Source organism: Panicum virgatum, chromosome 5K (genome assembly GCF_016808335.1).
Source record: "Panicum virgatum strain AP13 chromosome 5K, P.virgatum_v5, whole genome shotgun sequence".
NCBI classification, from domain to species: domain Eukaryota; kingdom Viridiplantae; phylum Streptophyta; class Magnoliopsida; order Poales; family Poaceae; genus Panicum; species Panicum virgatum.
The window spans coordinates 40,054,653-40,124,656 of NC_053140.1; the positions used below are offsets into that span (position 1 = coordinate 40,054,653).

Genomic DNA, 70,004 nt, shown 5'->3' on the forward strand with positions numbered 1-70,004 from the left:
CTAGCGGCCTCCTCGTCTCCTGCCGACGGCGGTGGCGGCTCGCGCCTCCTCCTCCTCCTCCACACGCCGGCGGCGCGCATCTCCTCAGGCCGGTCTCCCGCCGCCGCTCGGCGCCGCCGCCTCCACGCAGCTCCCTCCGGCGGTCCGGCTGCCCTCCTCCCGCTAGGCCGTGCCCCTGCGGCAGCCGTGCACCCGCGCCCGGGGGGCAGAGTTGGGAAGAGGGAGGAAGAGCCGCGCGGAGCCACGTTTTGGTGGCTTCACCTCCCAAGTGAAAGCCCAAAACGGCTTCACGTGCAGCTCCGAGGATGGAGCTGCTGCGCTTCCACCGCTTTGGCAGGGCTCCGCCCGGAGCCGGCGTTGAAGCCGCTCTTGGAGCCCTGCCAAAGAGGGCCGAAGTTGTTGGCTGTCACTGCCCGCTGCAGCTCACAGCTCCACCGGGAAAGCGAGGGAGGGAATTTAGCTGCACTGTCAAAGTGGTAAGCACTAGACTTATTCAGGATCTCGATCGGGTTGGTATGGTACTTAGGAGACCAAGTAAAAATCCGGAGACCGTGACATGCCTTCTGACCGAAGCTAACACGGTGACTCTGTGGAAGTTCAACTCCCACGGCACCTAAACTCGGTCGCCGCCGCTCCAGTATGTTCCTCGTGCCACGGTGCGTGCCGACGGCCGTGGCATTCAACCTTGTCAGGCACGGCCGGTGCGCCGAGCCGGGACGCGCACCGAACGCAGATGTAGCCCAAGTGGCCAAATCCCCAAATCCCCGTGGCGAGGCCCCCACAAACAGCGCCAAAAACGGAGGAAAAAACCGGAGCCTTTGCCGCTCCCGTTTAAAAGCCACCGCCCACCACCACCGCCACCTCCCAAGCTCCCACACCCCCACTCCACCGCCGCCGCCTCCCAGCTCGCACGACCGCGTTCCACGCACGGACGGACGCCCAAGAGACTGAGCGCACGGGCCATGCAGATCCTCCGGCTGCTCGCGGCGCGGCGCTTCCGCCGCCGGCGCCGCGCGGTGTCCACGATCACCGCCGCCGCGACGGCGCCGGTCACCCCGCGCGGCGGGTACGGGTGCGGGTACGGCGAGGAGGAGGACGAGGGCCCCTTCTTCGACCTGGACCTGTCCTGCCGCTCCGCGCCCGCCTCCACCGCGGGCAGCCAGGCGGCCGAGTCGGGCTCCGAGTCCGACGACTACCCCTCGTCCTCCGGCCCCGCCGCCAGCGCCGCTGAACGAGGCGACCTCGACTTCGTCATCTCGCTGCAGCGGAGCCGCTCCGCGTCGCCATCGTACGAGGAGCGCCTCTTCTTCCGCGGCGCCGCGGCGGCGCCGGCGACACCCCTCCCCCCGCCGCCGCTCATGCGAGATGACGAGGGGGGGCGCAGCAGCAGCGCGGGCCGGCGCGCGGGAAGCGGCAGCAGCAGCAGGCTGCAGCTGCGCACGCTCAGCTTCGGGTCCGCCAAGGCCGCCCTCTACGGCGGCCGCGCCAGCTTCTCCCGGAGCGCCAGCAGCGGCGCGCGCTCCGCCTCCAGGCTCTTCGCCGCGTACGGCGGCGGCGGGTCGCCCGGCGGCGGCCAGGACCCGCGGCGGGACGAGGCCAGGGCCCGGCCGCCCCCGGGCGACGTCTTCCGGCGGTACCTCAGCAAGATCTCGAGCCGGCTGCGGCGGCGCGGTGCGGTGGCGCCCGCCGGCGCCGGCGCCGCGGACCTCCGGCCCCGGAAAAGCCGATCGGCGTCCGCCGCCCAGTCCCCGCCGGCCCACCGCGACGACTCGCTCGCCGAGAAGCAGGACGGCATTGCCAGCGCCATCGCTCACTGCAAGGAGTCGCTCCACCGAGGTCCGTCTCCATCGTGTACACGAGCGCCGACGCCGTGGCCCTGACGCCACCGACCAGCCGCGCGCCTCGTGCCCCCTCCTCCATTGTTATAATTTTTCGAAGCGCGCCGCTGTTTTCTAACGCCCCTGTCGCCTGCGTTCTCTGCAGCGTCCATCTCCGAGCTCGACACGTCGCTGCTGCGGTCGCGGAGCGACCCAGGGCCGTGACGTCGCTCCACCTGAGAGCAAGCAGCCAGCATCGTTGCTGGGGATTTCTGCATTCGCCATGCTCGCCGCTCGGCTCCTCTCCGGCGACGGCGGCCGAAGCTTCGAGCGGAATTTCGCGGCGGACGCGAGGAAAAGACGGCGAACGTGCCACCGCGAGTACGAGTCGCTAAAAAGGCTCGCGTGAAGAACATGCAGGGGGGCGGTTTGGCGAGCGGGCGCGAGAGATCTTTAGGCTTTGTTTATGCGTGCAAGCGGGGCTCTTTTGGTGGGTTTTGTTTAGGCGTCGGAAAAGAGCTCCTTTTAGGCTCCTTTAGCCACCTCCCCCGTGTACAAGCGTGGATCTGTGTCCCTCTCCACCTCCTTTGCTTTGTTAGGTTTTCCCTTCTTTTTTTGGTTCACTTTGTACAAGAGATTGTTGCAACACGACCTGTAATTAGGTACTCAACCTTGTGCACCATCTGGCTCTAGGCCTCTTCTCTTTTTTTTTCTTTATAAGGTGTGGATCTCATCTCGCAACGTTCGATGGCTCAAATTACCGCGTTTATTTCTTCAATAAAAAATAAAGTCACCGCGTTTGCTTGTCACTCTGTTCGCTTCATCTTTGTTTTATCTAGCTAACAGTATTTCTTTCTCACACAAAACTAACACCACCAGCTAACAGTATTTTTTTCTCATAAAAAAATCAGCACCCGCCAGCCCGAACACAGTCAACCGTGGCCTGCAAAAGTGTTCCACCGTTGAAAGCACAAGAGAACGGTCACTGGGCAGTGGGCCTACAAACCACTGTGCAGCGTGCAAGACGTGCCCGTACAAAACCTGTAGTCGCATCACATCCCCATCCCGTCCGCCTGCCAGGAGGAGCACGTACGCTCTCCCCCGGCCGGCCGTGGCCTGTGCAAGTGCAACGCAGCGGCCGCCAGCCGGGAGACGGGACGGGATCACGGGAGAAAGGCCGTGAAAATGCCCGGGGGTCCCCGGCCCCCGTCGCGCTGCGCCCTGATGACCGGAGGAGCCGGTGGCCAGAGCTAGAGACGAGACGAGGTCGAGAGCAATGAGCCGCGCGCGTACGTACGACTAGCCCGATAGCGATGTGGTGCGGTGCGGTGAAGACAAAGATCCGCGCGTGATCCTGACGGGGTCTCGTCGCCGCCTGTTTCGGTTTCGGCCTTTCCCTTTGGGCGTCGTCCTCGTCTCGCCCCTTTGCTCTCCTCCCCACCTGGCCGTCGCGGCGTCACCCTGCGCAGCCACGCAGGGGCGCGCGGGGGAAAAGGTCGCGAGAGTGGCCCAAAGCAAACACGCGCCTTTTTTATTTTTGCATTTTTCAAAAAAAAATTTATAGAAATATATTTTTGGATTTAGGTTTTACAGATCTATACCCCTACCGCCCGACAGGGGGGCGGCAGGGGGCCTACCGCCCAGCAGGTGGACGGTAGGGATCTATATGTAAATAAAAATAAAATTGGTGGGGCGGCAGGGGGGCGGCAGGCTCCCTCCTCAGATATAAAACTTCAACCCTTTCCTCTGCGCCCTCATTTTCTGACCACGAGATCCAGAGAGGGGAGAGGGAGAGAGGAGGGGTGAGAGAGGTAAAAAAACCGGCAAAGCCCTGCAGGATTTTTGATCCGAATCGCAGGTAACCAATATTTCTCAACTATTATAGACTTGTTTCTAAAATAATCATGAATTAGAATAGATTTAGATTTTGGATAGTGAAATATAGAATAGTAAACTTAGTGTGACAGTACCTTACTGTTATTGCAGTATAAGGCAATGTCTGCCTCCAATTCTGTTGGATTTTCATGGACCGAAGAAAAATCCAGTATATTTCTTGAGATCATGACACGTCTTGTAATCAGTAAGAAGTTGGATCCATTAGCGGATGGTACGATAGAGATGGTGTTGTCCAAATTAGTTGAGTTTAAATATTTGACATTGTTTCGAGGTATTACAATGCAAGATTTAAAGGAATACCTGCTAGAACGTAGGAAGATATACATGAGGGTATGTGAACTAGCGAATCATCAACATGTTATTGGATTCTTACAAACTACTTGTAAGATATGGATGCGGCCAGAGGTGTATGAGATGCACATTAAGGTAACTCTTATTCAGTTCTAATCACGTCCGTTATTTGTAATCCATATTTACGAAATAGTAAAATTATTGTGTAATTATATGCTAGGATTACCCCGAGGACACGGAGTTGATTAACAAATCGATACCAAATTTCAAAAAATTGGTATGTATCTTCGGTGGAGTTATGCCGCAAACTAGACGAAGGTGGTGGAAAAGATCTTCGGGTCATAGTTCTCGGCCTCCGCAAGAACACGTGACCGGAGGTTCGTCAAGTCGTGCTGCACCACCTCGAGCACCTAGTTGTGTTAACTGGGATGACGATATGGATGACTTTATGCCCCCCAAATCGTGGCCTCGAACACCTGATGTTCCTCCCCCTGTACATGAAAGTAGAACCATAAAAGAGAGAAAGGGAAAGTCAAGAGGTTCGTCAAGTCAAACTGCACCACCTCCAGCACCAAGTTCTGTTAACTGGGATCACGACTTAGATGATTTCATGCCCCCCAAATCATGGCCTCCAAGAGATGATGTTCCTCCCCCTGTGCGTGACTACCTAGATGATTTCATGAAATAATGTGTAACATATATTGTTCATCGGTCTAGATTGTGAAGCAAATTGTACTGAAATATTTTGGATTCTTCAGTATCATGGATGTGTACTCATTTAGCTATCTTCTATGTGTCACATTATGTGTCCAAGCATTTGGGGCTAGCCAATTTGATACAATAAACGATATATAAATATAACGTTAAACAAGATACCACATAGGATATTACATTAAAGGTTACGTTCATTATAACCAAATTCTATAGAAATACGCACTGCCAACTAGTTAAACAAGACATTTAGACATAGTACATACACAATATACTTAATTTCGTACACACAAATAAATGCACAACTAGATGCGGCGAATTCTTGTAGGTGGAGCCGATCCATCCGTCAGATTCCCGGAAGGTCCAGCCTCGGCAGCAACATTGGGTACTGATAGCTGTGGGCACTTCTTGTAAGTGTGACCGTCCGCTCCACACAAGTTGCAATGTTTTTTCTTCTTTCCAGCCTCGGCCTCGTCCATTCCGTTCCGGATACGACGTGTCTGCCTTCGGCCTATGCCCCGCTTCGTAGCTGCATCAGGGATGAGAATTGGATGGAGATTTTTTTGAGTGAATGGGCCTAGACTACCAATGCCGTATATCTCATGACACCAAGTCTGTGCTGCGGCTTCTTTTATGAAATATTGAGAAACATATGACGCAGCATCTAACCCAGATACAGAACAAGCCGCGATGACATGGGAGCATGGTAAGTGATGCACCTTTGGCTTCTGACATCGGCAGAACACCCTCCCGTCAATGGTTATCAAAACTTCTTGAATTACCCTTTGTCTGCGGACACCCTGTCCGGTCCTGTCCCTGCATGATACCTCAAATCTTTGCTCCTTTGTGCTCATCGATATGACTGAGTGAAATCGAGCCTTTTCAACTTTTTTCTCCATGTACTCATTGACCCTTCTGCAAAAATGCACTCCTGGATCATTAAGTAAGGGAGCGGCTGATGTGTATCGCTCCCGAAAATATCTTATGCATCCATACATGATGAACTCAACAATGCCAACAAGAGGAAATCCACGAACACGACGCATTACCATATTGTAACATTCAGCATGGTTGGTCGTCTCGATCCCATAACGTCTCCCATCTGTGTCATACAGAAGTGACCACTTCTCTTTAGGTGCACCATCAATCCACTGTGAAAATGGCTTAGCATGTCCAACTAATGAATCTGTAGAACGTCTCCTGCTGGATGATGAGGCCTGGCTCTAAGCAATTCAGCACTCATGTCATCAATTATAACCCACAAAGCATCAAACTTCCTCTGCTGATTCTGAGTGCACAATCGCTTGAACAAATTCATCAGATCCTTATTCTTGAACCGCTCATAAAAGTTAGCAGCCATATGCCTCACACACCACCTATTGACAACATCTGGCCATATAGGAGGTGAAAATTGACTACCTTCTTGGAGCTGCCTTATAGCTGCAAGTAGACCTGCATGCCTATCACTGATAAGGCAAACATTAGGCCTTCCAGTAACAACGTGAATCTTCAGACGTTCAAGAAACCAGTACCAGCTTTCTGTGTTCTCATTCTCAACAACGGCAAAGGCGATGTGAACTATCTGCTTGTTGCAATCAATTCCGATTGCCGTCAATATTGTTCCCTTATATTTCCCTGTCAGGAAAGTGCCGTCAATACACAGAACAGGAAGGCAGTAAATGAATGCCCTCACACATGCTCCAATGCAGAAGAAAGCTCGTAGCAGATGCACTGTATGTATCAAAAGCACTTCCAGGATTTCTTTGCACAATTGCTTCAAGCATACGAGGTAGGTTGTCATATGATGCTTCATAAGTGCCAAACATCATCTCAAATACTTTTTGTTTAGCCCGCCAAGCCTTTGCATAGCTGATCACATACTGGAAATTCTGTTCGAAGTCCCTAATTATCAATGCAGGCTCATAATCCATTTTGTCAAGAATCACCCCATACATCTTCTTAGTCACGAAAGTTGATGTGATATTACGATGATGTCCCACTACACCTGTCATTCTACAAGTATGTGGTGTAACAATTGAACATTCCCAGTGTGTCTAGAACTTTCCCTTGTATGCATGCACTCGCCATGTACAGTCTCTATCTGCACACCTCACCTCGTATTCTTTGCAGCTAGACTTCAGTACTCTGAATTCCTTCCTCAGAGATACATCCCAGAGCTTCACAGCATCCTTCACATCCTCAATGGTACGATACTTTGCCCCTTGTATGACCTCATTCACTCTGTATTCAAACTCCGGACATCTAATATCTTGTACCACTGGATTACCAAAACCCTCTTTACGCCATTCACCTAGCACTGGGAAGCGCTCATCGCCCTCATCGTCCGATGAGTCCCCACATTGCTCTATTATTTGTGCATCCTGGTCTTCTTTCTCCATATCCTCCACAATTCCAGGTATCCGCTCGCCTTCATCTGCTAAACCTTGTGGTTCTGGTTCTGGTTCTGGTTCTGGAGCTTGCACGTTCTCTTCTTCTTTATCCTCTTCCATCTCTTCATTGCAGTCAGATGTTGTGTGTGTTGACCCTTCACCTAAATCACCGGTCTTCTGGTGATTCTGAATTACCATTGCAAGAGGCCACTCACTTTCAAGAGCTGCGTGCATGTAATGTTGCCATTCTTCCGTACTATTTATATGCGTCAACTCCTAGAAATCCCCATTAGCTTCCCAGGAAGTCAAGGTATGAACCGTAAGCAAATGGGTCTTTGAATTCACATTGAACATCTTATGAAGACATTTCCGTATGGACTCAAAACTCCTCTCTAGGGGTTTGTCTAGACTGCACTGTCTTCTTTCCAATGCTGATAGATTTACTCCATAGGAATCATGAGTAATTCTATAGAAGTCACCGTAATGAACTTGAAATGCCACTTTGCTCGACATATCTGGAAGTGCAAAGACTTCATTTTAATTAATCTAATATCTACAAATATACTATGTCTTCAATTATAACCACTAATCCAAACCCTAAGTGCTTACAACAATAAAAAATACTAATCATAAAATTAAATAAAAAAATCTGGAATGACAAAGTTGAGAAATATTGGTTACCTGCGGTTCGGATCAAAAATCCTGCAGGACTTCGCCGGTTTTTTTACCTCTCTCACCCTCCTCTCTCCCTCTCCTCTTTCTGGATCTCGTGGGCAGAAAATGAGGACGCAGAGGGAAGGGTTGGAGTTTTATATTTGAGGAGGGATCTTGCCGCCCCCTGCCGCCCCACCAGTTGGCGGCAGGGGGGCGGCAGGCTCCCTCCAAGGACCTCTGCGCAAAAAATTTTTATTTTTATTTACATATAGGTCCCTACCGCCCACCTGCCGGGCGGTAGGCCCCCTGCCGCCCCCCTGCCGGGCGGTAGGGGTATAGATATGTAAAACCTAAATCCAAAAATATATTTCTGTAAATTTTTTTTTGAAAAATATAAAAATAAAAAAGGCGCCATTGTTTGTCTGACCTTTGGCTGGCTTTCTCCAGGTCTCTCGAGTCTTTAAGCCTCGTTCCGGTTTTAAGGACGTGAGATGGGAGGGAAAGGCAGTTCCCTTCAAAATTTCAAATCTTTTAACGCATACATGAAATATTAAATATATTTAAACAAAATAACTAATTACATAGTTTGTCTATAATTTATGATACGAATCTTTTGAGTCTAGTTAACTCATGACAGGACAATAATTAATAAATACAAACGAAAATACTATAGATTTTAACTTTAAACTTTATGCATCTAAACGAGATCTTAAACAAAAACTCCCTCGCAAAAGCTGATGAGAATGCCATACGACCGGCTGTGCCGTGCATCGTCGTCAGCATCGGCGGCGAATCCGAGGCGGCAGGCTTTTGCCCGCCCCGCGCGCAGCGTGCATCCGAGGCTCCGCTCCGAGCGGTGGGGGGCCACCGAGCGAGCGAGCGAGCGGCCATCAACCATCATGCCCGTGGCAAAACTTTCCATCCCATGGTGATGTTGCGTCGACGAGGAAAAAAAAACAAGACAAAAGTTGCTGTGCTTGCATTGTTGTACTGATGACAAAACTGGGCGCCTCTGCGGGAGCTCGCGGGTGCAATGATGGAGCACGGTGCGTAGGATTTCGCGGATCTTGACTGCTGCTGCCTGTGCCTGGAGGGGAGGGAAACTGGGAGGGAGGCCTCATGCTCCGTTCCGGTGGGTCTCGATCGCTGTAGCACGGTGGCAGCAACAATGGAACTGGAGGGTGGGTGCCGTGGTGGCGGTACTGCTAGTGCTAGGGCAATCGATTCTCAGTATTTCGATCGAGGAAAACGCCACTCATGGTGACCGAGGAAAGGAGGGTCGGCTATGATGGGGAAGAAACTCTGACGGGACTGTTCGACGAGGATCAGAAAAAAAATGTTCAGGTTTTACTTTCACTAGAAAGTAAAGCCCCCCCCCCCCCCCAAAAAAAGGCATTGTTAAATCCTCGCGCAATTTGTGGGTGCAAGCTACTGTTAGTTTCTAAACCGAGCTACGCGTTCCTTTTAAGACTTTTAACAATGTTTGTTCTAGATTCGCGATCTATCCAGTCTCTGAAAGCAGGGAATCGTTCCCCTATTTTTTTTCTCTCTCTCTGAACCGAGGCGCGGAGGCCGACCGCACCTGTCCCGTGTCTGCGGGGGAGTGTAGCAATGCCGCCAGCAATCTCGTCGCCCCTGTCCCGTTCGTGAACGTGCACGCTTCCTGCAGCCCAGCTACAACGCACGACCGCCGGGCGTCTCGGCACGTCGTCGACAGAGAGCCGGGAGACACGACGGCCGCGGCTCTCCGGCGGGGGCATCCAGCTACCGGCGGCTCTGCTCTGCTGCAGAACGGCAGGCAGGCTCGACGTCTCCTTCCTCTTTGTTTTGAGGCGGCAGAGGTGCAGCGAACGCACGCCACATCGGGGCCGGGGGGGGGGGGGGGGGGGGGGCCTTCGTTGGTCACGTCGTTCTAGGCTCCGAAACCAAAACGTGCCTCCGAGTCACGGACAAGGACGGGGGCCGAGACGATAGGGGAGGGGAGAGGATCGGAAGTCTTCGCCGTGACACCTGCGTTGCGTGGCTTGCGACGGCAGCAACCGTGCCCTCTGCTCTCCACTTGTAGCAACGCTGCAACAGCGGGCAGCGGCGCCTCGCGCCCTCGCGTCCGGCATAGAAAGATGGGCACTCTTTTTCGCTTCTCTTAGCGCTTTTGCTTTCCAAAGAGGCGAGTGAGCGATTTGGTGATGCAGGACTCCGTTCCTAATCTCCCTCCTCGAGAGAGGAATAAACTGCACATCTCTCCCTTTTCGGAGTGAGGTAGTACAGTGTACCATTTGTGCTTTGAGGGTAGTCAACGTTAGTCCCAATCATTAGTTGTTAAGTGAACTCACTAATGACTGTGCTCTGCGTCTGCGATGCACTAAACTGTAGGGTAAGAGATCCGTGCATGTGCATCTCGTGCGCTTGTCTCGAGTACTGTCGTTGGCCGTGTTTGGTTTGGGGTGTAAAATTTTTCATGGAAACTTTTTGCCCCTTTGACCACTAATTAGGGGTAGTAAATGAAGTCTAATTACAAAACCAACTCCACAACCCCCCGTGTAAATCGCGAGACAAATCTAATGAGGCCTTTGACCGCGTGATTAGAGGATGGGTACTGTAGCATCAATGTAGCAAATCATCAATTAATTACCGTCATTAGATTCATCGCGAAAAGTTACACCCGTCCTTGAAAAGGTTTTACAAATAGACTTCATTTAGTACTCCATGCATACGAGATTTTCTTCTCGAAAAACGTGCGCGAAAAAATTCCTGTAGTAACCAAACACGGCCGTTGTTGGAAATAGTTGTGCTACGCAGACTCTCCAATCCAGGCTAAGATCTTACTCCCAAACTGACACCTAAACAATCATTTCTGGATCACTACAAACGGGGATCCTTTTCTAGATGGACTGACGGAGCAAACTCCGACCGGGCGAGTGCTAGTTTGCACAAATGGTCCTGAAACTTTGCTCCGACGCCACTGGCGGTTGATGAGTTTTTGGGACGGCACCACTACTTGTCACTCTGTCAGCCGTAGTTCTGGGCGCACGAACTCACACCAACACTGCCGAGCTATTCTAGCCGATCCAAAAACGGAGCAATCATCGCACAACTAGATTTCCCCAAACCGTTTTGCTTCACGAGATCGCATGAACTTCAGATATATATCGAGTTTGTAGTTATGTACAAGCTACACATTCCCATGGGAAAGATGCGTACAAGATACAAGCAGTTCGGCATAATCTGACAATGCTGTTGCCATCAAACATATGTAAAAAAACACGGACCAACATACTAGATACTGTGATAACCATTTCAGTATGAAAAATTCACTGGTGTAAACTCGGATAGCTGTACTGTCCAAGGCAACGGTGTACCACCATCTAACGCACTGCGAATGCGCGAGAGGTCCCTGTAAAATGTTTGATCGACCCCAACAACGGCTTGGAGGCACCAAAATGCCTCAATCTGTAAACACCAGATGGGGCATCTTCAGGAATTGTCCATTCCAGCGTGGCGAAACTCCTTGGACTAAGTTTTGCAGGCCTTGACCACTTGAAACGCAGCGACCAGTCATCATCGTCATAGGCAGGAACCCAATTGTTGCTACCATCTAGCTTCTCAACAAGCGCAAATGTACCGTCAGTGAGAAGGTCATTCCTTGGGCAGGCTGAATAGAATGTAGCATTCACTGTACTGCCCTTCCCGAAGGTTGAGCTTGCAGGAACATCAGAGCTGACATCTCCAAACTTCACACCAGGAGGTGTCGAATCAAACATGACGCCTGGGAGCAGTCCAATTTGCTTGTCCAACATATCTGGAGGTTGGAAATTTGTTGGGACCTCTTTGTTTGCAACCATGGCTGTAGCAAGTTTCTGAAACTCCTGGATGTAGGCACTCAAGGTGTGAGGGCCATACAATGTCGATGCTCCCTGCGAAAAAAAAGCATTTATTTGCCAGGAAGATCAATAAATGATGGGCTGCAGAACTTATCTATCACAAGGAGCCCTATAAACATGCAAAATCACCCAAAAAAACACATGAACCACAAGCACGAAATAAAAGAAGAAAAATATAGCATCCTCTTCCGGTGGAGCTAAAATGGGGCTTATGTGGTTGAAAGAATTTCGATGATGCAACAAAGGGACATCTACCAATTAGGGTGCTTATTTCAACAGATCTACAAGAGAAAAACACTCTGCAGACCTATCATTGTTTGATTTCTAGATTAACCAGGGGTCCAAAAATAAGTATGACAACAAAAAGGAATGAATTCAATGTCAGGTTATTCATGCAAGATGAACAGATGAGAACGACAGACTAACAGGCACCAGCGTCAATTCTGCCATATCAAAGAAAAACATAATCCTACTAAGACAGTTAAAAATGCCATTACAAATAACTCAGTAACTAACAAATAAATTGTGGAAGGGCCAACGAACATCAAGCTAACTACCATTGTTTCGTTTTATACTATGTTCTCAATTTAAACAAGTGGCCTGGGAATATACATACCTCATATCTTTGGATCTGATATTCTTCAAAAGTTGTGATATATTGAGAATAGGTATTTGTTAGCCCAGCAAGAACAACATGAATATCATTAAATTCACCACTACTATCACTTGTTAGTACTTCTTTGACAGCATCTCTTAGCCGCCTGCCAGCCATCGTTGTGAATTCTGAACCAACACAAACAAAGTGCATAACATGAGCAAAGGATATCACAATAAATATCAATAGATCAACACACCAGCTTGGAATTTTTCTTAGGAGTTTGGACTTGGGAATGTACCTCCAGGGACACACAAGATAACCATCTGTCCGATTCTTATGATCTGAATTGGAAGTATCGAAGGCTGCATAGTAACACAGAATTCAGTGCAGAACCAACAAGTGATCAGTTGTGCAAAATCGGTAAGTCAGACTTAAGTTACCTGGTTCCTAACTCAAATATAATTGAGACCAGTCATGATATGTGATCTATTGTTCACAGGTGAATAGGTGATAGACAATTTAATCTCATCAAAGCGGATGGTCTATGGCTCATAGGCGATAGGCAGCATTATCAATACTAGCGGAAACATCATGTGTGCCATCAATGCGATAGTATTGGCCATAAAGAATGGGACTCTCTCAGAGTTAACAATATCATAACAAAAGATGTTACTCTCTCTGTATTTAATTATATGACATTTAGGACAGGCTAATTAGCTCAATAACTAATTAGCTTATAATAAACATCATATATTTAAAAATGGATGGAATGTATAAACCTATGTGGTCAGTGGTTTTGTTATAAACTATCATAAGAAATAAGGCGTTTGCATTTTCGAAGAAACTACAAGTACTTTACAAAGCATGTTTTCAATTGTTGAGAAAAAGGAGGATGGAAGACATACTGCCCAGTCATATGGTTCCTTCATTTCGCCGGTGTCTAGCAATATTGGTTTTGGAGCTTGGCATTCAACTTGCTCCTTCCCTGGCGTCTTAAGTAAGTTTCTTACTAACCTCCAGAAAGGGTTTCCCTGATAAGAGATGGTATCAACCAGTCAATAGTATGTTAGGAAAAATTGTGAAGCTAGTATCAGCTGGATATTATCAACCTTGACATCTCCTTGTTCAAAATCAAAAGCTCCAGGGCCATCTGTGGTTCCAGCAGCAAAGGCAAACCCCATGGCTGCAGGACATGTTTTCACCACCTGCTCTCCTCCTGTACTTGAAGGAACATTAACTTCAAGTTGCGAGAAATCTAGGTAAGTATGCCTATAGTCAACTCTGCCTTGTATTTCTTCAGAAGCTGAATTAAAAAGATCTAAAGCCTTGAGAAATTGCCTATTGCCAATGATACGGGTACTTTCAAATTCATCAGGATATCTGCAGTACGAAATATTAAAAGATTCGATCATAATAAATTCTTTCAAATGTGGGAAAATGCAAAAAATTCAATTTTAACGGTTGGTAAGCATATTGCATACCCTGGGCCTCGTCCGTAGCATAGTTCATTCTTCCCATTACATGTACTATGATTGAAGTCACAGGGAAGACCAGTGTCTATACAAAATGTTCCCAGGACATTTGGACTAACATCTCCACAGTTTGACTGGCAGAATGCAGAAACAAATTTAGGTTTGTTTTGTTGACTGCTTCTAATGCGCCTGGTGATACTTGAACCTGATAATCGCCTGCCACCTGAGGCCTCATAGGATGATGCCAACTGTACTAAGTCATCAGCTGAACAAATGCAATATATGAAATAATTTAGTAACAACAAAGATCTTCTATTCCAAGATAAAATATAAGTAGTCAATAAGCATCATACATACTTATCTCATTTGGTTCAGGAATTATTGAAGAAACTCTTCTCGGAAGTCCAGATATCTTGTGTAAATATTCTAAACCATCTTTAGTTACATGAGCCCCCTGCTTTGGCATACCATTTTGTTCTGCCCAATCTTCCATAAAACGTGCAGCTGCTCCTTTGTTATCACCACTTATCAATGAATTTGTACGACTCATTGATGTTCCATGCGTTGCAAACCAATTGAAACTCCCAACTGGACCCAGTTCATCATCTACAAACTTGATAAGGGTCATTTCTTTGTCAACATTATACTGATACTTGCTTCTCTCCTCAGCAGGGTTATTTAGATATGCACTTGGGCTGCGATTCACACCAGCATCAAGGAGGTCACCTGGAAATCATGCATTAAGAAAATATTTGTTATAACTAAGTCTCAAAGAATATCACATAATGAGTAGAAATCTAATAAGACCTAAGGACATATAATCATTACAGGCTTTCCAAATGGTCAGAAATTATTCGATCAACCACCCAGGGCTGAAGTAATAACACTGGAGGCCTACTTAAAACCAAATTATATCTATATTTCGAGTGAGATCGAAGAGATGGTAACAAGACCAAACCAGTCCCATTAGTGTCTGGTAAAACCTAATAAGTCACATTAAACAGATATAATTTAATACCTTTATTCACATAGATTTTCCCAGGGTGGAGGTTGTTGTGAGCTTCAACAATACACTGCTCAATGCCATTGACAATTACATCAAATGATTGGCGAACAAACCCAAGAGATGTGACAATATAAACTACATATTGCAGATAACCACCAGGCCCCGCATGTGTATGGATTCCACTGATAGCCACATTGTTCTCATTATAAAGATCTCCATACCTGCAAAATTGAGATTTGTATGGTCAGATCCACCATCATGAGGGTGCATGGAAAAACCTCACTGTTATAAAATGCTATTAAATATATGCTCATTGATTTAATCAAGATTATGTTAGTTTGAGTGTTTGGACTCTTCTGTGTTAGTGGGCTGCAAAATGGCTAAAGATTTTTGGCATTTGTCAGGTGGCGCCTCAGTTTGACAAACCTATACAATCAGGCACTAGTTTTTTTAGTCAAAAACATGAAAATCAACTACTCTGTGGGGTGATCACTCTTACCTTGCCTTAAGCCTTTCAAGCACCTTTATAGTAACAAGCTGCGATGCCATGCAAGCATCCAGATTCACAAACACAACACGCTTCCCATTAGGCTCAGCAACAATGAATGCACGAGCCTTTAGCCTGAAATGAATTCCTGATGCGATCTGTTCAGCATTTGCATATCCCATCATGTTAACGTCTGCAGCAGGACCAGTTATGTCGTAGCTTCCCATACCAACCAAATATGGTGAATCTGAAAGTGCCGGGCTGCAACTCTGAAGAACGAGTACTAGCAAAAAGCATAGCCATATCATGCGAGAACCAAAACCACTGACATGGTATCGCAAGCAAGATGGCTCCATCGTGAACCAGGGAATGGGGCTTTTTAATCAGCTCATGCAAGTCGAATATCTCAATAAATTGACGAGTCAACTAAACGCTGCAAAAAAGAGGAGGGTGGGTGTGTGTTAGAAATTTCAGAGCATAGTGGCATGCAAAAGAGGATATGTGTTATCCAAGCAAGTAAGGAAATGAGAGCATGGAATTTGTCTGGAACACTGTAATTGCAATTTCTAGTTTTCTACACATGAACTACTAACATTCATGAGCTCATTTTTAAACTGTACGGATGGAACTCCCTAACTGACAAATTAAACAAAAGTAGGTCACTGAATCAGACAAGATCACAAGAGTACGCCTTGAGCAAACTAAAACTAACATGACACGAAACGGATTCAACCTCATGAGATCCTCACGTTGAATGGAAGTGGATGGCAGCAATATCAACTACTACAGTCTACGACGAAATCTCAGCACTGCAGTGGGGCAGATTTTGCTGCAGTAAAGAGGGAGGGAGGTGACCAGCCCAGGGAATTGGCTTCCCCACACTAGAAATCTGCTCCTAAACCACACCCCTGATCTCCGACCCTTAAAAGGCAATCAGCCTCCCACGGCCACCATGAGAGATCAGCGTCACAACGCTACCCAGGGAACAAACAAAACCCCCGCGACACTCCAATAGCTACACAAAATCCCACAAGCAACGCCACAGCAAAAGCAAGCGGAGCAGTCCAGTCCCAGTCACTCCCCCACCAAACAAGCAACAGCAGCACAGTCTAACCGTCATGGAGTGGACACCACACAAGCCAAGCTAAACGCTGCTCAGCACAGGCTATCAAGCATCTCGCTGAACATCACAACACCGATATAAAAAAAAATCCGCGCAACTCGCGCTCAAACCCTAGCGTCACCGCGCACCAGATTAGAGTCCCCTCAAATCGGGGGTACGAATAGAGCGAGGGCGCGGCGAGAAATTAAGTGTGGGGGAAAGAGAACTCACCCCGCGAGCAGTTCCCGGGGGGGATTCAGCTGCGGCGACGGCTGCAGTGACTGGCCTCCTCCGCCACCATTTGTACCCGGCACGGCGGCGCACCCCGCCGGTAACGCGACGCGGCCCGCTGGAAATCCCGAGAGCGGGGCGCCTCGTAGGACTGGGATGTGGGTGGGACGGCGTCGACTTCGTGCTGCTCGGGCGCGCCTCCCCCTGCTAGTGGCGAGTATTTTAAGGCGAGCTGCCGAGTTCGAATCTGACGAAGTGTTGGGGACTTCGGGCAAGCGGATGTGGACTGACGGCGATGCAGACAGGGAAGGGAAGGAAAGGAGAAGCGGCGGCGACCGCGCGCGACGGGGACGGCCGGGGTGAGGCGTGGAAGACACTCACTGGCTGTGGGCTTTGGAAGGAGGCAGGGAGGCGGGCGCTTGTGCGCGTGCGCGCGCCGGTCAGTTTTTGGGTGCGCGCGCCGGTCAGGTTTTGGCCTGCGAGTTCCTTCCCTAGGTGGCCGGAGTCCGCTGACCGCTGGTGCTGATGATAGCTGTGGATCTGGAAGTTCAGGGGCGGCACGGGTCCGAATTAGGCCCCGTTTGGTTGCAGTCTAAAAATTTTGAAAAGTCATCTTTCTATATTTGAAATACTAAACATAGACTAATCATAAAAATAATTACAGAACTCGTCTGTAAATCGCGAGATGAATCTAATGAGCTTAATTAATCTGTCATTAGAGATTATTTACCGTAGTATTACTGTAGCAATTTAGTATCTAATTAGGTTCATTAGATTCGTCTCGCCATTTACAGACAGCAGTCGCAATGCGTTTTTTATTTCGTCTAGATTTAAGTCTCCATGCGGGTGCCAAAAAAAATTTGAATTTGGAAGTTTGGAACTGAACACGGGCTTAGGCTGCGTTTAGTTCTGTTTTTCAAAAAATTTGGAAATAGAATCTTGGCATTTAGAAGTACTAAATGAAATCTATTTATAAAACTTTTTATATGGATGGGTTCAAAATCGCGAGACGAATCTAACGAGCCTAATTAATTCATCATTAGAGATTATTTACTGTAGCACGATGTTGTCCGGTCATGATCTAATTAGGCTTAAAAGATTCGTCTCAAAATTACACCCGGGGGTTATGAAATGAGTTTTGTTAGTTATCTATACTTAAAGGTCAAACATTCGGAAATACGGTAGTGCTTGAAATTTTTTTAGAATTTTAAGGGAACTAAACACGGTCTTAACAAACAACATCGTAACACGGACAGTGAGAATTTGTGAAAGTTACAGCGTGATCTATCTTGGAGGGTGTTTTGGAATAGAGACTTAAAAAAAGTCCCAAGGACTTTTTAGTATTTAGAAGTATTAAATAAATGTTAATTATAAAACTAACTACAGAACCCTGGGGCTAAACTGCGAGACGAATCTAATGATGTATCTTAATCTATGATTAGCGAAAGGTACTGTAGCATCACTGCAGCAAATTATAAATTAATTAGGCTCATTAGATTCGTCTCGCGAAAAAGCACTCAGCTGTCAAAAAATATTTATAAACAAATTTTATTTAATAATATAAAATAGTAAGATTTTTTTTGATGTGATAGGGACTTCTGAAAAAAGTTTGGAACCAAACAAGAACTTGATCCATTTTTGTGTAACCTGTATGAAAGTTTCACCGGATTTCAGAGCTCAGCTATTACGTCACCATTACTACACGGGCAAATCTCTGACTCGCTGCAGCACCCTGGCCATGTTAATGTCCCGTCGTTCAATCCATCTTTTTTTTTTTGCTGGCAGTTGGAGGGAAAGAGTACCTGCTCCAACTTCATCTCGTCAGCTGTCTTCAACAAGAGATCTGGACCTTATCGCGGGAGACAAACTTTGTTTACTGAATTAATAGTATACTACTAATTACGCAATCGATGAGTCATGCTTATACTATATACTAATACTGTGCCTGCTGCTACTGATCAGGCGTTCACCGGGCCCGGACAAGCTCGAGTGGGTTGGGCGGCGTGTGCAGCGAAGTGCTCCGATTCGGACGTCCCCTTGGGCTGTCTCATCATGACGGTGCTTCCTTCCGTTCTCTTTTGGGGCCCGGGCATCTGATCGTGATCTGCTTATCATTATCCCCCACCAGGACGTGTTACTGTGTTAGCCAGTTGGCCGCTGGCCTCCGTCTACGCTACGCAGACGCGATTAGCGTGGGCGCGACAGCTTCGATCTATCAGGCGTGCACAGCACAGCTTCGGTGTCTCCGAGAGCTTGTGTCGCACGCGGATAAGAACGCGAGGAGGTCTCTCCGTGTCCTCAATGACGATTGTCCTCACGCGCCGTCTGCCCCTCCTCCCTCCTCCTCGCGGTGCACCGTGCGTGTCCCTCGGCCGCGCGTGCGTGCTCCGACGAGGCCGCGAGGGCACACATGCGGCGCCCGATCCATCTGGATCTCCGTCCGTAACGCATGCCGCTGCCCAATGATGGAGAGCAGATCGCACCGGTCGCGACAGCGGCCACCATCCGTGATCCCCGCTGCTGCACACGCGGCGTCGAGATCGGGCAGTGCGGCCCTCTCCCGCAGATCTCGGTTGCCAAGGGTCTCCGCACTTGGTGCTTCTTATCATTTCGGTGGGCATGGAGTTCCTGATACATTTGCCTATTTTCTGGAACCTGATCTGGCGATCGCACTGGCAAACGGATGCTGCCCCTCACGCCAAGACTCACCGGCAAACGACATGGCTACAAAGGACTCAACAATACTCCCTCTTCTAAAAAGAATGCAGTTCTAGTTTTATCTAAAAAAACTTTTTTCTTAAGTTTGACAAAAAAATTATAGAGAGTATGTCAACATTAGTATAAGAATATTACTTTGTATTCCCTTTAAGTTCTCTCGGACGCTTAATGATAGAATTGATTGCATCGGCAGTTGTTAATGGAATTTGTCTCTTAGTGAAATTTTGTATAAGAATATTGCGTGTATTCCCAACAAGAGCACTGGTTTGGAATGATTTGGTAACGTTATTAGCATCGGATACATGTAAAAACCAGAAGGGAAAAACATGTACAAGTATTGGCCGGCGCAAATTTCATAGTTTTTACCATTTAACGCACTACGAATGCACTAGAGGTCCCTGTAAAATATTTGATCGACCCAATCAACGGCTTAGATGCACCGAAATGCCTCAACCTGTAAACACCCGGTGGAGCATCTTCAGGAACTGTCCACTCCAGAGTCGCAAAACTGTTCGGGCTCAGTCGTGACGGCCTCGACCACTTGAAGCGCAGAGACCAATCGTCGTCGTCATAGGCAGGGACCCAATCGCTGCCACCATCCAGCTTCTCAACTAGTGCGAAGGTACCGTCAGTGAGGAGGTCATTCCTTGGGCAGGCCGAATAGAACGTAGCGTTCACGGTGCTGCCCTTCCTGAAAGTTGAGTTTGCAGGAACATCCGAACTGACGTCTCCAAACGTGACGCCGGAAGGCGTCTTGTCGACTATAACACCTGGGAGTAGCTCAATTTGCCTGTTCAGCAGATCAGGGGGCTGCAAATTTGTTGGGACCTCTTTGTTTGAGACCATAGCTGTAGCGAGCCTCTGAAACTCTTGAATGTAGGCACTTAAGGTGTGGGGGCCGTACAACGTTGATGCTCCCTGTAAAAAAACACATATTCGTGAACAACATTTCCAGAAATAGAAATAGGTTTATTATTCTTTGACTTCTGGATTCAGCAGGAAAGGGAAAAGGCAATTACAATAAAAGGATGGAATATAATTTTCAGGCTATAGATAGAGGGCATACAAATGGAATAGGACAAAGTGCAGATTCAGACATATCAATAAAAACTCTTGTTCCTCGCAAAAAAAAAATAAAAAAAAATAAAAACTCTTGTTCCTAGTAATGCCCAGACAGCTAGAAGTAAACTGTGGGCTAACAAACATCAAGCTAATGTCAGACATTAATTTAATATTATGTGGTTCTAAAGAAATAAAATGGTCTGGGAATTTACACACCTCGTATCTTTGCACCTGATATTCTTCATAAGTTGTAATATATTGGGAATATGTGTTTGTTAGGCCCGCAAGGACAACATGAATATTGTTATCAAATTGACCACTATTTGTAAGTACATCTTTTACTGCATCACGTAACCGCCTCCCAGCCATTGTTGTGAATTCTGAACCAAAAATAACCATTAAAACTGCATTATTCCGTGTTTTTTGACATCATATTGAAAGGAAATAGATCAAAACGTCACATTCACTGTTTGCTTGGCATATTTCATAGGACCAAAAGAATCAGGAGAATATACCTCCAGGGACGCACAAGATAACCAGCTGGCCGATTCTTATGATCTGAATTGGAAGAATTGCAGGCTGCATGATAATAAAGAATTCAGTAGAGGACCAATAAAGAATAAACAATCAGTTGTGTGCTAATTCAGTCAGAAAGTCACTTGGTTCGTAAGGTAACAACTATTTCAACACATACTTCTAGCACGAAAAAACAACGTGTTGAGCATAAATAAGTTGATATTAGCTATGGTTGAGCATAGACAGTCAGTTGTGCAAATTCAGTCAAGAGTCAAAGCAGTTAAAAGATAGTATATGTTTACAAGCTTGTACGTATATGCTTGTAAAGAGAATGGGAAGACTTACTGCCCAATCATATGGAACCTTCATTTCACCAGTGTCTAGAAGTATTGGTTTCGGAGCCTGACACTTCACTTGCTCTGGCCCCGGTGGCCTAATTGCATCCCGTACTAACCTCCAGAAAGCGTTTCCCTAGTACGAGATTGTGTAAACCAGTCAATAGCATGCGAACAAAAATTGCGAATCTAGTATTTGATCTATTGAACCAAGCAACCCAACCTTGGCGTCTCCTTGTTTAAAATCAAAAGCTCCAGGGCCATCTGTGGTTCCAGCTGCAAAGGCAAACCCCATGGCCGCTGGGCATGTTTCCACTACCTGCTGACCTCCTGTACTTGTAGGAACATTCACTTTTAGTTGCGAGAAATCTAGGTAAGTATGCCTGTAGTCAACTTTGCCCTGTATTTCTTCAGATGCTGAATTGAAAAGATTAACAGCCTTGAGAAATTGCCTATTGCCAATGATACGGGTACTTTCAAACTCATCAGGATATCTGCAGGATAGAAAAAAAATCTGGTTGATTTGCAGTAAATACTTTAAAATGTGCAAAAAATATGAAAAGACTTGTAGGGACGGCGAATACCCTGGGCCTCGTCCATAGCATAGCTCATTCTTCCCATTACATGTACTGTGATTGAAGTCGCAAGGAAGGCCAGTATCTATACAAAATGCTCCCAAGACATTCGGACTAACATCCCCACAGTTTGACTGGCAGAATGCAGAAACAAAATTAGGCTTATTTTGTTGAGTGCTTCTAATACGCCTGGTGACATTTGAACCTGATATTTGCCTTCCACCAGAGGCCTTGTAGGACGATGCCGATCGTACTAAGTCATCCGCTGAATAAAATCAATAAAAATGATTAGTTCAGCAAGTGCCTAGGATATTTCATTTCAAGAATCACGAAGCAGTCAAGAAGCATGGAACCTACTCATCTCATTGGGCTCAGAAATTAGTGCAGAGACTCTTCTCGGATTTCCAGAGCTTGCATGAGCAGCCTGATTTGGGATGACATTTTCTTCCGCCCAATCTTCCATGAAACGTGCAGCTGCACCTTTGTTATCGCCACTGATCAAAGAATTTGTACGACTCATTGAAGTTCCATGGGTTGCGAACCAATTGAAACTCCCAACTGGACCAAGTTCATCGTCTACAAACTTGATAAGGGTCATTTCCTTATCAACATTGTACGGGTATTTGCTTCTTTCCTCAGCTGGGTTGTTTAGGTATGCGCTGGGGCTGCGATTCACACCAGCATCAAGGAGGTCACCTGAAAATCATGTGCCTGACATTGGTCACAAAATATCTGCAGTAACCAAAACCAGTGTAGCAGGCACATAGGGACTAGGATGTCTAATAGTAGAACTTTAGGGAAGCATTCCAAGAATGTTCAGAAATCAGAAATGAAGGAAAAAAATATTAAACCATGTAGAGTTAAATTATAACATTTCAAGGCCTAGTTAAATTAGTTAAAAATGGTTAAAAACTCACAAACAATACAAAATTAGTCCCACTGGTTTTAAAAAAGCCCAACTAATCCAGGAAAACAGAGAGAATTTCTTACCTTTGTTCACATATATTTTCCCAGGACGGAGATTATTGTGAGCTTCAACAATGGTTTGCTCAATGCCGTTGACGATTACGTCAAAGGATTGGCGAACAAACCCAAGAGATGTGACAATGTAAACCACATACTGCAGATAACCTCCAGGCCCGGCATGAGTGTGGATTCCGCTGATAGCCACGTTGTTCTCGTTATAAAGATCACCGTACCTGCAACATCGAAAATCTGTATAGTCTGTCCACCACCTTGAGGATGAAGAGATTCATGAAAGGGCCAAAGGGGTGATCAGAGTGATCACTCTTACCTTGCTTTTAGCCTCTCAAGCACCTTTACAGTCACAAGCTGCGACGCCATGCAGGCATCAAGGTTGACAAAGACGGCACGCTTGCCACCAGGCTCGGCGACGATGAACGCGCGTGCCTTGAGCCTGAAGTGAATCCCTGCTGCGATCTGCTCGGCGCTCGCGTACCCCATCATGTTGACGTCTGCTGCGGGCCCCGTTATGTCGTAGCTGCCCATGCCGACCAGATACGGCGAGGCTGCAAGTGCCGGGCTGCGGCAACTCTGAAGAGCAAGCAGCAGGAGGAGGAGGAAGAGACATCGCCGCCGTATCATGGCAGAGCCAGAGCCGTGAAGCTGGCAGCGGGAGGAAGATGGTGGCTCCATCATCACAGGGAACTACAAGAACTAACTAATGCACTGCAGAAGAAAAAGGGTGGTGCTTCATTCAGAGTTGAAATAAAAAACAATGGCTCGCAGAGGATGAGGAAAAATGTGTTGTCGAAGCAGGCAAATGGAAGAAAATGAAACGGAACTCACCAGACATAACCGCTCAAGCTGCTGAACTCGCTAGTATCTCTGAATAGCGTTCAGGGATTTAAGATGTGTTGAGAGCGTTTAAAGGAATCTGCAGTGCCCGACGACGAAAGGGCCTGAGCTGAATTCGTGGGATCTGAGAGAGTTTGAGGCTAGCAGAGCGGATGCGGGCTCGCGGTGGAGTGTAGTGGAGACTGGGGAAGAAGAAGAAGCAGAAGCAGAAGCAGAGAAGAAGCGGCCAAGAATGCCAGGGCGGAGACAGGCAGGTGGGGCGTCCAAGGCACGCCGTGGGATCGTGGGGATAGAGCTTCGGCTGCGTGCGACGGCCAAGGTTCACCGAACCGTCGGTAACCGGTCTGGCCCTGTTCGGTCCGAAACCGGTTCAAATTCAAAATTTAAATTTGAATTCAAAAAAATGAAAAATTCCTAAAAAAATCCTAAAAATACTTCAAGGTGCAATAAATCTAATTCTAATGGTGTCAAATTTTCTCAAAAATTCGTTCATTTAATATGGTTTGCGGAATTTATAAGTTAAATAAAAAAGAAAAAGAAAAAAAGCCGCGGCCCATTAAGGGCCCATCGCGCGGCAGGGCGTATTTAACATCGCGTGTCCTCAGCTGAAGGCTCAGTAGCGCATCCCTCATCCGCTCCCCCCTCCTTTACTCCTGTCCGCCGCCAGAAGTCGCCGTCCGCCGCCCGAGACCGGCTTGCCGCCCGTAGAGCTCGGTAACCGGTCTCCTCGACCGGTAAGCCGGACAGGTAGCAGATCTACCGATCCCGACCGGTTAGCCGCCCGGGTAGGCCGGTAAGGAGAGATGTTGTATGGAAACACGGTGAAAATCTTTATCTCGGATGACGATGTAACTATTGTCGTACGCAGAAAGAAGGTGGTGGTGCGACTAGATTGAAACAACATTTGGCTGGGCGCGGGGCAGAGGTGGTCCATTGCAGGAATGTGCCACCTGATGTGCGGGACTTCTTTCAGCGCGAGTTGGATAGGGCAAAGAAGGCAACTGCAAAGGAACAGCAAAACCAGTGAGCAGCGACACCGAGACTGATGATGGCGAAGGTGAGCGTAGTCCTCCGTATCAGGAGTCCGAGGATAGCAGCTCGGCCGATGATGGTGATGATGGTGACGGTGCTGATCCTGATGTTGGTGGTGGTGGTAGTGGTGCTCATGCTACTGCTGCTGGTAGTGATGGTGCTCGTGGTGTTCGTTTCACAGATATACATTGCACATATAAATAGACACATATTTCTGACTATGAGTATTGACTACTAATTATGAAATTTGGTTGATTGCAAGGGAGACTCAGTTCACACATGCTACTCAGGACACCGACCATGGAATACCGCACTCGCAGAGGAGAACAGGTGGACCGACGGACTATGACAGTCCACAACACTCTTCTTCCTCCTACAGCGAATCCAGGCACTCTTTTCACTACCCCATTCCTGACATCAGTATGCAGCCACCGACGAGATGGGTGTACGAATAGAAAGACTCCCATTTTTATACTATGTTAGTTCAGGAATGGCAGACAACATCGGCGTGGACGGGCCAAACTTGGCAACACTACAAGGCTGAGTTGATTAGAGTGCGAGGTATCGCTTTGATGTCCACCGCCGAATACCAAACCGCGTCCCAAATGGGGGTCTTCCCATTCCTACGTTGAACTTTCATTTCATGTGTATGACTCCGTATTTGTATGCACGCTTATTACTATTGTATTTGTATGCATGATTATAAATTATTGCCTTGGTAGGGTCATTTACATTATAATGTGCATAGCTAATGCCGAAATTTCCTTTTATTTCACACCGGGGATCCATTTTTTAAGCGTCGGAAAATTGCACGAAACCACCGGTATACCGTCCAAACCGGCCGGTAAACCCGGTTTACCGGCCGGTATTCCGTTAAAAACTGGAACGCACACATAACCGGTATACCGTCCAAACCGGCCGGTATACCGGTCTAACCGGCCGGTATACCGTTTTCAACCACTTCAACGACGAATTTTGAATTCAAATTTTCTTTTGACCGGTTCCGACCGGTAACCGGCCTAACCGGACCGATAAACCGGTACCGGACCCCGGCGGTTAGGCCGGTCCGGTCGGATAATTGAACCCTGGCGACGGCTGGTACGAAACGGGTTTAAAACAAATTCTCAGTGTGAACCATCTTGGCCGCCTTTTTTTTGTGGAGTTCGTGTATCCGATCGAAATCTTCTCAACCGGCGCTGTTTCGTCGTCTGCCTGCTCGGTTCCAGGCGTCGCCGAAGGCCAGGCCAGGCCAGACAGACACATGGGATGGATGCAAGGCTGGAGGAGACCCAGATTATAGATCTCCGTCCATTCATGGAACGCATTGGATTGGTGCTTTGCTGTTGCCGATGAAAGGCAGTTCGCCGTCACTCGCATCGTGCACTCCCTTATCAATGCAACATGCGATCGATGCGCCGCTGCCCTGGTAAGAGTTCAAAGGAGCGGCGCCACGCATGGACGTACGAAGCCGTGGAGGGCAGAGGTCTGGCCGGGCTCTGAAACTAGACCTGGGCATGGGTCACCCGACCCGAACAACCCGACCCAACCCGCCCGAAAAAAACCCGACCCGACCCGACCCGAGCTACGTGGCGGGTGGGCGCGGGCCGTATTTTTTGACCCGCAACAATCAACGGGCCGGGCACGGGCCGTGATTTTTGACCCAAAACCCGACCCAACCCGAAAAACCCGACCCAAAGGCCAAAAAACCCGACCCAACCCGAAAAAAACCCGACCCGACACGCCTGTGCAGGGTGCACGGGCCAACCCGACCCGACCCGGTGATAGGTACGGGTCGGGCGCGGGCCGTCCTATGCGACCCGTGACCCGGCCTTGACCCGACCCGAACCCGACCCGACCCGACATTTGCCCAGGTCTATCTGAAACCAGAAGGCTCTGAACCACGCTTTGCCTGCCGCCGTTGCCCGCATGTGTTCTTTCGATTGGCGTTGACGACGCTGACCCCGTGATCCGGAGAGCATTCACACCCAGGGTTAAAAAAACCGGCCGGAACCGGTCCGGTTACCGCGGTTACCAGTCTTACCGGCCCGGACCGGTTCTGGTTCCGGCCGGTTAGAAACCGGCCCAAATTCAAATTTTAAATTTGAATTTCAAAAAATGGAAAAATCTCAAAAAATTCCTAAAAATACTTCAAGGTGCAACGAATCTAATGGTGTCAAATTTTCTCAAAAATTCGTTCATTTAGTATAGTTTGCGGGGAGATGATGTTAAATCAAAAAAGAAAAAGAAAAAATGGGCCGGCCCATTAAGGCCCACCAGGCAAACCGGTCGGTAAACCGGTTGCATGGGAGCTTTTGAATTTGGATTCGAATTCAAACCGGTCAAACCGACCGGTAAACCGGTCAAACCGGCCGGTAAACCGGTCGGAACCGGTTGCACGGGAGTTTTTGAATTTATTTGAATTTGGATTTGAATTCAACCGGTTTCCACCGGTTACCGGTCCGGTAAACCGGAACCGGTGGCCGGCGGTTTGGGTTATCCGGTCGGGATAAAAAACCCTGTTCACACCTCGGTGCCGGTGGGAACTGGGGAGTGTCGGTGTGTGGACTGGAGCTAGTAGGGACGTCAGTTTTCGCACCCACATGTTGCCCTGCTCTGTGTCTCGCGTCCTCGTTGTTGGGTTTCTCTGACCATTTTTCACACGGGACACGGCGACTGGTTGTCTTGTCTGCTTCTCAGCTTCTCATCATCATTTGGCCAGGAAATGTGAGCATTTCACAACGTTGATGCGCATCGCGCAATTCGTCCTGTACCCTTGTCCAGGTTGGCGGAAATGACTTTTTTTCCTTTTTTATTTTTGAGAAAAGTCCGGTTTACACCTTTTTACTATCGCAAAAATCTAATTTTCAATCTTTAACTACAAAACTGGACAACATAAGCCATCCAACTGTCAAAATCAGGCAAATTTGGCCCCTGGGGTGGTTTTGAAGGTGGTTTTTCATTTTGCGAGAATTAAAAATATTTAATTTTACACTAAAAATTTTATAAATAATTCATTTTAAGTCAAAAAATTATGAAATGGGTATAAATTTTTTTCTAAAAATGTAACCTATCTATTTTCACATGACTTGTGAGCTATTCAGATCTAATTTTTTTATGTTTATAATATTTGGTTGCTTGCAGTTATGCCTATTATTTTTAATAACTAAGATTCAAATGGAGCAATAAGAGATATGTTATATTTTTAGAAAAAATTTGGTACTAGTTTCATATTTTTTTTTGATTTAAAGTGATTTTATTTTTTGTTTGGTTGGAGGTATAAGGATATCAGGGTGCTATTATGTCATGCACCGTTACATAAGGGGCCTACCTATCGGAGCAACAAAGCAGACTGCATCTTCTTTCTCGTCGCGATCGCCTGCCGCTGGCCCGTCGCTACCTGCACTGCTCGCCCATTGCTGCCGCACGCGTCGCAGCCCCTCGGCCAGCCACGCTCGCACACATCACACGATCTCCCACGGGGACGCAATCAAGCTGTGCTGCCTGTCGGTAGCTGCTGTCGCGGCCGCTTGGCCAGCCCTGTTCCCTTGCTGCCTCATGCGCCGCGTGCTCCCGTGCTTGTTGCTGCCCGCCACGCAAGCGGCGCTCCTCGCCTACAGCTGCCACATACTGAAAAATCAGGTGTGAAGACAAGCCCGGTCGTCGAATTGATGTCACGAGCTGGCAAATCAAAATCCCAGCTGCTGAATTGAAGTGATGATCCGATGAATCGAAGCTCTGGTGATCCCGCCATGGATCAGGCATGGACAACCTTCGGTTTAGCACGAGAGACGGAGCAAGAAGGCATAGAAGTGGGAATGAGCTCATTCGACCAATTTTCACGGGATGAGCTCGTCCCGAATCTCAAACCAATATTTCCGTCACACTCCAACCAAACAGCCTCGAAAATAGAGCCGCTCCATCTTATTTCATGCCATCCCACCAACAAAACCCTACTAGGTAACACTATTGATGTGCCGATCTAGCACAGCAGCACCAGCCTACATCTGTTTTAACTGGGTCCTGCTCGGGGTCTCCCGCGTGACCCCGAGCGGACCAATCGCAGAAGCAGCGGGGGCTGCTGCCGGGCTGAAAGTCTTCTTGGGCCATTAGTCTGTAGCTCCTTCTAACTGGAGAAAAATGTTTCACTAAAACAAAATATTAATATTTTGTTCGAAAAAATATTCCATCAGAACAAAAGTAAAATATGTTCAATTAGATCCAAATTTTACCTTTAAAAATGAAAAATATTTCACTACAATAAAATATTCCGTTGGAACAAAATGGAAAAAATGTTTTGTTGCAACTTCAAAAACAAAGAAAAAGAAAAAAACAAAATGGGCCGCACGTACTACAGTGGACCTTAAAAAACACAGTGGGTTGCGTAGTCCCAGAACCCCTAATGGGCCGCGTGCGTGGGGCCATGTGCGATGGGTCAGCACGCACGACCCCGGACATTGATTAGTTGGTGAAAAATTGTTGATTTTTGGCACTGTAGCACATTTTGTTGTTACTTGACAAATAATGTTCAATTATAGACTAATTAGATTTAAAAGATTCATCTCGTGCTAATCAGTTAGACTGTATAATTAATTATGTCGTGGAGCTGCAACCACGGCCGGGTGGCGGAAGGCACCCGCCCTAGCCCCGAGGGTGTGTACTCGGGGGTTAGCTAGTCCCAGAACGATCTCACACAAGAACACGATGAACACAGCAAGATTTAGAGTGGTTCGGGCCGCCGGAGCGTAATACCCTACGTCCACTGTGTGTTGTATTGCCTCCCCACGAGAGTGTGAGAGCTTGCGTTCGTCTCGAGCTGTCTTGTACGCAGCGAGTGCCTCCCTTTTATATCTCAAGGGAGGCGCGTACATGGCTGCCGGGACCCCGACAAGTGGGCCCAGCGATGCGGTATAAAATATAGTACTGTTCATCATTATGGCGTTGCAGGCAAAGGAGATCTTTCTCTGGATATCTTTGCCTGCTCTTGGAGTCTCTCGTTCAGCATGTCTAGGCGCTGTCTTGTCGGAACGGCGCCCGTCGTAGCCAGCGGCGTCGCCTGCCACGTAGCTGAACGGCTGTGTAGGGAGCGGCGTAGGCGGTATGATGGAAAAGTGCCGTGCCGTCGTATCCATTAAATGCGGCTGACGGGCTCTGCGCGGGCGCGGCACAGGCGGCTGCACTGTGCACCTTGGTAATACGCGGTGCACAGCGGGGCCTGACAAAGGCTGTCCCGCGTGCTGCGGCGGCAGAGCATGCGTCAACCATCCGCATTAAATGCGGTGGGTGGGCGAGTCCCCCTTACGGAGGACTCGCGCACGAGTCCGCGCCCGTTCCTCCGGGACACGTGGCGGCTCCGGACCCCCGCACGGTAAGGGGGGTCCGGGCGGCGCAGGAGATCCCGGACCCCTATGGGGGGTCCGAGGCCTCGGCTGTCAGCTCGGAGCTTCCCTTCCTTAGAGACACGTGGCGTCTCCGGACCCATCCCCAGGCGGGGAACGGGTCCGGGGCCGTTGGCCTGGTGAGGGAAGAGCCTGACCGGAGGGGCCTGGCTACTCCGTCCTTGCGCGTAGTTACGGATAACTACGCGGGTCCTGTCTTGCTGCGGTAAGAGTGGGTATCCCTGCTACAGGGTACCGACAGTGGCCCCCGGGCCCACCTTGGGGGAGGTACGAGCCCGCAGGTGGGGCCACTACTGCGATTTGGCTCTGCATAGCTTGAAGTTTCTTGCTGCAGAGGTCTTGACCGGCCTTGACCATCCATCGGATTGTTCGCTGCCTCATCACATCGCAACGGCTTATTGACTCGTGGCCCCCACGCACAGTGGTACACCTAGCCATGCGCGCGACGCTCGGCATTCTTGCGGCCAGAGTAAACGGATCATTTACCACCGGCGCAGTTCCCGAAAAGCTCAGCCACGCCAGCGCTTAATGCGCGCACGTCAGCTCGGCTTCCGCCTCGCTCCGCGCGCGCGTGGGCAACAGTTCAGATCCCGTCTTTTCGCACCCTTGTTGGTTACCCGCTCACCCCGCCAGGTGGGCCTGGGCCCCCACGTCATGGACTGGGCGGTTAACTCCAGGCGCGGGCGTCGCTTGGGTTCCGGCGACGGTTCCGGGGTGCGCCGGTTGATTCGGGCTTATATTGGGATGAATCCGCATTCCGCGGTTACTTTCCCGCATTCGCCTTCTTCCTTCCAACCTCTGCGCCCCTTTGCTTTTGAGCTTTCCTCGCCCCTTTCTCCCCCGCACAGGTTGCTTCTTACTCCACCGAGAGATGGCGTCCCTTGTTCATCCCCGCCGCTACCAGACCGAGGGAGAGTTGAACACAGTGCGCCGTCTGCTGGGATGGAGTGCTCAGGAGACCGGCTGGGGGGTGCGAGCAGGCTCGGTTCCCCTTGGCAACCTCCGCGCCGGGGAGTTTGTGCTATTTATCTCGCACATCTCCACCGGTGTGGGACTGCCGATTTCTTCGTTCCTGCTGCTGCTGCTGCTGGAAGACTTCGGCCTCCAACTTCAGCATCTGACGCCGCACTCCCTCCTCCTGACGTCCATCTTCGTGCATTTATGCGAGATTTTCGTGGGAGTTCGGCCCTGCGTCATCCTCTTCCGCTATTTCTTCATTCTGGTGAGGTCCGGAAGGAGCAAGGACGAGGTGGGAGGGTACTACTTCCAGGTGAGGAGTGACCTGGCGACTCCTTACATTCCCGGACTTGCTGGCGGAAAGTGGGAGGAGTGGCGCAGGGACTGGGTGATCGCCACCACCGAAGCCAACGAGCGCCTCGCCCTGCCGACCGAGGGGCCCGCCTTCGACAAGGCATCCTGGAGGGCCAAGCCGTCACTGCAGCCGGAGTTCGACTCCATGCTGGACAAGATCAGGTAACTGGCGGAGAGCGGCCTCACCTCGTGGCACGTGCTCGGAGACTTCGTGAAGCGCCGGATCGCTCCCCTGAAGCAGCGGCCGCGTCCTGCGTGGAACTTCACCGGCCTCAACGACTGCAGCAGGACCCAACGCGGTGAGGGGAGCGACCTGACTCAGGAGGCCTTGGAGGTTCTGGTGCGGAACGTGACGGGGGACGCCTTCATCTCGGAGAACCTGATCCTCCCGCAGAGCATAGTCCCCCTCTGCGAGGACTCCGCGAGGGTGGCGGTGCTGGCAACCCTGCCGACTCTGGACGACGGGGGGCTGGCCCCACGCCAGACCGGAGGCGACGCGAACTGCGGGCTCTGGATCCCTGGTGCATCCGGGGATCAGGCTACGCTGAGCGCTGCGGGACCCGGCGCCACCACGAAGGGGAAGCAGGCCACGGCTAGCAGCGCGGCTGCAGCCGGCTCCAGCCGGGCACAGGGCAGCTCCGGTGCATCGTCGGGCGACGCAGGCCGGCGCAGGCTACTCCGGGGCGACGGGACCCTGGTCTCGGAGCCCGCCGCGAAGCGCCAGAGGTCTTCTGAGGGCGCAGGCCAGGGTAGCTCCCGGGCTGCCGGCCCCCACGGGCCCTCTAGGGCGACTGGACCACCACCATCGCCGCCGAGGAATTCCTCCCGCCGGCAGCAAGAGAAGCAGCAGCAGCAGCCGCAAGAGCAGCGGCAGCAGGCACGCGGGCGGCAACAGCAGCAACAGGTGCGAGCCCGGGTTGCGCCCATGCCGCAGCCACAGGGTCAGCAGCAGCGGGAGCAAGCCCGGGTTACGCCTGCATCGCAGCTGCATGGGCAGCAGCAGCAACAGCAGCAGCCGCAAGAGAAGAGGCCCGGGCTCCGGGGACGCTGGGTACCCGGTACTTCTGGGTTAGTGTCATCCTGCTCTCTTCCCTTACACCGGTGCTCTGTTTTGTTGTTTTTTTCTGAAGGCTTTTCTGCCTTGTTACCAGGGCTCCTCGCCCCAGCGGTTCTTCTACCCTCGCCGTCACATCGGCAGATGCCCAGGCGTCGGCGGCCTCGGCGTCGACAGCGACGGCGACAGCAGATGCGGGACCCTCAGGTACGGCGACCTGCTGCTAGCTCCGTGGCGCATGACGTGATGCTGACTGGCGTGTCATTTTTAGACTCTGCAGCGCACAACGCGGCGGCGGCGACGGGGGCGCCGGTGCAGGGTGCAGCCGCGCCCGACGCGGCGACGGTGGAGGCGCCGATACTGAACAAAGCAGCACCCGACACAACGGCAGCGGAAACGCCGGTGCTGGGTGCGGCAGCACCCGATGCCGCGGCGGCTGAAATGCTGGCTCTGGACGCCGCGGCCCCCGGCGCTGTGGCGACGGAGGCGCCGGTGGTGGGCGCAGCCGCACCCGACACGGTGGTGGAGATGCCGGTGCTGGGCGCAGCCGCACCCGACGCGGCGGCAGCGGAAGCACCGGAGCTGGGCACGGCCGCGTCCGCCATGGCGGCAGCGGGGGCGTCGGAGCTGAGCTCGGCCGCGCCCGACACGGCGGCAGCGGGGGCGCCGGAGCTGGGCACAGCCGCACCCGACGCGGTGGCAGCGGAGGCGCCGGAGACAAGTGCCGCAGCGGAAGCCCCCACCTCCAGCTCCGGTCCGGTTGCAGAGGAGGAGTTGGAGGTGGTCTTTGGCAGGCGGCTCCTGCAGCTCCAACTCCCGGAGGAGGATGCGACTCCCCTTCCTCAGGTGCTGTTGCAGGTTCGGCGATCGATCGAGGAGGCAACCTCCTCCGCCGAGGTGGCCTTCCGGCGGGAGTGGTCTGCCCTGGAGAGCGAGCGCCAGCGCCTCGCCGACTGGCACACCCGCCTGGAAGCGCACACGAAGGCTGAAGCCTCCCGCGCTGCGGAAACTCGGTCAAAGCTCAAGGCGGGCCAAGAGGCCTACCGAGCCAACCTTAGGAAGGTGTTTGACCGAGAGTTCGCAGTGTCAAACCGAGAGAAATCCTTGGCGCAGCGGGAGCAGGACTTCACCCTGGAGGTTGTTGGCTTCGCTGCTCAGCGGTCCGACCTCGAGGCTCACCTCGCAGCTCAACAGTCCGAGCTGGAGACTCGCAGCGAGGGCCTCGAGGTCTGGAGGCAGGAGCTCGACGTCTTCTCTGCGACTCTGCAGGGATGGCGTGAACAACTGCAGGAGAGAGCCCGCCAGCTGACTGCCGACGAGGCGGTTTTGGAGGAGGGCCAGAAATCCCTCGCCAAGCGGGAGGCCCACGCCACCGGCATAGAAAAGGAAATCGGGCGCCAACGTGAGTCGCTCAAGAAGTTGAGGGACCGGGCGGAGGAGAGGGAGGCCGAGCTCGAGGAAAGGTTCCGCGGGCTCGATGAAAGGTCCCGCGAGGTGGAGGTGGCCCAAGCGGCTCTGGACACCCGGGTGCGAGATGCGGTCCAGGAGGCGGTCCGGAAGCACCAGGAGGACCAGCGCGCGGGAGCCCAGTGGATCGCTGACTGGGCGGCCGAAGCGAGCCTCGCGCTGGTGCCATTTGGAATGAGCCCAATCCAGGTGGTGGAGCCGCCAGCTTCGATAGCTGACGCCCTCCCAATGCTGAGCTCTGCTTCGGATAGGCTCCAGCGCCTGGGGCCGGTCCTTGCTGGACAGCTCGAAACCGAGGGCCGCGAGCTGATCCGGATGGTGGCGGAGCACATCCTGACCTGCCTCCGGAGCCATGACCCGACCATCTCGTTGGCGCCCGTGGTCGATGGCCCTGCAGCGGAGACGGAGGCCGCCGCTCGGGACAGCGTGCGAGAGGTCGTTGACTTCGTTGCCGCCTACTTCAAGCGGGAACCTGCGGACCCTTGAGCGGGGCATTGTACCTTTTTCCTTTTGCATTATGTAACAAACTTTGTATTAGCTGAAATTTTTGAAGTAGAAGGAACTTCAACTTAGTTGTTTGTCCGTTGATTTGCGGTATGCAGCGCCCCAGCGTCCTGGCCCCCTGGCGGATAGGTTCAATTGATTGGACCTGTCTGCCATGTAAGCCGTAGGAGATGCTCTGGACCTCCTTGGTATAGGGCAGCATAGTCTGTAAGACGAGCTAGCGCCTTGTTCCCTGTATAGTATACATGACTACATATAGAAGAATCAAGTTCACTTATACAGTAGCAATGATACTGCAACTTAGCTGCTTGACGCATGCAGAATCCGTTCGTGATGTGTGGAACGAAGCGGATGCTCCGGGCCCCCTGGAAGATAGACTGGATCTTGATCTGCATGAAGGTTTTGAAGCAGATGCTAGGACCCCCTGGTAGGTAGGCTCAATGGTTTGAGGCTGGCTACCACCAATCAGGGCTTAACCTGTGTACAACTTCAAATTTACAGCTTAGTAACAGGCCCGCGGGACTCGTCCGTGACCAGCGCCAGGCTGGTACAAGGTCCGGGGCTCTAGATGCGCAGGTCCAGGTTGATCAGCGCTTGTTACAGAGTGGTGGAGTGTGTAGGCTTAGGGTACGGGACCAGGCTAAGGCGCTACACAAGGCTCCGGACCATTCCAGGAAACAGCATGATCTTCCCGGACCTGGCTTCATCATCCCAGGCCTCTCGCACCAGTGGCAAGATCACTTTGTTGTACTCAATCTTTTGAGATATAGGACTGGGCATGCCATGTTGGATTTAGGAAACCAACTCTTGAGCTGGAACGGGGTCCGGGCCCTTAATTACCTGACTCCAGGTACTAGAGTACTTGTTACAGGGTGGTGGAGTGTGTAGGCTTTTGGGTACGGAACCAGCTAAGCGGCTACACAGGACTCCGGACCACCCCAGGAAACAAGCACCCGCTCTCCAGAGTAGGTCCCTAAGGGTCTGGACTCTTCTCCAGCAGCAAGAGGGTCCGGATCTGTACGGCAGTCCAGCAACTCAGCTCAGATCTTAGTTGTAGCAACAAGGATAGAGGTCCCCATGGGGGTTAGAGAGGTAAAAACCTTCAGAATCGGCATGTGAATTTAAATTTTAACACAAAGACAGAACTGGGAGAAATTATTTCCTTTGCAATCTTGTACATGGCTTGCGCGATGGATGCCAGAGACCGGGTTTACGAGGTCAGACCTCTACCGTTCTGGGCCGCGCGTTAGCCGACGGTGCGATGGATGCCAGAGGTCGGGTTTACGAGGGTGGTCCCCAACCGCTCTGGGCCGCACGGTAACTCTATCTTATTACAAAGGAAAGGATTATTTTCCGGCTCTGCCTAGGTGTAGAACTTACGCAGATGCTCTATGTTCCATGGGTTGGGCAGCGGCACTCCATCTTCTGTGGCGAGGCGAACGCATCCGGGCCGGCATACCTCTGTAACCCTGAAGGGCCCCTCCCAGCTGGGGGAGAGTTTGTGAAGCCCTGCTCGGCTCAGGATTCGTCTGAGGACGAGGTCGCCAGCCCGGTGCTCCCTGCTGTGCACGAACCGTTGATGATAGCGCCGGAGCGCCTGGTTGTAGCGTGCATTTCGGATTGCTGCTCGCCACCTTCGCTCATCAACGAAGTCCACATCGTCGCGCCGCAGCTGTTCCTGCAAGGATTCGTCAAAGGCCTGGACCCGTGGTGAGCCCAGGTGAATTTCTGGGGGAAGGCATGCTTCAGCCCCGTAGACCAGGAAGAACGGAGTCTCCCCGGTGGCTCGGCTGGGTGTGGTCCGGTTGCCCCATAGTACGCATGGAAGCTCGTCAACCTATTTGGCACCATGCTTCTTCAAGCAGTTGTAGGTGCAGGTCTTGAGTCCCCTGAGGATCTCTGCATTCGCTCTCTCAACCTGTCCATTGCTGCGGGGGTGTGCTACGGACGCAAAGCATAGCTGGATGCCGATGTCCTCACAGTACTCTTGGAAGAGTCTGCTTTTGAATTGGGTCCCGTTATCCGCAATGATGCGGCTTGGGACGCCAAATCTGCACACAATGGACCTGAGGAAGGCGACTGCTGATTTCTTAGTGACATTCACCACAGGGGTAACTTCCGGCCACTTGGTGAACTTGTCGATGGCGACATAGAGGAACCGGTACCCGCCGACAGCCCGGGGGAATGGCCCCAGGATATTCACACCTCACACAGCGAATGGCCATGAGGGCGGAATCATCTGTAGAGCTTGAGCCGGGGTGTGTATTTTCTTTGCATGGAATTGACATGCTTTGCAGGACCTTACCAGCTCAGCCGCATCCTGGAGTGCTGTTGGCCAGTAGAAGCCATGCCGAAAGGCCTTGCCAACAAGCGTGCGAGAGGAGGAATGACTTCCGCACTCGCCTCCATGGATCTCCGCGAGAAACTCGCGGCCCTCTCCCTGGGAAATGCACCGCATGAGGACACCGTTGGCGCCACGGCGGTAGAGATCCCCATCTACCACCGCGTAGCGTTTAGCCAACCGGACTATGCGCTCAGCGGACACATCATCATCAGGGAGGATGTTATCTTTCAGGTAGTCCCGGATCTCGGAGATCCATGCATCGGGAGCTCCCTGAGTAGGTGGGTGTGGCTCTACGAGGTCACCAGGATCCTCTACAGGGCACACGGCCCAGGTTGGGCACCACAGGTGGAGTGCTGCCGGGACCGCTGGCTTTGAGGTGCTAGCTTGATCCCCTTCACCCAGCTCGACAGGCTGGGCGGTAGGTCTCTGCAGCCGTCTTTCGAAGACACCTTCAGGCATGGGTGCCCAGGTAGATGCTCTCGCAGAGAGATCATCTGCTGCTGAGTTGTGCTCGCGGGGAACGTGTTGTAGTTCCAAGGCGTCGAAGTCCTTCTCGAGCTTCCTCACGTGTATGAGGTATGCCGCGAGCTGGGGATTGTTGCAGTTGCAATCCCCTCGGACCTGCTTGATGATTAGTGTAACACCCTAATTTAATTTTCCGATTTAATAATAAATTTAATTGGCTTTATTTAAATTTCTAAGGTTTATTGTGTTTAGTTGGCATTTTAATCTAATTTTGTTCCATTAAATTATTAAAATTTTGTCTAAGGTTAAAACTTTGTTGTTGCATTCATGCTGGTGCATGCTTTTATTTGAGTGTGGTTTGAATTCAAATTGGTATTTGAATTCAACCTTTGTTTGAATTAGATTTGAAAAGAGAGAGTAAATAGAAATAGAAAAGTAAAAACCCAAAGGAAACCCAAACCCTTAACCCAGCCCAAACGCAGCCCGGCCCAGGCTCCCCTTCAGCCCGCGAGCGCGCCACTCCTCCTCTCCTGGTCCATCTAACCTCACTCTGGCCCAACCCAGACCGTGGCCCATCTCACCCCGGCAGCCCAGCTGACACCCCCTCGTCCTTCACTTCCCAGCGCGTGCCCCTCTCTTTCCCCCAGCCCAGCGTCGCGTCTCCCTCCGCGCTCAGCCCAGCTGCTCGGCCTGCATCGCGCCCCTCGTTTTCGCCCGCGCCACGCCTCAGTCACTGCCAACGCTGGCCCACCCCGTCAGTCCCGTCTACCTCCTCCGCCTCCCCCGGACTCGCGCAACCGGCCGCGATCCCCGGCCGTATTCCCCGCGGTCCTTCCTTCCTGACCCACACGCCGAGGCCCGGCCTGCCCCTTTTAACGCGTCCTGGCCCTCTCCCGCATCCCACCTTCCCTCGCAGCCGCCATCTTAACCCTAGCTCGCACATCCGCACCGCTCCGCCATCTCGCTGTGCTCCGCCACGCCGCGCCTCTGTGCCGCCGCGGACAAGCCGCCCTACTGGTTGCTAGCCCCTGCAATCCACCGCAAGAGCTTCACCGTACGTCCAACATCGCCCCCGAGCCGTCCCTCCTCGCCAGCAGCCTCTGCAGTAGCCGGATTTGCGCCGGAATTTTTTTCGCAGGTAACTCGGCCCGCCACTCCGATTGGTCACCGCCGTTTACCCCCGGACCCTCCTGACCTCTATACCACCTTCACAGCTCGATAGCGCATCTTCCTGTAGAGAACCGAAGCCCGGAGGAGCTCTGCATCACCCACGTCCGCGAGCGCCACCGCGACCCGCCGCTCGACGTTGTCGCCGACCGCCCTGCACGGCCGCACCAGCCGTTCTGACCCTCGGTAAGCATCCCCAACCCCCTTTTTGTCGCTTTGGCGCTAGTTTAGGCGGATCGTAGCCCCGGGAACGCCCGATAGGCGAGCTCCGGTGAGCTTTGGCACTACGCCGCCGCGGGAAATCGATTCCCGGCGAGCCCCTTCGCCACCGGCGTCCACGAACACCGTCAGCCGCCCGATCTGAATCAACGTCCGTGATTAAAACCCGAACCCATCAGATCTGAGTCGCCAAATCCCGATCCAATGGCCTGGATCCCTGGATACCGGTTCGGCCGGTGCTTTTTGCTAAAGAGCCCCCCCGGGTTCTGAGTATTTAACCCGCAGTCCACCTCCATTGAAAACTAATTGCAGTTTGGCCCTGTTTTATTCACGGACCCCCCTGAGTTTTCCAGAAATCAAACCCGCCGTCCACCCTTGGCAGTTTTACGCGTTAGCCCCTAGAACTAATGGATAATTATGTTTTAGCCCTCGGTTTTAGCAGAAAACCCCCTGGAACTTCAGTTTTCTTACAAATAAGCCCCTAGAACTTGTTTTTAGCCTAGAAAATGCGTTTTAGCTCCGTTTTTAGCGTTCTTTATATCCACGCGATCGTTGTAACGAGTAGAACAGTTTAGACTTAGTTTTTCTTGCTGTTTTATTGTATTGATGTACTGTTTCTTAGCTTTTGTTAGTGTTTGCTCGTATGCTTATTTTCGTGCATTGTTTTGGCCATGTGTTCGTGAGTAGACGTTGATCCATCTGAGGAGCCCCAGTACCAGTACCCGGAGCAGCCGTCTTCGGAGCAGTTTGAGCAGCAGCCAGAGCAGTACGAGGAAGGCAAGTATAACATGAACAACCCATCACTTTTAAATACTTCTTCATACTGCATTTAATACTGTATGCCTATAAGGACTTTCCTAGCCACTTTATATCCTTTATATATATCCTTTGGGTTGCATCTTGGTTAGTTGTGCTAGGTTGCTGCGCTACAACACACTCTGGTCCTTTTTAATTAATTTGATTAATGGTTTACTTGAACTTAATTCTGAGAGTGGCCCTCTGTGTGGATGAGTGGCTCACGTCTCGTTAAAAGATGGTTTTTGTAGAAACATGGTTTAGGGGGCCAGCACGGTGCTTAGTGCTTGGTTGGCCACTCTCCATAAGGACCGGTTCATAGAGCGACAACCTGGGACAACAGCGCTACCACAAGGCTAGAATGGGATAGACTTGGCGTAATAATTAGATCTTTTTGGTTTGGAGTAACTTACCTGCGGGGCAAGAGTAGCAAGCTTCAATGGTCCCTGCTCCTCCGGCTTTGTCTGTGCTACGTGCTTGTACCCCCGGAGGTGGGCCCCATCGTCGCCGACCTAACTCTCGCGGTTACGCCTTACCAACGAGATTCTTTTTAAAGGCCTCGTAGTGAGTCGCTGGCCATCTCACCTAAGGAAGTGTGATGAACAACTGGCGTAGCTCACGACTTGTGGGTAAAGATGTGCAACCTCTGCAGAGTGTAAAACTGGTATACTAGCCGTGCTCACGGTTATGAGCGGCCCAGATCCTCCTTTTGATTAGTGGAGTTATCTCCTTCCGACGGGGGAGGTGCTTCTCGGGGTTACCTTGGTGGCTTGGTTTTGGTATGGTTCTCAGTAGTAGTATAATAAATTCTGATTAATTACTATGTAACTGGGTCAATGGTAATTCATCAACTCGTAGTAAATAGCTTAAATAAAATCTTGCCAACATTTAAAAGCTAATGCAGTTGAGTCAGCCAGCCTAGAGCCTCATAGTTTGTGTTATACTTGTTGAGTACAAGTTGTGTACTCACTCTTGCCTCTTCTCTACTTTTTCCTCTTGGCTACGCTACTGCTGCTCAGTTCCTGCCGACTCGAGGGAGTTCATCCAGCGCTACCAGGACTATGAGGACTTCTAGGTGCTTCGTCTCCCAGTCGACGTCCCTGTGGCGCCCTGCTTCAGCTTCGGAGAGCTTTATTCGTATTTTGTGCTTCGCTTCCGCTGTATCAGACATTTTGTCATTATTGTAATAAATAACATTCGTATTCGCTTTATTATATCTTTTTACGTGATATGTGCTATGATATACTGTTCATTCTGTTGTATATACGTGTGACTTGATCCTGGCACGTATATGATTGCTCGGTTTATGTTCTTTTATAAACCGGGTGTTACAGAGTGGTATCAAAGCCGTATCGACTGTAGGACGAAGCCTAGATAGAACTGGTCGTGTTTTAGGACTTCTTCTCTCCAATCCTTGACTGCTGAAACTATTTTACTATTATACCCCTTGACTTCTATGACTTTTACCCTTCTTGCCTTGATTTCTCTCTCTGAAGAATAGTTTTCGTAGATTTTGGCCTGAATCAATCATCTGACCACCATGAGTATAAACTAGGTGACCCTTTTATGATAATACGATAGCACGTTCTGCGACGCGTTGTGTTAGTCGAGTCTTTTGCTAAACTCGGCTAAGTTGTGAAAATTGTCTGCTTGTTATTATGCTTCATGCTTGTTCTGGATTTTTGAATGATTGCATAGCTTAGTAGTTTAAAGTTGTTTAAAGAAAATCACTCTTATGTTAAAGTAACTAATTAATAAAATGAGTTAGATCGTTGGGGGGTAAAACAATCCACTCTAACCTCTCTACCTTATCATGCCTTGAGTTTCCCCGGTCTTGTTTGTTGAGAAGAAGGATAATACGAAGAGGGTATGATATCCAGGGATTCACTGGCAAGGACGTCACCGACGGGGACGTCGGTTTCTGTAAGGGGGTAGGGATGTGACACCCCGGCCTACAGATAGTACAGAAGGATTTGAGAATCTCTCAGACGAGGCAGAAGAGTTATGCTATAGTTCTTTTTCTCGGGTTTATGTATTATCTATCCGGAGTTAGCAGCAGTGATGCATGGGCAGTTTTGTCTACGTAAGATTGAACTTTAAATAGTTTGGTTTTTCTCTCTTCCTTGACCTTACTCGTGCTTTCTTTTGTCCCAGCTCAGATGTCAGCTGAACAAAACAGCCTTGGAGTTAGTGCAATGGGTGATGGTGTTCATGCAACGGTTTCCGTGAAGCAGCCGACAACGATACCAGATCAGCCCTCGCAAACAACATACCACCCGAAGAATGGTGAGAAAGCTTGCCCGTGTTGCCAATTCTATGGCATTCCTTGTCGTCAAATTCGTGCGACTGAAGATGAAGCCACAACTAGGGGGAACCAGAGATTGTTCTCCATTACAAAGAGAAAGAGGTCTCATCAAGAGCAGCTAGCAGAAGATTCCCTTTTCCTTGACTATCCATCGGTCGTTGAGCTACAGATCATCCAGAAGAGAAATGATCCTGAGTGTTCTAGAGATACACAGGTCAGGAACCAAGCACTCTATGATTATGTTGATGGGTTGACTATCACTATGAATGTGATCCAGCCACGCGGTCGCAAGGAGTCCAAAGAGCAAGCAGCAGAAATAATGCAAGATGTGAAGATAAGTTCACAGGGAGGTCAACGAAGTAGCGCCATTCACCGCCACCGCATGTGCTACAAATGCGGGCAGAAAGGTCATTATGCTAAAAGTTGTCCAGCACCTCAGGCTCCACGGCAGGCAGGACAGCAGGGGCGCCCAGCCCAACCCAGGGCGCCACGACAGGGGAAGGTGAACCACGTGACGGCCGAGTCAGCAGCCGAGGCTTCTAACGTGGTTATTGGTACATTCATGGTCAACTCTTATCCAGCTATGGTGCTTTTCGATACCGGTGCTACTCATTCTTTCATTTCCAAGTCATTTGCCGAGCAGCATCGTATACCAGTTTCTTGTATGAGGACAGCTATGATAGTTACCTCACCTGGGGGCCAGATACACACATGCTCTATATGCTCCAGAGTTAGTATTGTCATAAGGGGGGCAGAATTCCGCACTGGTTTGATCGTCATTGATTCCTCGGGGATAGATGTGATTTTGGGCATGGAGACCCTGACCAGATGGGGAGTCCGTATTGATTGTGCTCAGCGGACAGTTCACTTGTCAGCATCTGATGGCCAAGAAGTGACAGCCAGTGCTATAGAGCCTTCTGGTTTTCTTCATCAGATGGAGGCTAGACCCACGGATGACATTCGCGTGGTGTCTGAATTTCCGGATGTCTTTGCGGAGAACTTGTCGAAAGAAGGAAGAGGAGTTGATGAAGACATATCCTAGTCTCTTTGCTAGCCAGCCTAGAATCTCGGGACAAGATTCCTGTAAGGGGGTAGGATTTGTAACACCCTAATTTAATTTTCTGATTTAATAATAAATTTAATTGGCTTTATATAAATTTCTAAGGTTTATTGTGTTTAGTTGGCATTTTAATCTAATTTTGTTCCATTAAATTATTAAAATTTTGTCTAAGGTTAAAACTTTGTTGTTGCATTCATGCTGGTGCATGCTTTTATTTGAGTGTGGTTTGAATTCAAATTGGTATTTGAATTCAACATTTGTTTGAATTAGATTTGAAAAGAGAGAGTAAATAGAAATAGAAAAGTAAAAACCCAAAGGAAACCCAAACCCTTAACCCAGCCCAAACGCAGCCCGGCCCAGGCTCCCCTTCAGCCCGCGAGCGCGCCACTCCTCCTCTCCTGGCCCATCTAACCTCACTCTGGCCCAACCCAGACCGTGGCCCATCTCACCCCGGCAGCCCAGCTGACACCCCCTCGTCCTTCACTTCCCAGCGCGTGCCCCTCTCTTTCCCCCGGCCCAGCGTCGCGTCTCCCTCCGCGCTTAGCCCAGCTGCTCGGCCTGCATCGCGCCCCTCGTTTTCGCCCGCGCCACGCCTCAGTCAATGCCAACGCTGGCCCACCCCGTCAGTCCCGTCTCCCTCCTCCGCCTCCCCCGGACTCGCGCAATCGGCCGCGATCCCCGGCCGTATTCCCCGCGGTCCTTCCTTCCTGACCCACACGCCGAGGCCCGGCCTGCCCCTTTAAACGCATCCTGGCCCTCTCCCGCATCCCACCTTCCCTCGCAGCCGCCATCTTAACCCTAGCTCGCACATCCGCACCGCTCCGCCATCTCGCTGTGCTCCGCCACGCCGCGCCTCTGTGCCGCCGCGGACAAGCCGCCCTACTGGTCGTTAGCCCCTGCAATCCACCGCAAGAGCTTCACCGTACGTCCAACATCGCCCCCGAGCCGTCCCTCCTCGCCAGCAGCCTCTGCAGTAGCCGGATTTGCGCCGGAATTTTTTTCGCAGGTAACTCGGCCCGCCACTCCGATTGGTCACCGCCGTTTACCCCCGGACCCTCCTGACCTCTATACCACCTTCACAGCTCGATAGCGCATCTTCCTGTAGAGAACCGAAGCCCGGAGGAGCTCTGCATCACCCACGTCCGCGAGCGCCACCGCGACCCGCCGCTCGACGTTGTCGCCGACCGCCCTGCACGGCCGCACCAGCCGTTCTGACCCTCGGTAAGCATCCCCAACCCCCTTTTTGTCGCTTTGGCGCTAGTTTAGGCGGATCGTAGCCCCGGGAACGCCCGATAGGCGAGCTCCGGTGAGCTTTGGCACTACGCCGCCGCGGGAAATCGATTCCCGGCGAGCCCCTTCGCCACCGGCGTCCACGAACACCGTCAGCCGCCCGATCTGAATCAACGTCCGTGATTAAAACCCGAACCCATCAGATCTGAGTCGCCAAATCCCGATCCAATGGCCTGGATCCCTGGATACCGGTTCGGCCGGTGCTTTTTGCTAAAGAGCCCCCCCGGGTTCTGAGTATTTAACCCGCAGTCCACCTCCATTGAAAACTAATTGCAGTTTGGCCCTGTTTTATTCACGGACCCCCCTGAGTTTTCCAGAAATCAAACCCGCCGTCCACCCTTGGCAGTTTTACGCGTTAGCCCCTAGAACTAATGGATAATTATGTTTTAGCCCTCGGTTTTAGCAGAAAACCCCCTGGAACTTCAGTTTTCTTACAAATAAGCCCCTAGAACTTGTTTTTAGCCTAGAAAATGCGTTTTAGCTCCGTTTTTAGCGTTCTTTATATCCACGCGATCGTTGTAACGAGTAGAACAGTTTAGACTTAGTTTTTCTTGCTGTTTTATTGTATTGATGTACTGTTTCTTAGCTTTTGTTAGTGTTTGCTCGTATGCTTATTTTCGTGCATTGTTTTGGCCATGTGTTCGTGAGTAGACGTTGATCCATCTGAGGAGCCCCAGTACCAGTACCCGGAGCAGCCGTCTTCGGAGCAGTTTGAGCAGCAGCCAGAGCAGTACGAGGAAGGCAAGTATAACATGAACAACCCATCACTTTTAAATACTTCTTCATACTGCATTTAATACTGTATGCCTATAAGGACTTTCCTAGCCACTTTATATCCTTTATATATATCCTTTGGGTTGCATCTTGGTTAGTTGTGCTAGGTTGCTGCGCTACAACACACCGTGGTTTCGCCTTGACTCCAGGAGCCTCACCAAGCCCGCTGCCCCCAATCCAAGCCGTGCACACGCCGAGATCGCTCGCGAAGCCGCCGCCGCCGGTGAGTCCAATCGCGAGAAATTGTTCGCCGCCGTGGAACCTCGGGCCGCCCTGACCCTTGGTCCTGCTTCGCAGCACCGCCAGGACTCGATCCCTGGAGCCTGGACGCCCAGAGGAGCCCTCCATCGGCCAGACCCCGAACTCCGTCCCAGCGCCGCCGCAGGAGCTCCACGCCGACGACTTTGCGCCGGCCACCTTCTTCGATCCAAACCCCGGTGAGCACCCGCAACCCTCCCTGGCCCTTTTGGCGTTACTTTTTGTGGTCCGTAGCCCCTGGCACCCTTAGAACCCCGCACGCCAGCGAAGTCCGCCGCCGCAGATCCGCCCTTACCTGTGCCCGCGCCGCCGCGTACCCTGCAGCCCCGCGCTAGTAGTCCCAGTAGATCACGTGTGCCCAGGTCTTGCTCCAAAGCCAAACCGTGGCCCGAATCGGCCACGGGAACGCCGGGGATGGCCTTCTCCGGTGGAGCGCCGCCGCGGAGCAGAGCTCCGGCGGGCCGCGCCGCCGCCCGCACGCCCCATCTTCCCTGAACCACCGGATCGGAATCCTGCGGCCCGGATTAGATCGGCCCGAAGTCAAACAGGATAGATACCGGTCAGCGCCTGCATTTTTTGCAAAAGAACCCCTGCGCTTTCCTAGAATAAACCCGCCGTCCAGGATAGTGTAAAAGTAATTACACGAAGGCCCAGTTTTTATCACTTAAACCCTTGCACTTTTCCCTTTTAGAACCCGCAGTCCAGCCCCTGACTTTTTGCATGTTAGCCCCTGAGTCTATGGGTTAATTGCGTATAAGTCCCCGGTTTTTGCCCAGAACTCCCTGGAACTCCAGTTTTCTTACAAATAGGTCCCTAAAACTTGTTTTTCGCCTAGATTTTGCGTTTTAGCTCCGTTTTAGGCGTTCTTTATATCCACGCGATCGTTGTAACGCGTAGAACAGTTTTAGACTAGTTTAGTGTGCTGTTTTTATGTATTGATGTACTGTTTCTTAGCTTTTGTTGGTGTTTGCTTGTATGCTTATTGTTGTGCATTGTTTTGGCCATGTGTTCGTGAGTAGACGTTGATCCATCTGAGGAGCCCCAGTACCAGTACCCGGAGCAGCCATCTTCTGAGCACTTTGAGCAGCAGCAGGAGCAGTACGAGGAAGACAAGTATAACATGAACAACCTATCACTTTTAAATACAAATTTCATACTGCATTTTAATACTGTATGCCTATAAGGATTTTCCTAGCCACTTTATATCCTTTATATATATCCTTTGGGTTGCATTTTGGTTAGTTGTGCTAGGTGCCACGCTATAACACACTCTGGTCCTTTTTAATTAATTTGATTAATGGTTTACTTGAACTTAATTCTGAGAGTGGCCCTCTGTGCTTCGTGCTTGAGTGGCTCACGTCTCGTTAAAAGATGGTTTTTGTAGAAACATGGTTTAGGGGGCCAGCACGGTGCTTAGTGCTTGGTTGGCCACTCTCCATAAGGACCGGTTCATAGAGCGACAACCTGGGACAACAGCGCTACCACAAGGCTAGAATGGGATAGACTTGGCGTAATAATTAGATCTTTTTGGTTTGGAGTAACTTACCTGCGGGGCAAGAGTAGCAAGCTTCAATGGTCCCTGCTCCTCCGGCTTTGTCTGTGCTACGTGCTTGTACCCCCGGAGGTGGGCCCCATCGTCGCCGACCTAACTCTCGCGGTTACGCCTTACCAACGAGATTCTTTTTAAAGGCCTCGTAGTGAGTCGCTGGCCATCTCACCTAAGGAAGTGTGATGAACAACTGGCGTAGTCACGACTTGTGGGTAAAGATGTGCAACCTCTGCAGAGTGTAAAACTGGTATACTAGCCGTGCTCACGGTTATGAGCGGCCCAGATCCTCCTTTTGATTAGTGGAGTTATCTCCTTCCGACGGGGGAGGTGCTTCTCGGGGTTACCTTGGTGGCTTGGTTTTGGTATGGTTCTCAGTAGTAGTATAATAAATTCTGATTAATTACTATGTAACTGGGTCAATGGTAATTCATCAACTCGTAGTAAATAGCTTAAATAAAATCTTGCCAACATTTAAAAGCTAATGCAGTTGAGTCAGCCAGCCTAGAGCCTCATAGTTTGTGTTATACTTGTTGAGTACAAGTTGTGTACTCACTCTTGCCTCTTCTCTACTTTTTCCTCTTGGCTACGCTACTGCTGCTCAGTTCCTGCCGACTCGAGGGAGTTCGTCCAGCGCTACCAGGACTACGAGGACTTCTAGGTGCTTCGTCTCCCAGTCGACGTCCCTGTGGCGCCCTGCTTCAGCTTCGGAGAGCTTTATTCGTATTTTGTGCTTCGCTTCCGCTGTATCAGACATTTTGTCATTATTGTAATAAATAACATTCGTATTCGCTTTATTATATCTTTTTACGTGATATGTGCTATGATATACTGTTCATTCTGTTGTATATACGTGTGACTTGATCCTGGCACGTATATGATTGCTCGGTTTATGTTCTTTTATAAACCGGGTGTTACAATTAGCTGGGAGTCCCCCTTCACCAGGAGCTGTCGGACCCCCAATGAGAGGGCTTGCGTCAGGCCAAAGATCAGCGCCTCGTATTCCGCCATGTTGTTGGTGGCCTTGAACTCAAGGTGCACCATGTACTTCAGCTGATCTCCATTTGGGTCGATGAGGACCACACCAGCTCCGGCCCACTTTTCGCGGGCGGACCCGTCAAAGAAGAGTGTCCAGTGGGGTTCGGTGAAGACTGGTGCCCTGATTTCCGGCTCCGGGGGTCCAGCGTTGACGACCGGACCCCCAGGATTGCTTGGGGAGGGAGTCTACTCCGCTATGAAATCGGCCAGGATCTGGCTCTTGATTGCATGGCGTGGCTGGAAGTCCAGTTGGAACTCTGCCAGCTCTGCCGCCCACTTGGCGATATTGTCTGTGGCGTTGGAGTTGTGCAGGATCGCTCTTAACGGGTAAGAGGTCACTACGACAACTCGATGTGCCTGAAAGTAGTGGCGCAGTTTCCTGGACGCAATTAGTATCGCATAGATAAGCTTATGCGTCTCAAGATACCTGGCCTTCGCCTCGTGGAGGACTTCACTGACGTAGTAAACCGGCTTTTGGACAGTCCGGATCCCGATTACCGGGTCCGGCATGCCCTTATCCACCACATCAGGTCCTTGGGCCCCCAGCGGCTCCGGGCTCCCACTGGCACAAGGTTCGTCCGGACCCCCTTGTGCGGGGCCCGGGGCTTCAGGCAGAGGTGAGGCTGACGGGCCCCCGTGTCCGGGGTCCGGCTCACCATCTTTGGCCGGGGAGACCCTGGTGTCCCCCTGGCGAGCTTGCTTCGCCCTCTCGGCGACCAGCACCATGCTGACTGCCTCCGCAGACGCAGCAAGATACAGAAACAACGGCTCACCGGGTTCTGGAGCCACCAATACTGGCAGCGAGGTGAGGTGTTGCTTCAGCTCCTGGAAGGCCTGTTCAGCCTCTTCGGTCCAAGTAAATGGACCGGACCTCCTCAATAATTTGAAGAAGGGGAGGGCCCTCTCAGCTAGCCTCGATATGAAGCGGCTAAGAGCAGCGAGAGATCCAGTGAGCTTCTGGACATCCTTGATGCGGCCAGGAGGCCTCATTGCTTCGATCGCCTTGATCTTGGCTGGGTTTGCCTCGATGCCTCGATGTGAGACCAGGAAACCCAGCAGCTTCCCTGCTGAGACGCCGAAAATGCACTTCTCGGGATTCAGCTTCGTGCGTGTGGCGCGGAGCCGGTCGAAGACGAGGGACAGGTCCTCCACTAGTGTTGACTCTACCTTAGTCTTGACCACAATGTCATCGACATAAACCTCAACAACATCTCTAATCAGATTACAGAAGGTTTTGTTCATAGCTCGTACAAACGTGGGTAAGGCATTCCTTAGACCATACGGCATGACAATGTAGCAATAAAGCCCATCTACTGTTACAAAGGCAGTATGCTTCCTATCCTCTATAGACATCTGAATCTGGTGGAAACCAGAGTACGCATCTAGGAAAGACAAAAGGTCACACCCGGAGGTGGAGTCCACGATCTGATCGATACGTGGTAGAGGATAGGGGTCTCTAGGACATGCCTTGTTGAGGCTGGTGTAGTCGATGCACATCCGAAGCTTCCCGTTGGCCTTTGGGACGACGACCGGATTGGCCAACCACACGGGGTGGTGGACCTCCTCGATGAAGCCGGCGTGTAGGAGCTTGTGGACTTCTTCGCGGATGAAGTTTTGCCGCTCCACGGACTGCTCCGAGGCTTCTGGCGCACCGGCGTGGCGTCGGGGTAGACCCTCAGATTGTGCTCGATCACTTCCCTGGGGATCCCGGGCATCTGTGACGGTTCCCAGGCGAACACGTCGACATTTGCCCGGAGGAAAGCGATGAGCGCGTCTTCCTATTTCTCCTCCAGGTTCCCCGCGATACGGGTGGTCCTGGTGGAGTCCGCTCTAATCTGCACCGTCTTCACGGAAACATGGTCCGGATCGGACGGTTGGACCTTGGGAGCCTTTGCAGGCGCCTTGGGCTGCGAGGTGGACGGATCCTCCTCGGAACGTGCAGCCTCTGCCGCCAGAGCATGCAGCCTCTCAACTGCAGCGACGGCAGCGGTGCGGTCGCCCTGCACGGTGAGGACTCCGGCAGGAGAAGGCATCTTCAAGACCAAATACCCATAATGAGCAATGGCCATGAAGCGGTAGAGCGCCGGCCGGCCAATGATGGCGTTGAACGGGAGGTTTACTTCCGCAACATCGAACAGAACGCTCTCTGTGCGGAAGTTCTCCTCGATCCCGAACGTGACCGGCAGTGTGATGCTCCCCAGAGGGAACACCGGGTGTGGGCCCACTCCAGAGAATGGGCGAGAGGGAGTCAGCTTGGACTCCGGAATCTGCAGCAGCTTGAACGCTGCATAGCTGATGACATTGAGGCCTGCCCCACCGTCAATCAGCACGTGATAGAGCCTCACGTTGGATATGACAGGAGCGGTGACTAGAGGTAGTACACCAGCTCCGGCCATATTTTCCGGGCAGTCAGATGGCCCAAAAGAGATGGTGGTGTTCATCCACCTCTGGTGCGGCGCCGCCTTCGGGACCCCCGGCTTCACCGAGAGGACCTCCCAGCGAAGGGTCTTCACATCCCGTCGGGAGACAAGCTCCCAGCTTCCGCCGTACATTACATACAGCTTCTTGCGGCGGTCGCCGTTGTCGGAATCGGAGTCGTCGTCGTGGTAGACGCCCTTCAGCTCTCGAGCGGGGGATTGGTAACCCAGCTCCTTCTCCCCGGCGGCGGCCCCGCTGTCGGAGGCCTTCTCCTTGCCGGCCCGCTGGCGAGGAGGGGATGAACCGTCCTTTGAGGACTGCTCACGCCGCCCACTGACCCGCTTCGCGAGCTTCTGGATCTCATGGCAGTCAGCGGCGCTATGGCGAGCGGTGGGATGCACTGGGCATGAACCTCCGCTTCCACCTTGCGGGCGAGGGCGTTTGCCGTGTGCATTCTGGCCCCCAGCCGTTGCTGCCGCAGCCGGCGTCGCCGCTGGCGCCGCCGCTGCAACGACTGGTCCACCAGATTGCAGTTCCCCGCGATTCCGGTTCTTGTTCTTCTTCTTCTTGCCACCGCCCTGAGCGGTAGCACTAGAGCCGCCAGCCTTGGTGTCTCCGCTTTGGGGGGCTGAGTGCCATGCACGACCCTCAGCGGCCCTGGCACACTTGTCTGCCAGGGAGAAGAGCGTAGTGACGCTTTCCACCTCGTGCGTCGCCAGCTTCTCGAGCATCTTCTCGTCACGTACCCCCTGGCGGAAAGCAGTGATAATAGATGCATCTGAGATACGAGGAATGGTACCCCGTACCTTGGTGAAGCGCGAGATGAAGGCCCGGAGCGTTTCTCCGGGCTTTTGCCTCACGGCGTGGAGGTGCGCCTCCACGCCATGCTGCTGGTACGCACTGGCGAAGTTCGTTGTGAACCTTGCACAGAGCTCTTCCCAGGACTGGATCGTCCCAAGCGTGAGGTTCATGAGCCAGGTCCGGGCTGGCCCAGACAAGGCTACATGAAAGTAGCTTGCCATGATGGCGCCGTTACCACCAGCCCCTGTGATGGCAGTAACGTACACCTGCAGGAACTCCGACGGGTTAGTGGTACCGTCGTACTTTTCCGGCAGATGGGGGCGGAACTTGGATGGCCATGCCACCGCTCGGAGGTGGTCCGCCAGTGCAGCGCAGCCCACCCCGGCAACTGGTGCGCCTGGCTGTATCCGGGCGTTCACCGGGGGCTTGGGTGCCACCACATCCAAGTCGGCGTTGAGGTTACGGCCCTCAATGTTAAGACGGCGCTCTCGCGCCCTCTCAACGGAGACGCGGGCATCCTCTCCCGCGCGCCGGCGGTTGAGCTCCGCCCGTAGGTCTTCTGTTCGTGCACCCCTCACGGTAGGAGAGCGCACGGACGCCGACGCACTGCCCTGACGCTGGTGGTAAGGTACCACCGCATTGCCGGGCGGAGGTCGTTGCCCAGTCCTTGCAGAACTGGGGGAGGCCTGAGCCAGGTGGAGGAGACGGTCAATGTCATCCCGCCATTGCTTCAGGGCGCCAAATGTCGTGGAGCTGCAACCACGGCCGGGTGACGGAAGGCACCCGCCCTAGCCCAGAGGGTGTGTACTCGGGGGTTAGCTAGTCCCAGAACGATCTCACTCAAGAACACGATGAACACAGTAAGATTTAGAGTGGTTCGGGCCGCCGGAGCGTAATACCCTACGTCCACTGTGTGTTGTATTGCCTCCCCACGAGAGTGTGAGAGCTTGCGTTCGTCTCGAGCTGTCCTGTACACAGCGAGTGCCTCCCTTTTATATCTCAAGGGAGGCGCGTACATGGCTGCCGGGACCCCGACAAGTGGGCCCAGCGATGTGGTATAAAATATAGTACTGTTCATCATTATGGCGTTGCAGGCAAAGGAGATCTTTCTCTGGATATCTTTGCCTGCTCTTGGAGTCTCCCGTTCAGCATGTCTAGGCGCTGTCTTGTCGGAACGGCGCCCGTCGTAGCCAGCGGCGTCGCCTGCCACGTAGCTGAACGGCTGTGTAGGGAGCGGCGTAGGCGGTATGATGGAAAAGTGCCGTGCCGTCGTATCCATTTAATGCGGCTGACGGGCTCTGCGCGGGCGCGGCACAGGCGGCTGCACTGTGCACCTTGGTAATACGCAGTGCACAGCGGGGCCTGACAAAGGCTGTCCCGCGTGCTGCGGCGGCAGAGCATGCGTCAACCATCCGCATTAAATGCGGTGGGTGGGCGAGTCCCCCTTGCGGAGGACTCGCGCACGAGCCCGCACCCGTTCCTCCGGGACACGTGGCGGCTCCGGACCCCCGCACGGTAAGGGGGGTCCGGGCGGCGCAGGAGGTCCCGGACCCCTATGGGGGGTCCGAGGCCTCGGCTGTCAGCTCGGAGCTTCCCTTCCTTAGAGACACGTGGCGTCTCCGGACCCATCCCCAGGCGGGGAACGGGTTCGGGGCCGTTGGCCTGGTGAGGGAAGAGTCTGACCGGAGGGGCCTGGCTACTCCGTCCTTGCGCGTAGTTACGGATAACTACGCGGGTCCTGTCTTGCTGCTGTAAGAGTGGGTATCCCTGCTACAGGGTACCGACAAATTATTTTTTCAATTACATTTAATGCTCCATACATGTGTCCGAATATTCGATGTGACGGATACTGTATATTTTTTTTGAAACTAAACAGGGTTAAACTGTATATTTTTTTTTTGAAACTAAACAGGGTTAAACTGACGCGGGCGTCTTGGATCCAACGCCCAGGATTCCTGCCGACTGCGCTGCCGGTGGCACAAAACTTTTCCGTCCGTGTGGCCACCGTCAGAGCCGCCCATGCGAACCGTGCGCCCGCTGGGCGCGCTAGCATGCATTGCTCTCCCACCGCCATCTTTGGCGATCCAATGCATGGAGAGTGCGACTCCTCCGTGTGCGTGACGAGCGTCGCATGTCCATTGCGCTTGCGCAGCGCACCCCTCGGCGCGGGCACGCGACCGCGTTCCCCTCCTCCCATAAAGGCCCGCCTTCCTCGCGCGGCTCCGCTTCCCATTCCCGTCTCCGTCGTCCGCGTCGAGGAACACCATCCGCCACCGCGCCGCGCGTGCAGCGAGACCACCAGCCGCGGCGAGATCCGGTCGTCGTCCATCGCCAACGTCCCCGCGTCTCATCCTTCGCCCCCAAACAACATGAGCGCCGCGGAGGAGGACGAGCAGCAGCGATCCGCCGCGGCGGGCGGGGAGGAGGAGCGGCGGGAGCGGGGCGGCGGCCTGGTGTCGGGGCTGGTGGACAAGGCCAAGGGGTTCGTGGCGGAGAAGGTGGCGCAGATCCCCAAACCCGAGGCGTCGCTGGAGCGCGTCGCCTTCAAGAGCGTCAGCCGGCAGGGCATCGAGCTGCAGAGCCACGCCGACGTCAACAACCCCTACTCGTACCGCATCCCCATCTGCGAGGTCACCTACACCTTCAAGAGCGCCGGCAAGTACGTCACGATCTAGTATTATTACCGTACCACCCATACCCAAATTCTGATTTCGCATGCACGTTCGCCACGCTAATCTAATCCTGGGGTTCGATCTCCTCGTGTGATCTTGCGGAAATTAAATTAAAGGGTGATCGCGTCGGGCACGATGCCGGACCCCGGGTGGATCGCGGCGAGCGGCAGCACCAAGCTGGAGCTGCCGGTGAAGGTGCCCTACGACTTCATCGTCTCGCTGATGAAGGACCTGGGCGGGGACTGGGACATCGACTACGTGCTCGAGGTGGGGCTCACCATCGACCTCCCGGTCGTCGGCACCTTCACCATCCCGCTCACCACCGAGGGCGAGATGAAGCTCCCCACCTTCCGGGACCTCTTCTAATAAGCAATGCAAATTCTTCCTCATCAAATGTACATCTCGATCGTACGGGGACGAATTGTTTTACCTTTTTTTGTTTTCTCCTAGTACCTTAGTGATGGATCTATATCGTCGCAGGTAATAATATACTAAGGGTTGATGTTGATTAATGGAGTTTTGTAGCACTCTGTCAGCGTTCTTTTTAGGCCAGTCTCAGTGAGGGTTTCATGGAGAATTTCATAACATTAAATACCATCAATTTTGCTGACGTGGCAAGAAGAGAGAAGGATGAAGTTTCATGGTATGTGAGGAGAGTTTCATCACCATAAAACTCATCTGACACGGTTACCTAGTTCCCAGTCTAAATATCGGTGTTCATAAAACTCCTACTGAGACTGATTTTAGGCTCATCTTCTGAGTAACAAAGAAATGATGATCGTTGGTTGTGGATCTCGGGTTCCGATTTCCTTCCTATAACTAGACAGACGACAATGCTAGTGATGCAGGCGCACGCGAGTGGAGGGCAACACATCGCAGAAGAGAGATTCCGTCTCTGCAGGTGAGCCTGCATGTATTGTTCTTCCTCCTCTGAGCTACAGTGTGCTGCAGCGTGTAGATTTTTGGCACCACAGTCATCTAAAATTTTGGGACCCCACATCAAATAAAATAACCAGCCAGTGACAACAATAACCAGTATCTCCAGGGGGAGAGTACCCTACCGTTCGCTTTTCTTGAGTGAAAGAACAATTTTTAATGAATGGGGCATCGGTGCATGTACTTGGTCCGCTCCCCTTTTTTCTGGCATCACTTACAATTGGCACCGCATGCTGCAATGGTAAGAGTGGTGCTTCAATTGTCTCTTTCTTCTTTAGGCATCACTTTGGAGACACATTGTGGAGGGCCTAGCCTGGCTCTACCCTCCCTTTTGAATTTGCAGCGTTTAGATTTGGTGCTGATACATGCAGGCAAATAGGCTGGACCTGCATCCACCGAGCCTGGTTGGGCAGAGATGGGCCATTGTCACACTTTAAAATTTTTGAATTTCAGGATGTGATTAAAATTAAAAATAAACAATAATTTTCTCGTAATTTTAAAATTTTCCAACATTTATTTTCTTCACAGAGAAATTAGATTGGTTGTTTTTTAAATTAAACAAGGATGTTTGGTTTAGTTTGCATTCATGCTGCAATGCATTGTTTTATTGCTTATTGTTCAGTTTGAATTTGAATTCCCTGAATTTGAGTTTGAATTGAATTGTTTGAATTAGTTTCAAAAATGCAAAGCCTTTTCTTTTTCCTCTCCTTGTTTCCAGCCAAATCAGCCCAAATCTCCCTTCCTCCCTCCCTCTTATTCTTTCTCCCTGCGGCCCAAAACTTCAGTCCAACTCCTTCCCACGCCGGCCCAGCCTTTCCCCTCTTCCCTCTCTTTCCTTCACTGCCGCGCGGGCCCCGCCCATCGGTTTCTTCTTCCTCCCCGTGTTGGGCACGGACTCAAGCCGAGTCCAGCCGGTGCCCGACGCCCCGCCACTCCTTGCCTTGGACCGCACGCCAAGATCCTCGGTCGCCCCTTTAAATAGCGCCGTGCGACCCACTCTTAACCTTCTCCGAAGCCGCCGCCGCCTCTCGCGCGAAACCCTAGCCGCGCCGCCGCCTTTGAAGCTCGGAAGCTCGGGTTGCACGCGTCTCGCCGCTCCACCGCTTAGTTGGGTATTTTAGCATCACGAATAAATCCGCAAGCGCACGGATACCGTTGTAGCTTTCACCTCAGAGTATTCCAAGGGTTATCGAATCCACAGGGAATGTGTGTGCACTCTCTTCTATTCTAATCGGTCCAAGGACACACCAAGATAGGTAGAAGGATAAAGAGGATTCCTAAGATAGTGCTATCACTGAGTTAAAGGTTGATCTCTCGGGCACAATACTCGCTTCGGGCACCGGCTTACAACTGGTCTGCCAGTCGACTCCGGCCAACAGCTCTACGCTATATCTGAACGTGGAGGATTACGAAGGACCAATAGGGTTGTCACCACCAACGGCCTACCTCTAACAAACCGTGGGATATAAGGCAAATGAAGGATAACCCCTAGCCTAGACACCACGCCTACGCTACTGATTATTACTGCAGTCTAACTACGTATGACGTCCCGTAGCAAACTACAGCACTGTCTATGAATATAGAGCGACGAACCCGCGAGTAAGAGAACTGATCTCACTCAACTACAAGTACTACTAGCATATACTATACTAAGTATAAAACTAGAGATAGGAACCACGAATACTTACTAAACCCGAAGAATGTAGCAGCATCCGTAGAGGTACAAGCTGGGAGCAGAGAGCCGACACCCCGGCACTTCTCCCGAACTACTCTCTCACTCTCGTAGAGGTACAAAATGGAGAAGAACGCCGAAGACCGGCGCCCCTCCCGAGTACCTCTACCCTCTCCCTAAGCTAACACAACTCTAAACACAAGAGGAGGCTTGAAGTTGAGCACTTGGTGGATGTGAAACTCCAACTTGGTGGTGTGTCCTCATTTGGAACCCCTCCCCTCATATATATAGGTGGGAGCCATGGTGCTTTCGGCTGAGGATTGCAGCTCTACCCCTTGGAACCGACCTTGGGAGCCAGTGAGGAGCTGCCACGCGTCAAGGCTGAGGCGGTGGGGCCCATGGGCCAGGTCGGCCGACCTGGTAGGTCGGTCGGCCTGCCCGAGGCTCCAACCGCCCCCAGACTTGACATTTGGGCTGTCCTGGTGTCCCTTGTCCTAAACCCATGGGGCATGGCCTGTCCTACGCTCATTTGCTTGGGTATTTGGGCTCGTTTTAATCCGCTTCAGCCTGATTCTCATTCTCTGGTTGGTTGCGCATTTTGCCTTGATCTGTGGATTGTGTTTTCCTGCTCATGAAGTGTGTTTTATCCCTTAATTCACCTGCATACAAATATTTATCAACACTCGTGGAAATGATCAGTAATAAACCCCTACCACTAGGTTGATGTTTACATTTCATGTGTTTATGCAGTAGTTGACGGCCTAGATTTGGTACTTAGCATCCGTCAACAACTCCCCCACACTTAGCCTTTGCTCGTCCTCAAGTAAAGCATAAAGGACTATGGTGGAACATGACTTCCAAAGGTATGAAACGAGCATAAGAGATATTCCAAACCATACCTTGCACTTTGTGAACTTTGAAGTGTCTATCATGCCATCTTGGGTAGTTGAGGAATGGAATGATCTTGAGTCAAATCACTTCTGCTCCTCATGTCAAGTAGCTTGGGATTGTTCAATAAGTTTTCAAAATAAACCTTGCTTAGCTCCTCATTTGATTCTCTCAGATCGCTCAATGTGCATGTATCCTTACCAAGACATTTTACTTGCCTTTTCTTCATCCTACTTCTAGTGATGGCTATATGTGGAGCTCAAGGTAGGGTATGAAGGATAAGGCATACTTGTATTACATATATTACAAAGTCAAAGACCAGATCCAAAGAGAAAAACAAGTCATACAATCAGATCAAGATGTGCACATGTATGGATTGTGATGGATGGAATGGAAACTCCTTTTGTATGATCTCTCTCTATATATAAATTCTTTTGAGAGCATGGCCATCTCTTCTTTTTTTTTCTTTTTTTTTCATGGACCTTCATGTGCCCACATTTTTTTCCTTTCTTTTTTTTTAATACTTGGACCTTCATGTGTCCATATTTTTTTTGATAGCCCATGCCTCTCTTCTTTTTTTAACAAAAATTGGAGAGAGAGACCAACGCATATTGTGGAGCATTTATTTTGTGGAATGAGTGGATGGTACAATGCTAACTTCTCAAAGAAGTATAGCAAGGGGGTGTATGGTGTGCACGTGAATCTTGATCATGAAAGCATGAAAAGAATTCTCCCAAGGGTCACAACAATTTGACAAAGCTCAATGCAAAAACAAGCAGTATATATGTGCATGGTTTTCAGGAAGTATCATCATATGGCTTTGGTAGGACTTTGGCTTATCAAAGAGGAGCTTTGCAAAGGTTTTACAAATTTTCAAATAAATTTTCCAAGCACTTAAACAATAAAGAGTGAAGATCATATCATTCCAACCATATCTCAAACATCAACTAGTTAGATAAGCATGTTTTCCTAAGGATTTTTGTTCACAAGCATTAAGGTGATAAGCAAAGAATAAAATATATGCAAGCCAACCATAGGAAACATGTAGAGTAGGTGAAAAACACTGATTCACTTTGAGTTTGATTTTAGTGAGTCAGAATTAAAAACCATTCAAACTCATGAATCAAGAGAGTTGAGAGAAAGAGGATGCACATACTATCGCTCTTCAAGAAGGTGGGGATCAAGACAGCTGTGATTCAGCCAAACCACCAGGTGGCTGACTGACTTTGGTGTCCTTGCCCTGTCCCTTGTCATGTTAGCGCAGTCAATGTTGTGTGATAACTCTGTGGGAGATCTCGAATGTGTAGGGCATTGATGAACTTGCGAGATCTCCCCCACACTTGTGCTTGTACCTGGTGCTATATTCAACGAGATAGTGGAAACAAAATAATGGCTCTACTAGTTTTAAGAACCAGAGAGCTCCTAAAATTAATCTCACCATGAGACTTACTCTGGCGATCCTCAGGAGACCTCTCGGTAGGGCTTTGTTTAATGTCAAAAGCAGGACATTGAGAGTACTTACCATGGCGTTTTGTTGATGAGAACTCAATATTACCACCATGACAACTCCTCTCATATTATTTTTTGAATTATATATATATATTTTAAGGAGCAAGATGAAAGGACTAGCACCAATTCAAAGACAAGATATGGATTGAGAAAGAACTTACTTCGGGGCATTCACATACCTCCCCCACACTTGGAGTTTGCAAAACATCAAGTGTATGGAGTTCAAGTCTCCTTCTGTAGTTGTTCCTTCATCAAAGCCTATCGAGGGGTTGTAGTTGGTGTAGCTCTCATGTTCGTAGGTGTTGCTTGTCCGTCATTCTTCTTGATCTTCCCCTGGAAAGGTTAGCGACCAAAAATACTCGAAGAAAAAATACATCATAGAACATGCTCTTGCTTTTATTGAAGGAAAATAAATAAGTAAATAAATAAATGATAATCCAGGCTATCTCCCGGTAGTGCTTTGTTTTTATGGTCATAAGCTCGACCATGGGAACATCCTCTTGCAGCTATTGTTGATGATGTGTTCCCCTTTTCATCACCAATTGTCGATATGTCATGAAGGTTTAGCTACAAGGTTAGCACCACAGAGCATCCACGAAATTTGCAATGTTTACGGTAAACATATGCATCTACAACTAGCCTTCTAAAGGTTTTGCAAGAGAGGACCTTAAGGCAGTTATAGTCCTCGTGTGTGCTCTGGGCACAATGCGTGCCTGACTCTGGAGAGGTATTGAAAGAGCATGGTTTTTGAGGTATCACTAGAATGAAGCTCCCATGCTCATATATGGAATCCTTTTTTATGGACTCCAGAGTCAACACCTCATAACATTCCGTGGCGAGTCGGTTCTTCATATCAAGAGACTCATCGTGGGAAATCATAGTTGAATCTCGATCGTGGTCGAGAACAACTTCCTTGGGGCCAGAGGAAAGAGGTTCAAACTCGCTCAAGAGGGATAATGATTGTTCATCTTCACAAAAGCGAAGGATTTCTTCCGAGTTGTTCTCTTCGGAAGTGGTGGATTTCGCAACCTCGAAGAGAATGGACGGAGATTCATGCATCATTTCCTTGAGCGGGTTTGGCTCGGGAAAATACGTCGCCATAGAATTTTCTAAGCAAGAGATAGTGGCAGAAGCGGTTTTCCTAAGCTTTTTATCTAGACTCCCTTGAGATGTGAGAAGTTTTTCAAACGGGGAGCCTAGGAGAAGATCAAAATCGAGGATATCGAAGATATGAAAATCTAAGTTGACCTCAATTTTGTCTATTATGAGCGGCATGGCACTTGCAACCCCCCGACATTTAAGGATGTGTCCCGAAGGACAACTCTTTAAGAGTGTGTCGGATGGTCTTAGCGTAACATTGCCCAAAAGTGTGTACGCTAAGTGCCATGGCAAAACATTAACCTCCATAATGGGGTTAATGTGGGCCTCTACGGTAGTTCCTCTTATAGAACAAGGAGTGATCATGGAGGGTGAACTAATCCAAACTGCTTCAGAAAAGCATTTCTCTCCATCTGACCATTCCTCTTTCTTGGATTCCTCGAGAATTGCTTTGTTAAGGATATCGGGAGGAGAAAGAGGTACCATAGGTCTAAGGAAAAGTTCTGTCAATAGATCTCTAGATTGATCGGTGTGGACAGAGGAGGGTTCCTTCCCTGAATGGGCATCTATGAGATTCGAGGTGTTTCTATGGTTTCCCTTTGATTCATCCTTGAATCTAGAAGAGAACTTCGGGGGGGGGGGGTGAATCTCTTCTCCCTCCGATGTTCCTGGTTCGGGCGAGGTTTCTACAGCTGAATCTGAGGATATGGGAAATGAAGGATTGGGTTCAGTAGCTAGAAGATCCTCATGGGTCAACTCGCACTCCCCTTGGAGAGGATCGGACTCGGCTGACAAGGAGGTATACTCGGCAATATAATCTAGGATTTTATTAGCCTCAGCCTGGAACATATGGAGGGGTACTCCTCCGGTGATTGAGTTGAGATGATCGGCAGATTCCTTATCTAGACTCCTCTTAAATTTCCAAAGGACTAAAGGATTAAGTGTCGACATGGTAGGGTCGGACTTCACTAGGAGCGAAAATCTGGCCCAAGTTGCGCCTAAAGTTTCCTTCTCATTCTGCTAGAAGAACATGATAGAGAATGTCTTCTTCAAGGAGTCCTAGCTGCCCTTTCCGGTATATGTATAGGACGTGTACCATTGCTCTACCCTCCCTTTAAGAGAGAAGGGAAACAACATCCACCGGAGGACATCTTGTTTCATGCTTGCAGAGGCAAAGCGTGAACAAAGCTGCTCAAACTCTCGCAGATGGTGGTCTGGGTTCTCGCTACTTAACCCAGAGAAGGAAAGCTCCCGAACCATAGCGATAAGGTCAGGACAAGGTTCATAGCCGGATGTGGAAGAGGATGGTGGCTCATTGAACTCACCCCTTGAGGCAGAGAGGCTGTGACAGGATGGCTTCTCCATGGGTAGCGAGGGTAAGGATAGCAGGAAAAGAAAAGCAAAGGATACGAGGACGACTAGGTTCGAAGAAAGATACAACAACCGTTCCCCGGCAACGGCGCCAGAAAGCTTGTTGGGTATTTTAGCGTCACGAATAAATCCGCAAGCACACGGATACCGTTGTAGCTTTCACCTCAGAGTATTTCAAGGGTTATCGAATCCACAGGGAACGTGTGTGCACTCTCTTCTATTTTAATCGGTCCAAGGACACACCAAGATAGGTAGAAGGGTAGAGAGGATTCCTAAGATAGTGCTATTGCTGAGTTAAAGGTCGATCTCTCGGGCACAATACTCGCTTCGGGCACCGGCTTACAACTGGTCTGCCAGTCGACTCCGGCCAATAGCTCTACGCTATATCCGAACGTGGAGGATTACGAATGACCAATAGGATTGTCACCACCTACAGCCTATCTCTAACAAACCGTGGGATATAAGGCAAACGAAGAGTAACCCCTAGCCTAGACACCACGCCTACGCTACTGATTACTACTGCAGTCTAACTATGTATGGCGTCCCGTAGCAAACTACATCACTCTGTATGAATACTGAGCGACGAACCCACGAGTAAGAGATCTGATCTCACTCAACTACAAGCACTACTAGCATATACTATACCAAGTATAAAACTAGAGATAGAAACCACGAATACTTACTAAACCCGAAGAATGTAGCAGCATCCGTAGAGGTACAAGCTGGGAGTAGAGAGCCGACACCCCGGCACTTCTCCCGAACTACTCTCTCACTCTTGTAGAGGTACAAAATGGAGAAGAGCGCCGAAGACCGGCGCCCCTCCTGAGTACCTCTACCCTCTCCCTAAGCTAACACAACTCTAAACACAAGAGGAGACTTGAAGTTGAGCACTTGGTGGATGTGAAACTCCAACTTGGTGGTGTGTCCTCATTTGGAACCCCTCCCCTCATATATATAGGTGGGAGCCATGGTGCTTTCGGCCGAGGATTGCAGCTCTACCCCTTGGAACCGACCTTGGGAGCTAGTGAGGAGCTGCCACGCGTCAAGGCTGAGGCGGTGGGGCCCATGGGCCAGGTCGGCCGACCTGGTAGGTCGGTCGGCCTGCCCGAGGCTCCAACTGCCCACATACTTGACATTTGGGCTGTTCTAGTGTCCCTTGTCCTAAATCTATGGGGCATGGCCTGTCCTACGCTCCTTTGCTTGGGTATTTGGGCTCGTTTTAATCTGTTTCAGCCTGATTCTCATTCTCTGGTTGGTTGCGCATTTTGCCTTGATCTGTGGATTGTGTTTTCCTGCTCATGAAGTGTGTTTTCTCCCTTAATTCACCTGCATACAAATATTTATCAACACTCGTGGAAATGGTCAGTAATAAACCCTACCACTAAGTTGATATTTACATTTCATGTGTTTATGCAGGAGTTGACGGTCTAAATTTGGTACTTAGCAGCCGTCAACACGCTTCCCCATCGAGTCCACCCGCGGCCGAAGCTTCGCCGTGTGGTGAGGATTCCATCCGGCTCTTTTCCCCTCTCCCTTACCCTCTGCCGCCCCTCGCCGCCGAGCTTGTCCTCCGCCGTGTTTACGCCCCGTGCGGACCCCGCCAACACGTTCGCCATCGCGCACGCGTGCTTTTGTCCAAACCCGAGCAGAAACCACATCCGGATGGCCGTTTCGGCCAACGCCGGCGAGCCTCCGCCGCGCATGCCTCGCCGCCAGCCGCCGCTCCGCCCCGATCGATCTAAGCGGCTCGATCGCGATCCGGCTGTCCAGATCAGATCTGACCTGAGTCAACTCAGCCCTATACCGTTCAAGCCTAGGGTGTTTTTTTTCTTCAAAATTGCCCCTCTGTTTTCTAGAAACCAACCACGCTCCATGCTAGTTCAAATGTTTTCGCAAAACAGTCCTTTTTCTTCTGTTTCTGACCCTAAAGTCTATAGTTAATCATGTTTAGGTCCCTGCAGCCTTGTTTCTCCCATAGATTCACCGTTTTAGCTCCGTTTTCTGTGTTTCTTGCGCTCTTGTAACCGTAGCAACGTGCCTTGTTCTTTAGTACGTTCTTTTTAAAGTTTTTCTTTTCTTTTGATGTATTGTTCTTAGATGTATCTTTTTGTATGTTTGCTCATTGATTGCTTCAATCGTTGTTCGAAGATTGAAGATCAAGTTTTCCAAGTGAGCAATAGCAGAGGAGCAGTAAAAGTAGCTTATCTTTGGAGAAAGACAAATGACCCTAACCATCTTCTATCTATGCTTATTTATGAGAATATTATGTTTTAATTGGAACATGAAGAACCACCCAAAAAAACAGTACAACCACAATAGTATATGACTCTGGTCTTGACTGATAAATTAGAGACTCTAGTTTGGGACAATCTTACCGAAAGGGCAAGAGGGGATGCATCGATGGGGTATAGTTCGGTCCTCTTGGGGCAATTGATATTGTTTAATGGTCCTTTGGCAAGGTACCACCTCATTAGGAAGTGTTATGACCACTTTGACTTGAAACGTTAGTGGATTGTCATAGGTTAGGGAATCTTTATAAAGACCTCGTATGTCCCTATCCAATCACTCCTCGGAAGTGTGGTATTGTGCCTGATCAGCACATGCGTGATTCGGTTTAAAGTTCTTTGAACTTTTACGCGAATTATGGTGAAAGTGTACAACCTCTACAAAGTGTAAAACTGATATATCAGTCGTGCTCACGGTCATGAGCGGTTTGGACCCTCACATGTTTAATAAACTTAAAGATGGATTTAAATTATTTTCTAATTATTTCTTGTGGCCTTACTGAGTACCAACCATAAGTGTACTCACCCTTACTTACTGCTGCTCAGAAGAAGATGTATAAAGTCTTTTGAAGATATTGCTGAGTTCTAGGCGTACGCAACCCCCAGCCGATTGCCTGTGAAGTTTGAAGCCTTCGTTTTCAGAATAAACTGTATAACTCTGATAGTCTTTTATTTGTTTCAATTCTCGTTTTTATGATACTGTTACTGATTATTTATTTATAATATCTCTATATGTATGAAATTTGATCCTAACATACATATATTTATGCATTCGATTTTATCTTTAAAATCGGGTGTGACAGCCGTGCTGATTTACGGGCGCCCGTAAATTGCTTTCCGCGCGGTCGATTTCGGACCAGAGTGAATCATGACGTTCCCCCCGCTAGCTGACTTCCGTTGGCCCAAACCATGCCAGCTGATAGACTTCTTGTTCCTGCAAGGCCGCAACCCATCAAAATTCTGATGCATTATTAACTTAAACACAAGAAAAACTATACTGTTAGTGAAGCTTATATATAATAAAAAATAATTCAAAAAAGTTCTGCGATTTTTTTGAACAACAAAATGGAAATATAATTTCAGAACAAAAGTTGATAAAAAATGAACATAGCAACAGTTGTACTGAAAAATTTTGGAAACAAAATTTGTGATAAAAGTTTGAATAAAAATTTTGAAAAGAAAAAAATTCAGAGTTATTCGAAAACAAAAAAAATTAGAAGTCAACATTATGAACAAAAGATTAAAATAAAAAAAACATTATTGCAGAAAACATTGGAAACAAAAAAAGTTAATATTCGGAAAGGGATAAAATTTGGAAACAAAATTTTGGAAGAGAAAAATATTGGAGGGAAACTTTTTTTGAACAATTCCGAGAGAAACTTTAGAAGAAAAAAATTGCAGAACAAATTTTTTAGATAGAATTAAACAAAAAAAATAAAAATGTTGTTGGAGACCGTGAGTGAGAGAGAAAGAGAGAAGCACACGAAAGATGGAATATGAAGAGAAATTGAAATGGTAAATGGAATGCTGGGCCCATCATGTGGGGACGGGGTTATATGTGCCCATGCATGAGTCAAAACGGTGGTGGGTAGGAGTCTGTGCTAATCGACCGTGAGCTTTAAAATCTGCGGTCGGTTGTAGAATTAGGATTGGGGGCAGAGATACGGCCATACGGGCAACGAAATCAGTCTCCCCATCTCGCAGTCACACGGGCGAGGAATAGACCTCCGTGATATGCATGCATATTCTGATACTCACCTCATGGACAATACTACTCCAGTACTCGACACGTTAAAAAAAAGGGAAAGTTTCGTCGAATTTAAATGCTGTGTCGAGAAATATGTTCTTGGTCGATCTAACCTCAAACCCCTGTAGAATTAAAAAAAAATCCTGCAGATATATAGGCCACGCGTCCCTATTTGTCACGCCATAGATAAGTTGGCATTATTTGCCATTGCTTTTCTTGGATTCGATTCATGCTGACCAGTATGGGTATGTAGTACCGCGCTCGGTGCTTCCTCTGATCCTCTCAAAAGAGAAATGAACGAGCACGAGCTACCCAAAAACGGTGGGAAAAGTTCTCTGATAAGCCTAGCATCATGCCGCTATCATCATCAGGCTATTTTTGGTAAGTTGGAATAACTACGTAAAGTACTAGTACAGAATATACGACACTTCTATTTCTAGCAAAATTTTCATATTTGGGTAGCTGCTTCAGACTTTTAGGCCACGATTGCAGATAAGTAACTTTTGTAGGGATTATACATAATCTCATTGATGACTCTTGTGGCAAATGATTCAATTCCTGCAGGGTCGGAGTTAGTTTTTTTAGTGCTTTAAACAAGCGCTCCAACTCTCTATAGATGTTCAAAATCATGAGTTAAGCTTATCAAAAATAAAAAAACAAGCATTGGTTTAAGGGTCTATCCGCTAAAAAAAAGATGTTAAACAACTTTGATTATACTCAGCCTTGTTTAATAAATCTTGTGTGTGTATAGAGAGAATTGGATTATAGTTTTGTGCAAGTGCGCAATGTGTGTTGGATGATTTCTTCGATATTTTCTTTTGTGTCTACGCAAATTTGAATAGATGTGAAAAACTATTCTTCGAGAACGATAAACATAACCACATTCTTCTGTCAAAATCATAGATTCTAAGTTCAGCCGGAGATCCCTGTATCTTAAGATCGCAATTACGAGATTGTAAACATTAAAATGGTAGAAGCACACATTCCATTGACTAGAATTGTAGAACCATGCCCTCTAGTTCTAATTGTAAAGTTGTCAAATCAATCAATAGAATCGAGATTCCGATAGCCATGGCACAAAGTCGTGATTAGAATCTCATTATATATTGTAGAAACTAATGACCGGTAATATGTATTATATAGCAATATCAGTGTAATGTGCAGCTTCTAATTTCACCAATTTAGAGACCAATTAGCTCATTTGTTAAGGAAAAGGCCTACATATGTTGTATACTAATATTGGGATTGTTGCAATTGTTTTAAGCTCTGATGGCCTCTTTGCAAAGCTGCCAATATATGGCCTTCCTCTGGCTACGAACTGAAAGGGCTTGGTTCTCATTCTGTACTTGAGAGATGAGTTAGAGAGTTGGGGGAGAAGAGAGGAGAATTTTAGATCCACCAATTCATCCAATAGAAACTGAAATTGATTGAGCGATTTGGAGTCTCCCCATCCTTGTTGGCTCCCACCTCTTGTATTGCTTCTTCGTATAGTAAATTACTCGCCGTCGCCCATGGTACTCACGATTCGGTACTTTCCTTGCTATTTATGTTGGTTAAGTCACCATGTTGCTTGCTATTGATCCATACCTCAAGTGATTGCTTGTATGGATAAGTTGGCATGAGAGGCACGTGTGTTCTTTAATATGTTGATTTGAGATTATGGGGATTGATGTTTTAGTGAGTTAGCTGCTGCAAGTATCTTGTTATTGAATCATTGGACAACTTGTGGTTTGTTGGCATCAAGCATGAGTGATGTTTTTATTTCTGCACACAAGGTGTTACATGAAATACTTGTGACAAGTTAGTTTGCTAATTTGATTATTCCATTGCTCCATTGTTATCACAACCAGTCTCCAAATTTAGCTTATCTAATAGCCACACAGGCACACACAATATTGTCTGCATCTTTGATTCAAAATCATTGACGCCGGCAGGATGTGCTTCGAGAAATAAAGTTGGAAATTGGCCTAAGGCATCATGGCTGTGGAGCCCTGTGTTTTTCGTTAGTTCCTATATTAGTTCTTGGACAGTTAGAGCTTGAGTTCTTTTCTTATGTAATATCTCCATATAAGAACCCGCTTGCTTCCTCCTCATGCTCCTACATTTTATTTCAAAAATAATTATGGACGTTCAAATCATGCCACGCTGCAAAGACAACGGGTACCCGAAACCCAAAATCCGATGGGTTTTTGCTCTACTAGGGCACGGGTTTGGGTCAATTTCTCGACCTACGGGTTTGCTAATGGGTTAAAAGTTAGACCCATCGGGTTCGCGGGCATGGATCTGGGAATGCAGAACCCGAACCCGTAAACCCATGGGTTTTTTTACCCAGTCCAATATTAAAATTGAGTCATACTTTAGTCCAAACAATCCAATCGGCCCAGCCCAATTTAACTCGTATAAAGCCCCACGCCATCCGGCCATCCCCCAAATCCTAACCTAGGCCGTGTTTGGTTGCGCTCTGTAAAGTTTTTGAAAAGACATCTTTCTACATTTGAAGTACTAAATAAAAATTAATCACAAAAATAATTACAGAACTCGTCTGTAAATCGCGAGACGAATCTAATGAGTCTAATTAGTTCGGCATTAGAGGGTGTTTACTGTAGCATTACTGTAGCAATTTAGCGTCCGATTACGGCCTAATTAGGTTCATTAGATTCGTCTCGCGATTTACAGGCAGCAGTCGCAATGCGTTTTTTATTTCGTCTAGATTTAAGTCTCCATGCATGTGCCGGAAATTTTTTTTGGAATTTTGTTTTATGGAACCAAACACGGCGCTAATCCCTTTCCCTCCCATCCGGCCACCAACCTGGCGGCGGCGCATCTGAGGCTCGACGCCTCGACCACTCGAGCCGTCGAGCGAGCCCCATCCCCGTCTCGGTCGTTCCTCGTTCCGCCCCGCCTCTCTCGAGCACGCGCACCCACCTCCGCCCCTGCTGCTCCACCCCTCGCCGCGCCCGCCTGCAGCTGCAGTAGCACCGGAGCGGGCACGCGGCTATTTTCTTGGCCTCACGAGCCCATCCCTGAACTGCAGGACCACTATCGCACGGCGAGGCAGGACAGGGCACGCAGGGGGCAATGGGCGGTGGCGCTCCGGGTGCCGAGGGGCGCGAGCAGAGGGGACGCGCGGGCCTCAAGGTTGCTCGCGATTTCCCAGGGCCACAGCAGCAGGCATGGCGTGGGGCTCCTGGTGGCAGTACCGAGAGCTTGCAGCAGTGCCGGGAAAAAAGTACTTTGCTATTTTAATTTGTTGTCGTTTAGATCTTGCTCATCATGAGCTAAACATTGAACTTGGTACTGGTAGCTTTTGTGTTTGATGTTGTCACTAATGATCTATCATCTATGCGTAATGTTATCTATTGAGCCGTTTAGCAGAACAGTTCTGCAATGCAGCACGGCTTATTGTAAACGGGCACGGGCGACCCATGGGTGCCCGTTAACCCGACGGGCATGTGTTTGGGCATGATACTGAACCCGTGACGGGTCATGGGTTTTTTAACCAGCGGTTTTTGTCTTCGCGGGCACGTGTTTGGGATTGCAAAACCCATCGGGTTTGTGCCCGTTGCCAACTCTATGTAGGTCTGCTAGTGGGGTGGGTTGAAATGTGTTTTATGGGGTCGCTTTTGACGTGGAGTGTATTTGGATGAGTTAAAAATAGATTGTATTAGAGTATTAGATAATAGATAATGGGGCGAGCGGCGGAGCGGGTTTTATGTAAATGCGAGTTGGAGTGTGTTGAAATGAGTATATTTTTGGTGGACCCTAAAAATTAAAATTTTGCATCCATATAATTGGTTGGAATTTATTAAGGATGACTTAGTGTGACTTACAGATACTTTGTGAAAATTATAACTATATATAAATTCCAATCAATTAGTTATATCAGATCCAAGCAACACCACCAATTATAAACAATATAATTCACCGTGTTCGGCTGGAGGCTCCAGCCTCCAGCGCTACAGTGTTCCTCTCTCACGTTCCTCCAGCTGCAGTCTCCAGCCACCAGCCAGATAACAGTGTTTTTCTCTCACACCACTCCAGCTCTAGTCTCCTGCTCCAGCCTGCCGAACACGGTGATTGTCTATTGTGACAGAGCCGGTTTTTTAAGTGCCTCTCATCTGGGTACAACTGTAGTATTTGCTCATACACACACCCACTCCACATATTACTCGTGTACAAACAGACCTACAACTAAACAAAGACCTAAACCATACAAAAGACCTATGACTAAACACAAACCTAAACCGCGTCCTTCTTGGTGACGAGCCAGTTAGCTCTCGATTTGCCCCAAGCGCACATGCGGCTCAATGCCAGCGAGGTGCCGAGGTTAGATGCTCGCTAAAGAAAAAGATAGGCCAGCGATGATACCGTTCCACTCCACATTCCGAACCATGGTTCCAAGCAACACCACCAGATCTAATCTATCGGGCCTAGCTAGTTAATAAAACCCGAACGCAAAACGTAAGCTCTGTATACTCCCTCCGTCCTAAAATAAATACAATTCTAGAGTTTAAAATTTGTCCCACAAAAGAAGTTAACTTTGACTCACCACTAAAGACAAACCAGTTTCTGAAAGATTCTCATAAAAAACAACTAACATTCCATTCACTCACCACAAAAGACAAATGGTATTTTGGTAATTTTACACATATCATTGATTTGTGTGTTTGGTTTTAGAATTACATTTATTTTGGGACGGAAGGAGTAAGCAAGTATTGGTCAATCAGATCAGATGAAAATAGAAGCCTCGACAAGGTCAAATTTCGTTGCCACAGGCTTATTCTTAATATCCTGTGCCTGTGCTCCTCACTCGTCACGTGCCTAGTGCTTAATGCCCCAGTTGCCAGCGAGTAATGAGATATGCGTGCCATCGATCCCTCACTAATCACACGATCACGACCTCGGATCAATCAGTCGGTGAGCGACTCGCGAACCTTCTTCCTGGCTTGCCGATAACAAAATCAGACGGCCGGCGACTTGACCCACACAAAAGAATTAGAAAAAAGACAAAGGAGAAAAAGC

General features: G+C 49.9%; 4 protein-coding genes across 5 annotated transcripts; 2 read left to right on the forward strand and 2 right to left on the reverse strand.

Annotated features, from left to right (window-relative positions):
- Positions 1–676: 676 nt before the first annotated feature.
- On the forward strand, positions 677–2,534 carry LOC120707472. Its single transcript, XM_039992378.1, has 2 exons — positions 677–1,836; positions 1,984–2,534. Exons 1-2 carry the CDS (start codon positions 963–965, stop codon positions 2,040–2,042), a joined length of 933 nt encoding a protein of 310 aa, XP_039848312.1. The 5' UTR covers positions 677–962; the 3' UTR covers positions 2,043–2,534.
- An 8,337-nt stretch (positions 2,535–10,871) lies between these two features.
- Positions 10,872–17,073, reverse strand: LOC120707473 (neutral ceramidase). Of its 2 annotated transcripts, none has more exons than XM_039992379.1 (10): positions 16,537–17,073; positions 15,216–15,636; positions 14,729–14,937; positions 14,068–14,436; positions 13,720–13,975; positions 13,348–13,618; positions 13,144–13,269; positions 12,537–12,600; positions 12,257–12,423; positions 10,872–11,673 (listed from the first exon to the last, which is right to left on the reverse strand). In XM_039992379.1, exons 2-10 carry the CDS (start codon positions 15,557–15,559, stop codon positions 11,125–11,127), a joined length of 2,355 nt encoding a protein of 784 aa, XP_039848313.1. In that variant the 5' UTR covers positions 15,560–15,636; positions 16,537–17,073; the 3' UTR covers positions 10,872–11,124. The 2 variants fall into 2 exon arrangements, with proteins under 2 accessions (XP_039848313.1, XP_039848314.1); XM_039992380.1 differs by lacking the exon at positions 16,537–17,073 and adding an exon at positions 15,937–16,203.
- A 2,443-nt stretch (positions 17,074–19,516) lies between these two features.
- Positions 19,517–23,823, reverse strand: LOC120707474 (neutral ceramidase-like). Its single transcript, XM_039992381.1, has 10 exons — positions 23,552–23,823; positions 23,037–23,431; positions 22,733–22,941; positions 22,100–22,438; positions 21,752–22,007; positions 21,391–21,661; positions 21,178–21,303; positions 20,832–20,895; positions 20,533–20,696; positions 19,517–20,172 (listed from the first exon to the last, which is right to left on the reverse strand). The coding sequence occupies exons 2-10, from the start codon at positions 23,399–23,401 to the stop codon at positions 19,624–19,626; spliced, it is 2,343 nt and encodes a 780-aa protein (XP_039848315.1). The 5' UTR covers positions 23,402–23,431; positions 23,552–23,823; the 3' UTR covers positions 19,517–19,623.
- A 29,350-nt stretch (positions 23,824–53,173) lies between these two features.
- Positions 53,174–53,842, forward strand: LOC120710675 (late embryogenesis abundant protein Lea14-A-like). The gene is made up of 2 exons (XM_039996283.1): positions 53,174–53,463; positions 53,593–53,842. Exons 1-2 carry the CDS (start codon positions 53,174–53,176, stop codon positions 53,840–53,842), a joined length of 540 nt encoding a protein of 179 aa, XP_039852217.1.
- The last annotated feature ends 16,162 nt before the right edge of the window (positions 53,843–70,004 follow it).

Excerpts from the sequence above, each read along its gene's own strand:
- LOC120707474 (XM_039992381.1), bottom strand. The coding sequence starts at position 23,401 with ATGATGGAGCCACCATCTTCCTCCCGCTGCCAGCTTCACGGCTCTGGC. Across the intron at positions 22,942-23,036 it reads CTTGAGAGGCTAAAAGCAAG|GTACGGTGATCTTTATAACG; the intron begins GTAAGAGTGATC and ends TCGATGTTGCAG. Across the intron at positions 20,173-20,532 it reads ATCAGGTGCAAAGATACGAG|GGAGCATCAACGTTGTACGG; the intron begins GTGTGTAAATTC and ends GTTTTTTTACAG.
- LOC120710675 (XM_039996283.1), top strand. The coding sequence starts at position 53,174 with ATGAGCGCCGCGGAGGAGGACGAGCAGCAGCGATCCGCCGCGGCGGGC. Across the intron at positions 53,464-53,592 it reads ACCTTCAAGAGCGCCGGCAA|GGTGATCGCGTCGGGCACGA; the intron begins GTACGTCACGAT and ends ATTAAATTAAAG.
- LOC120707472 (XM_039992378.1), top strand. The coding sequence starts at position 963 with ATGCAGATCCTCCGGCTGCTCGCGGCGCGGCGCTTCCGCCGCCGGCGC. Across the intron at positions 1,837-1,983 it reads CAAGGAGTCGCTCCACCGAG|CGTCCATCTCCGAGCTCGAC; the intron begins GTCCGTCTCCAT and ends CGTTCTCTGCAG.
- LOC120707473 (XM_039992379.1), bottom strand. The coding sequence starts at position 15,559 with ATGGAGCCATCTTGCTTGCGATACCATGTCAGTGGTTTTGGTTCTCGC. Across the intron at positions 14,938-15,215 it reads CTTGAAAGGCTTAAGGCAAG|GTATGGAGATCTTTATAATG; the intron begins GTAAGAGTGATC and ends TCAATTTTGCAG. Across the intron at positions 13,976-14,067 it reads TCCTGAACCAAATGAGATAA|CTGATGACTTAGTACAGTTG; the intron begins GTATGTATGATG and ends GCATTTGTTCAG.